This window comes from Telmatherina bonti, assembly GCF_933228915.1.
Source record: "Telmatherina bonti genome assembly, chromosome: 4".
NCBI classification, from domain to species: Eukaryota; Metazoa; Chordata; class Actinopteri; order Atheriniformes; family Telmatherinidae; genus Telmatherina; species Telmatherina bonti.
In genome coordinates this window covers 26918518-26990606 of record NC_136622.1, presented here as the reverse complement: position 1 = coordinate 26990606, position 72089 = coordinate 26918518, and the positions used below count along the sequence as shown (strand labels likewise).

Below are 72089 nucleotides of genomic sequence, written 5' to 3'. Positions count from 1 at the left end.
ATAGTTGCACTCTTGGTGTGCGCACAAGCTTTTGCACACCCCTTCACTTAGCTGTTAGCAGGCGTTGCATTAATTTCCTCCTGGCTGGGGTCTGCTTGGAAGCATCTCTGGGCCTCCGTCTGTGGTCCTTAGGATCATTTCCTTCTCTCCACCAGGTGCCACCAGTGCTGCAGCACTGTCTCCTTGTTCTGTCCTTCTCCCTTTGCTGTGGCTCCCCTGCCTTCTCTCCACTCAGTTCTTTTAAATTTTTGTTTGGAGAGCACATGGAGCAGTTTGTATGTCATTTTTCTACATCCAGACTCACCTCAGAGTCCTTTATGGAGGCATTGTTTTTGAGTGGAACATCCATTGGACTCAGCTTTATGATTTTGGGATTGGTTTGAGCAATGCTACAGGCTCTCATAAGCAATTGAGATGGTACTTTTCAAAATACTTGAAAGTTTTTTTCAAGATTACCAACAGAGACTATGTCTACCTAAGAGAGTTAGGAGATCTCCTGCTCTAAGTGCAATCAGTGAAAGAGAAAGGATATAACTGGCTTGACCTAGTTCAATACTGCAAGAGGCAATGGGTCAGTCTTTGAAGAATTACCATTCAGTCTCCAGCAACATGGATGGTACATGGAACTAACTACAGGCAGCAACCTGACATTGGTTTCCTAACCTTTTCTGTGCAATCAGTTCTTAAAAAAGCAAAAACTATGAATGATTAGGAATGTTTCCACATTTACATGACCCTCTACATCACATTTGATGACATGATGTAGGAGGTGATGATACCAGTTCATTTCAAGTAAAGATAGTGCTGTATGAACGGACGGAGGAGAGACTAAAATCTTTTTAGAAATAATTCAAGGGAAAAATTCAGCCTCCATCCTTGATGGTGAAACAATGACAAAACCCAGTTTCAAAATTAATTAGTAAGAGAAATGGAGGAGAAGAGCTTTGAAATTCTGTCCAAATTTTCAAAGCATTGCTTCTCTTTTGCAAAAAAAAAAAAAAAAAAAACCCAAAACAAACTGTAATGGAAATGCAGTTAATGACAGTCACATTACTGCTTACCATCAGGTTCCCACCATGGATGATGGGACAAGTTCCCCCGAGGAGGGAGTATGCGAGGAGAAAGAATAATCTCAGTTGTCACATACCACACCCCCCTGTACACAAGTTGGTGGAAATTACATAATTACAAAGTCACGCACCAAAGTCTGTCTTTTCAATGTGCTCCCCAATAATTATCCAGTGAAAGCAGCAGGAGCATACACCACAATGAATGTCCAAAGTAATTGATCTCTGCTAAATCAGCTTTCTTTGTGCATTTTGACATTGTGTGATGGAATCTTTCTGTATAGTCTCAGCACATGTACATGTGTGACAGAGTCCATGGGAAGGAAACCAAGGGACTTTGTTGTGAAGTCAGCTGACAGAAAGACTGATGTCAGCCTACCTGTCATAATGGTTACAGAGAACTCGGTGGAGATTCCTACTCCAGTAGCTGGAATATACTATCCCCACTTTAAATGTCTAACCTCTGAGATACCCCAACTTGACCCCAAATTGCAATACGGCTTCTCCTCAGAAGAGATATAATCCAAGTGTACAAGGTTTTCGAACACCATAATGGGCTAGAGTTTGCCCCCCTTTCCAAAAAGATCACCACTGGACAATGGACACCCAAGTTTAGGAGTCCACACCCCAATGAAATAAACACAATGAAGAATTTAAGTGGTTAATAATCTCATATTAGGTATTTTCAGCACTATCAAAGACACCAGTGTGACCTGTTTAAATTGAGAGAAGGTTTTCGGCCTGACAATTTACAACTAAAAAGCTCCTTCAATAGACAATCTTTTCCCTATTCAGGATCACAGATTAGGTTATTCAAGATGGTACAAATAGCTCTCCTATGGAAGTAACCTTGATTATGCAAGAAATCATCTGTATCACTGAGAAGTCCACTCAGGGAAAACCCAGACAGTAAACAACACTACATTGATTTCATGAAGTAAAAAACAGTAATGCCTAAAAAGCTCCCCCATTCCAACCAGAGAAAGAATGCTGGTACTGCATGGGTCTACAGTGGCCCCTCTGACTTGTTGCCTCCCCCATTTATCAGTCTAGGGTCCACTTTTGTTTAGTTTTGCTATGCTACCTCTGGGGTCGATTTAGGAAGCATGGGGCATTGCTTTCATTGCTTTGACGATGATTTGTTGGTGTATCTGCCACTGAAGGGTCTGTCCAAAGATTCCCTTCAGGCAGTCCTAAATTGCATGACTGACATTAAAACATGGATGGACTTAAAATCCTTAAAATTAAATGAGAACAAAACAGAGGTTGTCTTGTTTGGTCACCCGGAGCTGGTTCAGGTCATTGCTAAGTCCTTTTGGCTGCTACCACCTCACAGAGGATCCCATGCTAGTTGCGTTGCTGTGATTGTGGATGGTCTTTTTAAGATGGACAAACAGATCAGCTAGCTAAGTTTAGCTTAGGTTAAGTCTAGCTTCTTCTAGCTCAGACTTATCATCAAAGTCAAATCTTGTCTAAGTCATTCATGCTTTTATTTCTTATCCCTAGACTGTTGTAACTCCTTGTATGTGTGAATTGAACGGTTTGAGAGCTTCACCGCCTGTAATTTGTTCAAAGTGTCGCTGCTCATCTCGTCACTATAGCACAAAGAGTTGCTAAAAATTGCTAACTTCACTCCACTGGCTACTTGTCAAATACAGGATGGATTTTGAGATACTTTTATTTGTTTTTTAAGTGTCTGCATTGGTTCCCCACAGAATACCGGTCTTTCTCAGTGTACTGCACTGGCCCTCAGAAAGCTTCATTTAGCCAGTCAGATGATCTTGCAGGTTACTTGATCTATGCTAACAACTAGAGGAGACTGAACATTTGCAGTTGTGGCCGGCTCTGTGAAACGCTTTGCCTTTAACTGTGTGCTCTGCAAACAGTCTGTCAGCGGTTAAAGCTATGCTTAAGATGCACTTGTTTGCTTGACCTTTGGCTGAGTATAGGCACCCCATTGGGGTTTTATGATATACATTTGTGCGTTGTCCCAGTGTTTTATCTTACTGGTTTCTGTAAAGCTCTTTGGAGGCTTTGGCAGTATAAATGTGCTTCTGTATATAAATAAAATTGACAGTGACATTGCTTTAGCTTGCATGACATTTAACTGAGCTACATTTAAATTTAAAGATTTTTTCTATTATGCTACATTTGAAGTTTAATACTAAACATTTCTTTTCTGTCAGAATTACGGTTTTACATCATTCACATGCTGTGGAAAGAAATGTGTAAAACTTCTGCGGCAGTGTGTGGTGAAATAAAGTCAAATCTGTCTTGTTGAGGAAGAGGACTCCTTAATGAGGACAGAGTGGTTAATAAAATGACCTGGACCAGATGATTTCTATTATTTGCTAATACATAAATTATTTTGATATTTAGTGTCACCAGGGAAGGTATAAATAGCATTGTGTTTGAAATCAATTCAGTTGCTCTAGTTTAATGATCCTCTTCATTTGCTTACATAGCGAGATTTACTTTTGCAAACTAAGATGGTCTTTTTTTTAAATCATTTGCTCTACTTTTATTTTTTATCCAATAGTTTTATTTATGTCATGTGATATTGATATTTAATCTACTTTTGTGTGCACTTGACTCTACTTAGCTTTTTCAAGGTTTGTTCTATGATGAACAGAGTCTGCTGCAGCCCAAATAGATGTGTCTGTTCAACCCTTTTCCAAAATTATTACATTTTAATTAAGTGAAATTTTTAAAACTAAAGCTCATTTGCAATAATGGTTATTGTGTGATGGAAGCTTCCATTAAAATATATCACAGCAAACCACAGACACTCCCATGAATTGAAGTATGTCTGATGAGTTGATTGCCATATTCTTTACATATTAATATCATCATTTTATATATAATTTTTAGGAATTAGGTTTTGGTTCACCTGTAAGTTATGTTATGTTGAATGTTTCTCTTCACATTCTGCAAATGCAGGTTTAGCAAGTTGACCTAAGTGCTACAATGTGCAGCATAAAAAAAAAAAAAATACTGAAACAAGTTTTGTGGATCCATATATGCATCAAACAAAATTATATTCATGCCCTGAGCTGGACTTACAAATTTCTAGAAATCCGATTGAATTCCTTACATGAAAGTTTCCTTTAGTTCTTAAAGAGGTATAATGCTGCCATCTGCTGGCCAGAAGCAGCACAGCATACACGTTTGGAAAAACATGAAAACAAACAAACAAAAAAGATCTTGATACACAGCCAAGAGAGGATTAAGACATAAAATTCAGTTCAATTAATCCTAGAAAAAATAATTTAGAAAGTTATTCTGGGAATGGATACTCCGCTGTCGTGCAAACATTATGTTTTTACTACTTCTTTTGATTTTAATTTTCGCATTTTTCACCTCCTGTTGGGAAGACTGGTCCACACATTTTCATGCATATTGACTCCAGATGGAATCACAGTGTAATTCAAAGTTTATTGGATTCAAATTCATAAACATAACTGAGCGAAAAATCCTCCCAAACCAATTAGCCTGCTCTCTATGTGCTGGAGTGTAAAAGTAACTGGTTACAAGTAAGTGAAAAACATGAAAATACTTTGTATTTGATTCTGAGACCAGTTTCTCGGAATTTGATGGGATTGTTAGTAATTTAGCGAGTCAGTCTTGTTTGATTGATAACTTCTTTCAAGTCTTATTCTCTACTAACAATCACTGCTCTGCTTCATTTATCTTATCACGAGAGGTAGCTTAACATCATACGTCCAGTCAATTCAGCCGCAGTTGTGAGGTTGTCAGCACAAAACTTTTGAAGTTTCATCTGTTCCATCTATAACAACTTATTCCTTTTGATTATTTTTCATCAGCTTTTTCATTTTGTGCAATTCTGTTAAAGAGTTTTGTGCAGCCCAAGAGTACTGAGTCGAGTCAATATTAATGGTATTTCAAAATATAAACAATAAATTAATAAATCATTTTCATTCTACATTTCCCATGCCCACTAGCAGTGTGGACATGTAGAAAGGTGGGAGGCCATTCAGGAGTGACGCATGGGACTGTCTCTGCCGTGTGGGAAAGAAACTTACGGGTATCTATTTATCCACATAGTTCAAAAAGTCAGATGTCTGCAATCTGCCATGAAAACCTGCTTGTAAAGCAGAATTGTATAATGAATTATGTACAGATGCTGTTCAAGGCTGCATTTTAGGTTAATTGTGTGTTTTTAAACTGAAATAAGTTGCATCGTTGAGTTAGCAAATACCCAAATAGTTGCATGTAATATTTTCTGTGTTTAACCATGAGTATGGAACTACTTATGTTGAGCACGTCCTGTACAGAGGGCCTCTAGAGGTTCTTTGTTGCAAACAGCTGCATGTTGTGGCTGACAACATCACTATGACAGCAGAAAGAATGATCCAAAACAGATATAACAATGAGCTAAAGCTCATTATGATGCTGAGCTAAAGGAGCTGCAAGGAAAGTAATTAGCACTGTATGTGATGAATGTTTTTATTTCACTTTGGCACTTTCATTTGAGACATTATTTACTGAGTTTTGTTGTGAAAATTAGTAGCCGTTGTTGGCAAAATAATTAGCCAGCATCTTACTCTGCTATGTTGCCCCTGATGTGCGTAAGCAGGCTATCTTTCTTCAGAAGCACTGTCTACCTATGCATTGGCTGTCTGCGCCTGACATGAACATGTCTCCAGGATATTGGGTGGGTGGTCAGTCAAGTGCCAACACACCACCTCACACTGACAGACTCCATACTGTGAGAACCTTCCCTGTGGGCAGACGCAGAGAGAATAAGAACAGAATGGATTGGTGTTAAGCTTAGTCGAATCTGAGCCGAGCAGCAAGAGGTGCATATAAAACACACAAAACTGCCAATTCCCAAGAACTGCATAATGCACTCAACATGAGCGCTTCTTTATGCCAGTGATTTTTATCTGAGACTGTTATTTGAATGTACTAATGAATGTTGTTCCTCCTTTTTTTTAAAAATCTGATTTGTGAAAATCAATGCTGAGTGAATGCACAAGCTGTAGAAAACTGCAACAGAGGAGTGCAGATGTGTTGGCTTCACTGGTAATGGAACTGATGGGTGTGGGAACAACAGGCCATCCAAAAGAAAAAAAAAACTGTCACTTACGTTGACAACACAATAAAACCAAAGAATTACCACTGTTTAGAACCCATGACAGATCACAACATGGTAGCTGCATGCTTTTTTACAGCACAGCATCACAGACCAGCAACTGCTTATCAACACATTGTTTATTTTGAAGCCAATTTGAATGTGCACCATGGCTATTTCCGCAATGAAACAAAACAAAAAGAAACATCACAGGACATTATTGGAGGAAGAAATAAAAGAGAGAAAATGACAGAACAAGAGATAAGATGAGAGTCAACGTCAGATTGACCTTCTTTGGCGGATCTCATCTCAGCTTTCAGTGTGTGTGTGTATGTGTGTGTGTGTGTGTGTGTGTGTGTGTGTGTGTGTGTGAGTGGGGGTGGTGCTAAAATCTGCCAAAGTTCAGTAGTTTTTCTTTTTTAGTAATGTATTTTATATTTCACTGTTGTGTTTTGAGGTTTTGTTTGTTGTTTCTGGTATGTTGTGATGTTAGTTTTTTGTCTTCAGTTTCTGCGTGTTTTATTGCTATAATGAAATGTGCTAATCTAGTATTAAATGTTACGTTCTACTGCTTTTTTGTTAGTGTGTATTTTTAGTTTTGTTGTATTTTTGGAACTTTCTTTTTTTCTATTTTGTTATATTACCAAAGTGTTCAGTTCCAGTGTTTTATTGGTTTTTGTTCCATGTGTTTGGTGTTTTTTGTTGTATTTGCTTCTTGTAATTGTATTTTGCAACTCAATCAACAATGTACTGTAACTCCCTCTATTCTTAAATTTAAACTATTAAATCAAACACATTTCTTTTAAAGTAAATCGACCAGTCACGCCATCCAGTGAAGAAACAACAGATGAGATAAACAATGTGTTAGCGCTCTCAGCACAGTCTCCAGCAGCTGAGTTTTCAAATTACTTGTATTTGAGTTTCGGAATCAAAACTTTACTACTTCGCTTTGACATCTGACAATATCTTTCATTGTGTGGGTGCCTTAAGGCAAATTAAAAGGCATTTTGTGAAACTGTTAAAACCATTCAAATGACTGGATAAACCTTGATTTGTGGGCGGAGCCACCAAGCACCAAATTCCACCATCAGTAAGGGTCCTGTATATACATTTTGACAGAAGAAACTGCATTGACTGAGGTAATGAAATGCAATTAGTTGCTATTTAGATACTTTATTTAGCGTACTTTGACCATAAATTCTTCCTCCTTGCAGGTTCAATACTGAAGAAGCAAATTCCTGTGGTTGAATAATTGCGGTAATTCAAGCATGTACAAACTTGCAACCATATCTATTATTTTTCTTGGAGACCGATTTGTGTTTTTAATGTTCAATAACTTGATTTTTTAATCATGTAAAGCACTTTGTGTTGCTGTTATGTATGAGAGCACATACTAAATAAATGACATTTATTAATACATTTTCTGCTTGTTTTACTGCTAATGCTTCTACAAGAAGTCATCAAAACTTCTGCATTTTGAACATGTCAAAACCAGTTTAGGCTCCATGTCTTTCCAATTTGCCTCTCGACTCTACAACTTCTTCTGTTAAGACATCAGCATAAAGTCTTCAGTAAGTTGAAGCAAGGCTAGCACTGCAGGTCACATTCAAGAGAAGAGGGCATTCACACAGCTGTTTTGTGGGAGCACCAAATTCTAGTTTTCTCTTCTTCTCACAGCCCTGGAGAGAAGGTGTTGAGTCCACAGACGTCAGCAAGCTGCAAAGCTCTGCATCCAGCTTAAAGTCCAAGTTGTTTTTCAAAGGGTTAGAGTTCAGATCACTCTCTGACCTTTATAACAGGAGGGGCTGTGTGATTGATGCTTGTTTGCAAGCGGTCACCTCCAGGAAAGATCTACATCCAGTAGCTAATGGGAGAGTGCAGGGAGTATAAATAGGGACAGGAGACAAGCCACCATACTGCAGTAGGCAACTTTCACAGAGTCTGATTCAATAAACGTGGATATTCACCTAGATTTTCCTTCTGCTGTCAGAGAAGTCAGTATGACTCCACGTCTGAGTTACTGGATGTGCTTGACTGCTTTATTGCTGACAGTGACCATGGGCCATGCTTTGAGAAGGTAGCAAACTTATTGCTTTTTAAATCTCCTGCTTTGTTTAAAGTGTCGTTCAGCAGTTTAGACTCGCAAGTGAACAAGAGAAAATGTGCTGCTGGAAAAGTGACAGAGTACAATTAAACCAATAACAACAGGAAAACAAATATGTTTTTCTGGTTCATTATAAAAGCCAGTGATTTCAGATCTGGCTCAGCATCTGTTTTTATTCATTTGACTACCTAGGCGCTGAAAGCAAAGCACATCTGTACTTTGTTATGGGGTCATTGTCATACTGGGACCATGACCAGGCACATGTGTCAGATATATGAAATATATACCCTTAAAGAACTTTTTTTAACTTGTTTGTTGCATCTCATCTGCTGTTTCGCTTGATATTTCTCTTTATTGTTTTCTTAATTTCTTTCTTTATTTCTGATCTGCTTTTAGAATCTCCCTGAAGAAGATGCCATCCATCAGAGAGACGCTGCAGGAAATGGGTGTTTCCATGGCACAGGTGTTGACGGAGCTGGCCCAAATGAACACAGCTTACACCAACAATGGAACTGTTCCCACACCACTAACCAACTACTTGGATGTGAGACATTTTTATGTGCCATTGTGTATTCACAGGAACTTTTTTTTTTTTTAAACTTACCATGAATGTGTTGTTGTGTGTAAGCTTCTACAGGTAATAGGAAATCAAGATGTGTTAAATTGAAGGCATCTGGATTTACTTTTTAAGTTTAAGGTAAAGACAGACTTTCTTCTTGAGGGTTAAAGGGGCCCACACATCCAAGAGCCTTCGTCACTGCTCTTGAGCGAGTGTTGAAATGTCTGCTCGTATAAAACAGCAGATCCATTTGCCTTTGAATTAAAATTCTGTGTGTGAGTCATTCTTAACATCATATTCCATGCCCTTAAACTAAATTAGTAGATTACTGCACAAGGAAAATTTTGTTTTTTTTAATGGCTAAATGCTGTAGCATTAAAGTAATAGGAGATTATTTATTTTTCCCAGACTCAGTACTTTGGAGAAATAAGCATCGGTTCTCCAGCCCAGATGTTCAATGTGGTGTTTGACACAGGCTCTGCCAATTTGTGGGTGCCCTCGCAAAGGTGCTCACCTTTCTCCACAGCCTGTTGTAAGTATCAATGTATATGAAAAGGAATAAATATATACATGCGTGTGTGTAAATATATATATATATATATATATATATATATATATATATATATATATATATATATATATATATATATATATATTACTAAAAGAAACTTCAATGCACAATTCAGTGAAAACAGTTGATTACATTTCAAAATGATATCCACTTGTTTTATAACTCAAATGACATTTTGAACTGGTAGTTACCCACAACAGATACGATGCTTCTCACTCCCACACTTACATCGAGAATGGCACGGGATTTTCTATCCAGTATGCATCTGGAAATGTCCGGGGATTTCTGAGTGAAGATGTGGTTGTGGTGAGTTGAAAGTTTATACCCATAAATCAAAGGTATTTCCTTCTCACTTCAGAGCTTGAACTCTCTTTTACCACGTTACACCTTTGATCTCCGCTGTGTTTGATCCCCGCAGGTTGGTGGTATACCTGTGGTGCAAGTATTTGCCGAAGCTACTTCTCTATCAGCCATGCCCTTTATCTTTGCCAAGTTTGATGGCGTCCTGGGGATGGGTTACCCAACTGTGGCCATTGATGGTATTACTCCAGTGTTTGACCGCATCATGTCCCAGCATGTTCTCAAAGAACAAGTGTTTTCTGTCTACTACAGCAGGTAAGTTCAAGCAGATAGTTTATCATTTTTTGTAAATTTTGCCTTATGTGATGCATACTCACAAGAGAACTGGAGCAAATTAGATTTACCTGATTATGACAAAGCTGCATGTATTCTGGAATGTTTAAAGAAAGCATGATCAAATGACATCAATTATCACACACACACACACACACACACACACACACACACACAAAAAGCAAGTTCTACATGTTGTGAAAAAAAAAAAAATTCAAAGGATTTCAACAGATGATTAATAATTTGTTTCTCATATGTCTTAGCCATTTGTTATGCTTATGTCTGAAGCACTTGAAAAAATATTACTCTTTCACCACGCAAAGCTTTAAAGGTAAGAGACATAGAATGAACCATCTGCTCAAGAGCTCTTTAATTAACCAACAAAGATAAATTACTGAGACCAACAATAATGCAGACAAAAATGCACTGAAACGGTAAACTCAAAGCACTGACAGATTCTGAGACACGGGCCCCTGCACACAGACATGTTACTAAATCCCTGATCATCAAAGCAATGGAGAACAAGTATTTTAAGTCTACTTGTGGTTGATATATGCATTGCAGAGGTTGTATTTGCTTTCAGTCAGGTCAAATATTTTGTGGTCATTAGTCTTCTTTTTTGTATTTTCTTTAAAAAGCTTGAGCCATTGTGCACTTACAGTGGTCATTTAAGGGTAACAGGCATTTTAAACAGTAATCCAGGGCTAACCTGCCCACCAGGGTCCCTTATCCTGTGCCAGTATGCTCATTTATTGGTCTTTCCATGATTGCTTCATTGCTTCCAGGGATCCAAAACATTCTCCTGGTGGAGAGCTGGTCCTCGGAGGGACTGACCCCAACTACTACACTGGGAATTTTAATTATATGGAAACCAGAGAGGTGGGGAAATGGGAAGTTACTATGAAGGGGTGAGATATTTGTATTATGCGCAATACAGCATGTGTGTGCGTGTATGCGTGTGTATATGCGTGTGTATATGCGTGTAGGTGCGCCCATGCATTCATGCAGCCATTCAGAATCTACACGTGTTTTGTGTTATGCCTCCTCTCTCATTCGTTCAGTGTTTCCGTGGGGATGGAAATGATGTTATGTGCAGAGGGCTGCACAGCTGTGATCGACACAGGCTCCTCCTACATCACAGGCCCGGCCTCCTCTGTGTCTGTGCTGATGAAAACCATCGGAGCTCGGCTGGATGAAAGTGGAGTAAGTATTACACATCCAACACGATTTCCAACAAAAGACGGCGCTTTTTAAAAGTTCTTCACTTGTCATCGTCTTTCACTTTGTGTTGTCCACCAGTACAAAGTCAACTGTGACGCCGTCACAACATTGCCAAGTGTCACTTTTCATTTGGGAGGCCAAGAATACACACTCACACATGAGGATTATATCTTATGGGTAAGAACAGGAACAAATTACTTAATTTAAAAAAAAAAAAAAAAAAATCATGAAAATATTTTCTATTTTTGACACATCAATCTTGCTGTTGTACACATATTTTTAATAAATAATAAACATTGTGACGGATTATTTTTACATTGCACTATTTCTTTAGATTTACTTATGTAATATTATTAGTGGCCTATGATGATAAAACTGTTCTTTGTGACTCCAGCAATCGCAGATTGAAGGCGATGTCTGCATTGTCACCTTCAGAGGCTTGGATGTGCCACCACCTACAGGTCCCATCTGGATTTTGGGAGCCAACTTTATTGCCCGATACTACACAGAGTTTGACCGTCACAATAATCGGATAGGGTTTGCTACAGCAGTCTGACAGGAAGTTCAACATCAGCCATCTTCCACTGTGCCTCTGCTTTTTCTAGTTTTCTTGTTATCTTCTGATGACTTCCTACCATATTTCACTATGACCTTGAATGGTCTTTTTCTAATAGCTCGTGATCAAAATATGCTTTATCTACAGCAATGGCAATTGTGAATACAAAACATGTATTGTAAGTTTAACAAAAGTTTTCTGTTTGTTTCATTTATTGTTATTTGGCACCATTTGCTCTAAACACCTGCTTAAATATTATTTATGCACATATATAAGCAAATAGATTACATCTGCATTATTCTGACTTAATAAAATGGATTTCTGAAGTTTAATCTAAATGTGATTTCATTTCCAGCATTGACTGCGGTGTTTCCATCTCAGTCTGTTGAATGCATTTCGTGACCATAATGTGAAAGTCAAGGCTGAAGTTGGAAACAGATGCTGTAACAGATTTCATCTGCCACACCAAAGCAGTCTCAAACACATCTACCATTGTTAAATAGCTTGAGAAGAACATATCTGTTTTGTGAAAACAATGGGTTTTTCAGTCAAATTCTTTCACTTTAAGCTTAAGTTGTCAGCTGTTGAAGATTTAGCAAGTGCTGTTGTACATAAAATAACAAAGTGTCAGTCTTAAAGTCCTTGGGAAGCTTGTGGTTGCTAATACCAAGAGGTTGAACTTAATTAAAAAAAAAAAAAAAACATGTTCTTTAAATTAAAATATAATTAATCTGACAAAACTTTGTAGTCTGAAAAAAAATTCCTGTGAGCAAAGGTGCAAATTCAAGACTGACATGACATGAATAGTTGTTTCTGCTTACATAGCAGTCAAAGGAGACACAAAGACAATAAAAATGTAAAAAGCACCTAAATCTATCAGATGCTCTTGTCAGGCCTTTTTGTCCTTTATTCTCCAAATTGGTAGGGAAGATCTCTCATGCTGCTTTAAAATGACAGTGGGGTTGTCACGCTTCCTTGCTCTCACATCCATGAATTGTCTGTTTTGGATTTTATCTGTTGACAGTGTGCAATGAGGTGAGCGTGGACACTGGCATCTGATCAAAAGTCAAAGCATTGCATAAACATGTCTTTCAAATGAGTCAACGCAGCTATTCAGGCTGGAAATTTGCCCACAGAAACACTCACACACATATTCACACGACAGACAAAGACTTTTCAGGGAACGCTGTTAAAATCTCCATTATTTTATGTAAAATTCCTCAAGATATTTCACTTCATTGCGAGAAGTATGCACCCCACATCAGTTAATTTACTGCAGCCTACTAAACATGTCAGTGTCAAATATTTGTGAAGTTCTTTAACATGATAAGACAATCTCTTTATAGTCCTAATAAAAAGTAGATGAAGAAACTGTTGCCAGTAGCACAGTTGACTATAATTAGATTTACTGTTAACCTTGCATGTCAGCTGTGGTGGAAATTTGACCACTGTATTGTTTTCAAGCCATGTACAAACCAGGGAGAAGAAATTAACATTTACTCTTTGAATCTGAGAAGATTGCCTTAATATTTCCAGAAACTACTCCAGTGTCACTGAAGACAGAAGACGTTTTGTCTCTTCTGACACTGGTTGCCCTCAAGATTATAGATTGAAATATCATAAATGTCTCAGTCAGGTTTTTTAAGTCACATCTGAAACATAGAACATGATATAACATATTAAGAGAAGTTATTCTGAAATATTGGCTGGAATGGACACTTGCAGGGTGTTTGGTGGAATTACTTATTGCTCTGGCTTCAGATTGTATGTGAACATACAGTTGTGTACAACTTTTTGTTTGTGTGTATGTATAAACTGTATATAAACTGTTACCTCTAAAAGAAGTACAACAGATGATATTAAAAGAGGTCTGCTCTTGAGGATTCACCCAGTTGGGCTCCTTAAAGACTGATTATGAATAATCTAATTACCTCTGCCAGCATGCATTCCTGGTTCCCTCCAATTTTCTTTTTTTTAGAAAACTTTATTGAATATAGTCTGAAATTTAACCTCCTAAAAAAAAATGTGCCTCTCTCTGTTTTTAAGTGTAGTTATGTGAGAGGGAAGAGGGAGAGAGCAGGGGATGAAATCCAGCAAAGGACCTGGGACTGGTCTGGGACTCACACTATGACCAGATTCATCAGTAATAAAACAATAATGTAATAAACAGTGTACATCCTGTAACAAAGAAATATACTGACAAAGAAAATAACTGATACAAAAGTGACTTGGTGTAAAAATCGAAGGATTTTGTTGAAATGGTTTGAAAGCATAATTTGTCATGTTTGAGTTGACTTAGATTTCTAGAATATTGGCTCTGTTGTTGTCCTTAATGTAAAAATACGTTTAGTAATTATACAAAAAATGTACAAAACAATGGAAGATGCTTTTAAAGGAGAAGTATATTTGTGAGGAGGATGCTTACATTAAAAAAAAAAGTCACTTAAGAAAACTTCATAAATTGCATAAATGAAGTGAATACATAAATATGGCACAGGACCTTTTCCAACACAGAAATAGATATTAATAGGGGAAGAATTTGAGATTTTATTGTAAGGTCCTCACACATTAGCCTTTGTAATATTGTTATAGAATCAAGCTTTATAATATAAAAGTAAAAGATAATGACATGACACTCTGCATAAACTCCATTGCATGAGTGTGAAATGATAGATAGATAGATAGATAGATAGATAAATAGAAGTAAATGTCTTGCATCAGCTTTGAAGGTTTATCACAGAATGAATTCTAATGAGGATTAGTGTCACCCAATACCAAACACCAAAACCCCGATCACTGATTAGATGTTCCTGTGATTACATAACAGCACATTCACAGATTTACACTGCAACATGGATTCTTGTGTACATTTTCTGTACAATACTGGTGATGAGCAGCACGTTTCCAAGGTAACAGTGTGTCACTGCAACTGTTTGTGTGGGTATAGTCGATAAAAGGGTTGTCAGGAACTCTATATGAAATAATCATCTCTAACTAGTTTCAAATGGTGACCGGACACAATGAGTCTCGATGAGTATTTATTATCCCAGTGGGACAATTTGCTATGCGGCAAACAGAAAACAATCAGTACAACAATCACAGAGAAACGGGCATAAATATCAAAAGGACAATAATACACAGAAAAGAACAGAAAACAGAACCACCTGTTAAACAGAGCAATGGCAGTAGAGACAGAAGGGACAAAAGAATACTTGCATTTAGGCAGGCTATACCTGCACCATGACGAATGTACCTGGGCCTCCAGCACGAACCCACAAGTCAAGAGGTGGCTGTGATCTGTAAGAATTGAACAGGACTTGCTTAGGACACTGATTCGATACAGGGCTGAGAGGTCGTTCAGGTTAATCCCTGCAATTTTGCTAAACAGTCTTATGCCCCGCAATCTGTTTTCATTTTTGAGGGAAAGGGAGGCGTACCAAGAAATGAAACAGAAAGTTAAAGGGATTACAGTAGCAACATTTAAAACATTTGCATAACAGTACTATCCACATTATAACTACAAAGCTTCTGATAGAAATGCACAGTTTTACATATTTTTAGTCAAATGAGGTGTTTTTTAGCCCTGACACCTGGATTTGTTTCTCCAAGTAGATCATTGTTTTAAAGGAGGCTATCCAGAAAGAAACTGAGTGTGTTGGCGGGAACATTTATTGCATTAACTTTCAGATTACTTCTGACTTCTGACTGGACTCCTGTCCAGTCTATAGACCTTTCCCTTCAGTATGAGACTTTAATCATTTATTAATGCTTCTGCAAATACTGAAGAATCTTATAGCAGTAAGCTGTGCTGTGGATGTAGATGCAGTTTGTTGTGGTAATTTACTAATTAGCCGTGCAAATGTTACATCACTATGACTTAGATTCCTACTTATTTTGAAGTTCAAACTTCTAGCTGCTGTATATCTATGTCCCGGCCAGCTGATGTGTTTTTTTTCACCCTATATTAAAAATGAAATACTTTATACAACAACATTAGAAGATGTAGCAAGAAAATTCCAGAGTGGAGTATTTGTCATTTCAAGAGTGCCTGGTGTCCAGCACCAAAAGACAGATTACCCATAAGTACCTGCAAAATCTTAAAGTAATTTTCAGCACCCTGTCTGTTTCAATTATTTTCATTGGAGACTTCCATTAATTTTAAGAGAATCATCAAGTATGTACTTAAGGTAATAATGTATAATAAAATTATACTAGCATATAACTCCAGATGGTTTATTTTACATATTTGATGGATGGCTGATAACAACACTTGGCTTGTGCAGATATCATGTGTGTGAATGGCTTGCATCTTATGTAAGAGAATCAATCGTGTGGTAAAGTTGTGTCAGGGATGCTCGCCTTTCTCCAGGGATATTTCAGCCCTTGTGAGTAAGGATGGTGGTTGAACTTTATTTTTGAGCCTTTGCCTTTTTTCTATTAATTGATGTAAATTTTACACAGTATAATGTCAATATATGCAGTCTCACGTTTAAAGAATTAAATACATGTTGCCAGAGTTATAATGGCAGAGAAGATAGCATGTTAGACAAGCCTCCCAATAGTATGTACTACTCATGCTAACCTGTTTGGATAATACTTTTAATGACTGAATGATTTGTCCCTGCTGGGTTGCATCTGTAAAAGTAAAAGTACAGCGAGGTGCAAACACAGAAAGTAACTGTGAATGGACAAACCCTCTGAAAGAGTGCAACATAGAAAAGACAATTTCTTAAATGGATCATAAGCAGTACTTATGCATTCACAGTCAACATTTTTTGCAGCAGTTATTGTGCTGCTATTTTTGTGAGCATTTTCTTCCAACTCAGTAGTAGTAGTAGTAGTGTAGTGTAGTGTAGTGGTAGTGGCAGTAATTCAGTTCTTGTCCCACTGGTATGAAACTGTGTGTGTGATACGTCTGCTTTGTTGCCATTAGTAAGAAAAGAAATGTACTATCCAGCTATTTGTAACTGTGTTTGATTGATGGAGTCTTTTTATATACTCCTGAGTTCACTTTAACCAGAGTTAATCTTCACAGAGTTCAGAACCGACTTTCTGAAATTGGTCCCTGAAGTTTGAATCCTTAGTCTGCTGTTTTCATGTTTTGGTCAGATAACACTGCCAAGGTTCCTTAATAGTTGTTAGTTGGTGCATAAATCCAGAATCCAGACATGGAAAGATGACACTGATTGACTAAAAGAAACAGGATTTAGACCATAATAGTCAGTACCTTCATTGTTGCGGCGTGTAGTAGCAAGAGACTGACATGAGTTGCAGAGCTGACTCAAAATGACTTGCATGAAAAACCCCTCATTTGCACACTAGGCTTGCATCAAGACATAAATCAGACAATATCTATTATTACCTACAACTGTCAATAGATGGAAGATAAACATATTTACATGCTAATTACAAGTTATATTTAAATGTTATATTATATGATATTAATTAACCAAAATTAAGTCATTCATTCATTCATTCATTCATTTTCCTAATCACTTAATCCAATTCAGGATCACGGGGAAGCTGGAGCCTATCCCAGCAGTCTTAGGGTGAAAGGCAGGGTACGCCCTGAACAGATCGCCAGTCCATCAGAGGGCCATCAAAATTAATTACACAAATGATTTTTTTACTGTTCAAGTATAAGAAATTATTTGTAAGAATGCCTGAAGTCCTGCTAACCCCAGTCCTCTACCACTCCAAGTGCTCTGCAGACAATTGCTTTCAAATGGAGTTTTAAAACAGTTACTTGGTCACTGGCCGATTTCCTCAGCTCCTGTTTGATCATATGGTTGAGTGTAACTTGATGGGATTGGCTACTAGCTGCAGTGCCACCACTGATCTCTAATTTAGCTCAAACGTTTGGCAATTAAAGATTTTGCAGGATATTAAGTACATTGATGGTTGTATTTGTGCTTTTTTTTTTTTAACAAAAGTTGCATTTGTATGAATGCATCCCTTGACACAACTGGCATCAATTTGGAACACTTTCCTTTTGGATTTCATGGAAACGTGTTCCCAAAACTTATGAGCTGAGGTTTATCATTTCTAAACTTTTATTTGGAGACTGCAACATCAATGTAGTTGTTAAATAATCTTCCATGGAGCTATTTTGTCATCCAGCTTTATTTATTGTCATGCTCAATGTGTAAGTAATTCAATTTCTGTAAGTCAGAGAGCATTACATTAGCTGAAAGAGCAGATTCTGACCTACAAGTGAATACATAATCTATATCTGAAAACTTAAACATGTGAAAGAGAAATTAAGTTGTTTCTTCCAACGCTGACAAATTAACAACAGGCTGCAGACCCAGGGGCCTACTCCAATCAGCCAGCCCATTTTCCTCACTTTTGACGTATAAATTACAGCAGAACAATAAAACCTGAAGGAGCATGAAGCGTTTATTTGAAGGAGAGAGAAGGGCTGCAACGGAAGAGTGGGGATGAAATCACACACATTTTTACCTGGAGCAATTGTAAAAATCTTAAAGGCTAAAAATTTTAATGACTTTGAAGCAGTGGTGTACAAAACCTCTCAAAAGAAGTTTTATAGCCCAGTGTTTTAAAGATGTTTTCTTGCTGAAAGTATGCCAGAGTTAATCCATCTGAAAAAGCTCAAAGTTGTTAAACAAGCTATTTTGAAGATGTTTCCATTCATTTTAATGGTACCAAAAATGTATGAAAACCTAAATAATTTGGAAAAAAGTAAAAAGAAACCAGGAGTATCCTGAACAAGCTGAACATTTTCACACCAAACTGGTCCATCCATCCAGCCATCCAGCCATCCATCTGCCTGTCTGGAACAAGACCCCCTTGATCTCCCCTCCACTTTGAGTAGGATATCCCAAAAGGCATTACCAGGGAAGATGAAGAGCATGATCCCCAGTAGTTGGTGCACACCATTTAATCACTCTTTTTGAAGAGAGTAACTATCATCCCTATCAGTCCTGAGGCACAGTGTCTGATGTCCATGCGATGCTGCTGTTGTTCTGCTGTGGGATTGAGCAGTTCCAAAAAGTATTCCTTCCACCAACCCACAGTGTCCCAAGTAGAGGTCAGTAGCCCCCTATCCATTGGTTGTGCACTGTTTCTGTCTCACAAGCTGCTCGATGAAGGACCATAATCTCCTCAAAGTCATCTGGAAGTCATTAATTTCCATGATCTCTTCAAACTCCTCCCATGACCAAATTCTTTTCCTCAGTGACCGCCAAAACTGTGTTGCGTTTAGCCTGCCAATACCAATCAGCTGCCTCCTGACTCTGAAAAGCCAATAAGGCCTGACAAGACTCCTTCTTCAACTTGATGGCATGTCTCACCGCTGGTGTCCACCAGCGAGTTGGGGGATTACCATCCCGACACGCACCAACAATCTTATGGCCCCAGCTCCACTTGGGAGCTCAACAATGGCAGCACTGAACGCGGTCCACTCAGGCTCAGTCCCACGGCGCACTCAGGACAGAGCTCTGCCAGATGATACCTCACAACACAAATGGGTCTACCAGGCCTAATCACAAGGAAATGTTAAAATGACAGCTCGGTTCCTCTTTTCCATCGAGTGTCTAAGAAATGCAGGAACAAGGTCAGGGATTGAACTGTGGCTTAGAGTGTCCAAGTGTCAATTCACTTGTAGACACTCTTATGCCTGAACATGGTGTTCCTGATGTCCAGTAAGCCCATTCCTCCCAAGGCTCACCGCAACTGCCTAAGTGAGCGATGAAGTCTCCAAGCAGAACAATGGAGTCCCAAGAGGGAGTGTTCTCCAACACCTCATTCAAGGACTCTGAATAGGGTGGGTAGCCAACTAAACTATAGTTCAGTGCACAAGCAAGAGTCAGGACCCATCCTCCCACCTAAAGGTGTAGGGAAACTCCATTTTCATCCGTCAGGGTAAACCCCAAGTGTACTGGTTTCAAGATGGGGGGCACTGAGTATACCCACAACTACTCTCACCAAAAGCAGCTCTGGCTTCTCGCACTACGCACACAATGACACATTTACACAACAACAACAACAACAACAACAACAACAACAACAACAATAATAATAATAATAATAATAATAATAATAATAATAATAATAATAATAATAATAAAGAGAATAGAGACTGCTATGAAGTGTGGGAAAGGTGATGTCATGACTTGAGTTTTCTGTAGTACATAAAACATTGTTGTTAAAAACACAAATCGTTTATGTGAAACAGATGCTGACTGTTAAAAGTGTTTGGGGGAAAAGGTATTTGGCAGAGTATTGTCTGACTTTCTCATTGTGTCAGATGTATTATTATGGCTGATTTTAATATTTTTTAATTGTGTTAAAACTATACTAACTCTTTTCATCTCTATTATATTGTTGTGCATTTTGTCATTTTTATTTCATCAAACTTATTTTAATTCTGAGTTTACATAAAGCCATAAAAAGCAAAACAATCTAATTGCATAGACCTTCAAAAAGAAAAACAAAAGTTCACCTAAAGTTAAAGGGGGTATCAAAGAGGGTCTTCTGTATATTTTTCCAAAAAAACAGGAAAAAAAAGAAAAAAAAACTATTGCAGTAAAATAATTCTGTGTGAAGGCAGTCAATCTAAAACCCAAAAGTTTGTCATCACACATCTCCAGAGACCAGGACAGTGTATCTTGTCAAACTTGCAGAGGTGGGAGGTCTTTAAAAGGGCCGTCTGTCAGCTAAAACAGTTAGTCTTGGTTTGAACTCACTCAAGGGAGGAGGAGCACATCAGGCAATGCTTTGAAGAACAGCGCCACATGACGAAGTGTCAGATTTACTTAACAAATTCCTTTCTGTGGAGTGGTTGTGGATATATGAAAAGGATCTCTTTGCTTCAATGTGTGTCATAGAGGAGTCTGGTGTTTTCCATAATCAAACACGTACCAGATGACCATCCTTGTGTCAACCCTGAGTCAGAGCAAAGCAAAGGTAGGTGAGAGCTTTTTCGTTATCAGAGGAATGACAAGAAAAATCCATAACAAGTAACAATTAATCCAAGAAAAAAAGCGAGCGTGTGTGTGTGTGTGGTGGTCTGTATCAGATGTTTGCTGCTTGATTGTGCATTTTTCTGACCTAAATACAGATATTAAAGAAAACATGGAAAAAGCAGATCATGTGATAGGTGATATTTGCATCATGTGCTCCTGCATTTGCCACATACCAGTTACATCAATAGTTTTATTAGATTACATTAATTTGATTATGTATCATCATCAGTCATTAAGTAGGTAATAGTCAAGCATGACCGTTTTTCAGCTCAGACATAGCTTCTTGTTCTTTAAGAAAAACCACTTTCACTACCGTTTCAGATTACAGACCATTGTTTCAAATTTGCTTAAAAGTTAAAATGTCAGTGGTGCGAGACGTTCTCTTTTACTTTTGGTCCGAGCCATCGCCTTTTATGATAACTCCAGGAGGTCTACAAAATATAATTCACAAAAACGTTTAATTGTACAGTTTACAGTGATATAAGGATCAAACAACAAAACGTAAAAATAATACCTTCTCTGTTAGCAGATTTCCGTAAACTGTCTCTCGCTTCTTTATACATTTGTGACACTTAACAAGAAACAAATTGTTTTAGTGCTTCGGCTTTTCTTGTGCCTGACTTGACAGCTGAGCTTAATTTTAAGCTGCTTTTAACTGACAGGTCAACCATATAATTTAGATTAACATCCCAAAAAAAATACGTTGAAGTGTGGAGGCTTTTCCTGCGAAGTAAAGAACATATGCTTTTCACCATGTTTTAACTGTGAGTTTTAGTCCATCTGGAGCCAATTTTACTGTCATGCTTGCCAAAAGGTGCTTGGTAGCAGGCATTATAAGTTACAGGAGGAGTCAGCATGTTGATCTCTTTGACTAAACTTCTGTGTCAGAGGGCACAATGTGACCATAACTTAAATGTATCTCACAGCAAGCCAAGGTGTCATTGAGGTAAAATTCAATTACACATGATGCAGCAAAATTAAGCTTTGCATTTTATACATACTTATCTATAAACAATGTCCTAGTTGAGTTGTTTCATCCATGCACAAAGGTGTAAATGTAGTTTTCTTGTTACTTTGAGTGAGCAGCTTGTCTCATGTACCATTGCCTTTGAATAGATTACATTCTGGTTGTTAAACTGTTGTGGCACAATTAGATTGGAAATTCCACAGAAGTTTGCTGTGGTCTTTTTTTCTTCTTCTCCTTATAAACCACACATTTTACTTGTAAAGTGATTTGCAGCTCTCAACAACTTTTTTTTTTAGTTTTTGTTTGTTTGCATGTTTTATTCATTTATTTTCGTTGTTTGTGCTTATTTTAACTTGTGATAGAACACTGAACTGTATATGAACTGTCATGCAGAATACATTTATGTTAAAATGTTATGGATAGCCTATCACAAGAGTATTTAATTTAGCTACAGTTAAGATGATTTTTAAGTGCTTACTATAGCTATTTGGTGTGTATTATTTACTCATAGCTACACTCATGTAAAGGCTTTCTTAAAATAGGTATTTAGTTGCCTTGAGGATAATGTCTGGTTGTGTCAGTTGCAGGTAAAGTGTCTGTGTATGCTAATGTTCCTGAGCTTCCCCCTGACAATGGCTGAGGTCCCTGGCCCATGCAGACACTCAATCACTAGGGAGCACCTGCTGACAGTCAGACAATTGGTAGGTGTTGAAAAAAAGTCATTAGGCTCATCAAAGTGCATGACCCATGCTAAAATGACCCATGCCGTTGTTACTTTTGCAGATGGATAACCAGTTGAGAAGTGGGTGTTCAATAACATACACATTCATAGAACGGAGAAGTTTGGTATGGTAACACTTGTCTAGTTGGAATATAGCCATCCCAAAGCCAAACTTTCCTTTAAAGGGATTTTCTTGCTTCTCTGTTTTTTTTTCTTTTCTGCAGAGCAAATGCTGCTTTGTGAAAGCTGCTTTACCATGGATCTTGGAGCTGCTGACCACCCACTTCAAGTATAATCGGGGTTCTGTAAATGATGGCTATGTTCAGTCCTTAAGAGCACTCATCCTCAACATTTATTCTCAGAAATGTGTTCCTCAGATCAATGAAGAGGTTGAGGTAAATGTGTTTTTTGAATCAGGAAATTGATAATTTAGTAGAACATGTGCAGGGATACGGTGATAAATTATGTATTTTCGGAAAGCTCTTCTGTGACATTTGTCTGAATGTGCTCCAGGATAAGCCAGAGAGTTTTGAGATGCTCTATCGAGGATCTCCAACAGAAGCACTACAGAAAGCCTCAGAGGTGTTGTCTGTTTACTGGGAATTGGTGACTACCAATGAGTCACCAGTTGACTGGAGGTGCCAGTATGAATACACAGAAATCTTTGGCTCTACCACAGAGCTACCCACAGAGTCAACCACACAATATTTTACAGGTGGAGATCTCAGTCTTTTGGAGTATTCTGAGTTGAGGAATGTAGATGTCTCAAGCTGCAGTAATCACAGATAACTGTTCCCTTCTACAGACAGTTATGATTGGAACTCAGTAAAGGCCTATCAAAGAAAACCAATCACAGACCTGTACAAGCTTGGCTTCATCATTGCATCCATCAGTGGAGGACTGCTGGTCATTCTTATGCTCTACTGCCTCATCGTACACAAGGTAAGCATATATAAATATTTTAAATTGTAAAAATCACATGTGTTCTAATAAAGTTTAGCTCTGCATTCCAGTCATATCACTAGAAATGAGCCTTGGCATCCTGGCTCTGCTCTTTGGGGCTCTCCTTGCAGTGGGCCCAGCCCTCCTTCACTGCCAATAAGAACTAAATGACGATAAGTGCAGAAATATATGTTTTGCAGGAAAAATCACATCTGCAAAGACAAATGTATGCATTTATGCCTTTATCTGCTTCTAAAGCTATTTTGCCCCACTGATTCATGTTTGAAATTATGTCATTTGTAATAATGGTTTTAATCTGTGATTGAAATCATTATGCTATAATCTTGAGCTAAAAAAATTGCAGTAACAGTTTGAATTACAGTCGAGCCTTTGCACAGTTTCGCCTTTCTGCAGTCTATGATGACCACTTGTTATTTTTCTTTTTTTTCCCCATTTTGAACCCCTTTGATTTTACTGTGGGGAAAAATCACTTAGTCACACAGGTTTCCACTTCCTACAGCAACAACAACAGTTGTAAAAGGGTTGTATTTATGGGAGCATTGGGATATCTCATAGAACATTTTAGTTTAGCTGCTTGTGTTAAGTGCCAAATTGTGGAGAAATATATGCAATGCATTTGACTCAAATTCATCTGGAAGCATTGGACTGTTACTGAAATGTAATTAATTATTTAGCTGGATTTTCTGGCCAGTGCTTTGGTTAGACAGTGCAGAAGTATCTTTGTGGTCTACTTCAGTTGTAATGTGTATTAAGTTTTGAATCAAACTGCTGCCAAAAATGTGCACAACACACAGACATGACTCATTGTAACATGAAGTACTAAATCATCAAGTCAAAATGCTATAGCCCATTCATACACCTGTGATGTTACAAGACAAGAACTACTGGAAGACAGAAGATGGATTTTTATCCACGTTTTCACTCTGATGGCAACACATAATACACCTTAGCCTGGACTCCCTGGATTTTTTCTTTTTTTTTTTTTTTTTTGTCTTGTCCAGCATTTAGGCAAGCAGAATGATGGTCTGGATGCTGTGTTCTGCTGAGCAAATTTTCTCTGCCAAGGGAAGCTTTATAGATATAATGATCCCCTTGACTTTCTGATTTTTTATTTTATTTCTATGTTTATTTTGTATTGTTGTTTGAATTGTAGAGTTTGTACTGCTCGACCAGAGAGGACAGACAAAAGACAGAAAGAGAAAGGAGAAGAAACACCTCATAAGAAAAGGGAAAGAGATAAAGGGAGAGAAAAGGGAGAGAAAAAAACAACAACTAAAAAATAACCCAAAAACAAAAAGAAAGAAAACAACCTACAGATGTATACATACACACATACAGGCACACACATACATATACACACACGTATACACACATAATATATATATATACACAAATATATACATATGTACACATATACATATACACATACATACATTTACACACACCCTAACCCTGGATTTTTTTCTAAAAGCAGTTTAAAATCCAATAAAAATAATTTAATTCACGTACTTAATCCTTGAACTGATACCCCTCAACCCCCTTCTAAGGGTCATTTTTTTTGCCTGATGCAGAAGATGGATACACAGACGGATGGCAACTTTACCGTGTCTTTTACATCTGCAATTTGCAAAACGTTTTACAGCATTGCCTTGCAGCCACCATAAGTGTCTGAAACATCCTCCTGAACTCAGAAGTAAACTCTGAGTCACAAAGAGGTGGTGGAGGTGTGGACCCAAATGCAAGACTGGAGGCAGGAATACTGAAACTAGATGTTTATTCCAGAAAACTTGACACAGGACCACAGGAAGCAAACAAAATGAACCAGAAGCCAAGGGGTATAAATCCACTGGTGGCAGAGGTGGCCATGTTTTTGGGTCTACCTGTACATTTAGAACAGGTGTTTTCACTAAGAGGCTCGTTTACCTGGCAAATAAACTCTGCTCATTAAATTCAGCTCGTTTGGTGACTGGTCGGAACAGCTGCCGGACAGAACTTTTACTTTCTGGACCAGGAATTGCCACCTCTGGAAACCAGACATGAGAGAACTAAACAAGAAAAACTACAAACCAGAACTAAGATACAAAACACACATCATGACACTCTGAACTCAATGCTGCCCTCTTGTTGATGATCTGACTTGATCACGTTGACAAAGTAAATGCCTTTACACACCTACTACTATTTCATCCGAATAATTTGCATGATAAAATTTTTTTATTGTGTCAGTGTCAAACCGGTGTGAACATTCACATCAGTGACAAAATTCCGTCCAATGATTTTGCGAGTTTTATTTTCTCGAGCTGCGGTTGATTTTTCTTAATATTTGCATCCAACAGATATATAACCAACCAATTTAGAGAGGGCATGTTGATTGATTGATCACCGGTTGCAAACTATTTAACAGGTTTTAGTTTAGCTACAATTTCATTCAAACTTTGTATCACCATGGCCAAACATATTTATTATTTCTCTGCTTCTTAACGCAAGGAGCTAGCAGCTAAAGCAGATCCTTGAACTGTCCCACCGACATCGAAAAGTCAATCCTAAAGCAGCCATGGTCCAGTGTCTGTTTTTTTTTTATTCATCATTAAAGGCTGCACAGTGGTGTAGTGGTTAGCACTGTGGCCTCACGGCAAGCAGGTTGCTAGTTCAATTCTCTACTGGGGGGGAGGTTTCAAATGGTGATCTTTCTGTGTGAAGTTTGTCTCCATTTCTTTTCATGCATGTGTGGGCTCTCTAAGGGCACTCTGGCTTCCTCCTACCATCCAAAGACATTGATTGGTTACTCTGAATCAGGGTAGGCAACTCCGGTCCTTGAGTGCCACGGTCCTGCAAATGTTAGGAGTTTCCCTGCTGCAACACAGCTAGGTCTGATGTGTGCCAGGTGTGTTGCAGCAGGGAAACTCCTAACATTTGCAGGACTGTGGCACTCGAGGACCGGAGTTGCCTACCCCTGCTCTAAATATTCTCTAGGAGTGAGTGTGCGGGGTTGTTTGTCTCTCTCTGTTGGCCCTGTGATGGACTCACAACCAAGCGGCAGCCTCTGGCGGTTAAAAGTGAAGCCTATGCGGAAGTACATAAAATTGCAGTTCCCCGCTAGGGGCTGGCTCCAAAACAGAGCAAATCCCCACAGACTCCCATGTTAAAAAGGTTCACTTCACAGCAGAAATATACATGTTTACAGCCTGGTTCAAAAATCAATTTTCGGTCAATAGGTCAGGTTTACCTTCATGATAACTGTGGGCAGAGTGAATTTTTTTCCAACTTGCCCGTTTAAAAGTAATTTAATCTCGAAGTTCTGCATATTTAGGGGTGTCTCCTTTTGATTGACAGGTACCACTCTCCGGCTTCAAATCAAAAAGAATGTAAAACAGCCGCTGTTTTCAGCTGGTTAACAACGTGACTTAGCTTTAGCCCGCTTACCTCCGTTAGCTGGGTAGCTCCTGTTATCTCTGGGTTAGCTCGGTTAGCTTTTAGCTACAGAAAGCTCGGAGTTCGCTCTATGTCATCCACCATGACACTCACAGCTCCCCTCTCAGCTCCACCTCTTTGCCCATATTTGTATTTTCCGAGTGAGACGATGCGCATGCCTCTGCCAAGATGGCGATGGTAGGAACCGTCCACCGAGCTTCAATTCAACTCTTCAGAAACCTATGGGTGACGACACGGAGGCTCTATCCATCTTTTTATATACAGTCTATGCTCACAACCTGTCCAGGGTGTGCCCTGCTTCTCGCCCAATGATTGCTGCGTTTGGCTCCGGGTTCCTTCAACCCTAAATTGGACTAAGCAGTTAAGAAAATGTATGAATGTTTTTAAGAAATGTGAAGAATAAGAAAAGCCATTCTCTACTGCGATTTGTTGTGACATCACAGTCTCGAAGCCAGCACAAAGGGGCCAATTAGAATCTGGGAGGTGTGTCATTGAAATAAAGGGAGATGGGTATCCTCAAAAGATTTTTTTTTTTACAGCCTTTACCCTCTTTTGCACTGGTTACAAAACACACTGACACCTGCTAACCCCTGGATTCTGGATGCAGTGTGAAATAATTGACCTTCTTTCACATGTCCAATGACTGCAGTTATCCCAGGTTTATACTAGGTCAAGCTTGGTGTGGCACAGATGTATGCACAACACTTAGATACACACATTATTTTGCAGTGAGGTTGCTGTTATAAATACTTAAAACGTATGCAAACCTAACTATTTCTGTACAGAAACACATTTTTGCCAACAATGATATCTTACATGACAATTCAACAATTCATGGACAAAAAAAGCAAAGACTGATGGATTTTGTGAACAACTTGTAGCTGACTTTCTGTCCTTTGTGTACCAGTTAAAAATAATAAATTGGAGAAACGCACTGTTATCAGTCATGATCTAACAGAGCTCATTGGCAGAATCACTGAATGGGCTGTGCAGTGTATTCCTACACGAGGCCTTGCATGTCATGGGACTTCACAATAGGTCAGATCTTTATCTGAACAAGGACATAAATTAACTAGACATCATTGACTGTTGGAGGAGCCTCTAAAACTCTACCTTGTATAACCCAAAGGAACTGAGGACATTTCCCCCACTTTGAGATCATGCTCAAGATTTAATATTCCACATGCTCGAAGCCATTAATGTAGAGATTCTTTTGATAAATTTACAAAACCAGACCTGATTGTTTCCCCAAAGCATGATTATCTTGTCAAGTATAACTATATATGTCAATGCCAGGTTGCTGAGTAAAGTCACACATACACAGTCATTGTTTAATCAGCAATAGCAATGTCAATAGCTATTCCTTTTTCTCCTGCGTTGTCATGAAATGTACAGCCACTTTATTGTGTAACACATTTCTATGCTTGCAGAGTTTGATCCACTTCATCCTCACTCACTTTTCATAAAACCAGTAAAAGCTCTATGAACGTTTTCATTTCCAAATATAATTTTTGACAACCTACTAGCAATGAAAACATTACACGCGCAATGTGATTAGTGTTTGGTAACCACATTTCTGCAGTTCCTGAATATCTGTCAACCATGTGCAATAAGCGGTCTGAAATGTGATCTGAGCTTTACACCTTAATTACATGCTCACAAATGTTTGGCGTACCAAAAGGAAATGATAGCCATGACTTAATGATGTATGGCAAATCATTTTAAATCTGAATTGATTTGATTTTTTTCTGTCCAATAAGGCTAAAATAGCTAAATCATAGCTGAGATGTTCAGAAGGATGGGAGTTTTTCAACACATTAAAAATGCATTACATTACTCACACAGCAGAGCATTAGTTTTACAGCCCATTGAATAATTGCTTCATATTATCATCGTAGGGAGCTTGACCTCTGGAGCAGTGGTAGTTTCCTGACACTTTCCGAATTATCTGCTACCCTCATATTAGTCTCAGGGACAAAACAGTATTTGAAACAAGCCCAAACATCATTTTTGGGTTGTGGAGATAGTTAAAGACAAGATGTGGGAAAGTAAATTCACAATTTGGTTGTGAAAGAAGATTAAGTATTGAAAAAGAAAAGTAAAAATGTATAATATACAACTGTTCTGTTTTGTTTCTCAAAGCAGGCTCTTTGTAATATTATAGTGATGTGTTTACATCAGGAAAGACTAACACACGTGTTCTAAATATTCCAGAATATGTATTCCCTTCATCCCTAAATCACCACATGGCTTTGTTAAATTGCAACTCTTCAAAATGCATTGTTAGGGGCAAGCAAATGATGTTGGTTATGTTGCTCTGTGTAGCTCACAAGGGATTCTTCTCATTACTCTGATGTTTGGGGGTTTTTCCTTCATTCGCTGTTGTAATTAATGTATTCCACACTCTAATAGACTTTGGTCACTCAGATACTTGCTTGTAGAAAAGAAGTTTTAAATTATCATCCACAGACATGCTGCTTTTTAAGTCTGGGTAAATTCAAAATACTGAATTGAAAAGGGATTTGCAACATCCTAACCCAGTTGAACATGGGACACTGAGATGTGAGGGTGTTGGTGTTTTAGAAATCAAGAAAAAACACATTCACTGCTGCTGCTGATTCATCGAAATGAAAAAGGGGCCTAAAAAACATTCTCTTTATGACATGATTTGACTGCTCCATTGGCTAAGTCGTAATCTGCCAAGTACACAGCAGTATGAGAAAACATGTGGACAGGCCTTCTCTTCCAGGAAATTTTGTTTATGTTCTTGTTTAGCTGATTACATGCAGTGGCATAACACAGAGTTGAAAGGACAAGTGGTTTATGAATGATGATTGGTATGACAAACTGAAAGATTATCTAGCTTTTATTTGCTGTAGCTTTAAGCTTTTTCTGTTTTTCTGTTTGTAAAATTAACCCTTTAAAGCCCAACGTGACAAAATTGTTTTGTTTTGTTTAATCTTAGTCTTTATTTTGACTGATAATGAAATATAGAAAGAAAGATACATTTTTGTATATATATATATATATATATATATATATATATATATATATATAACGATGTGAACCGTCAAAATTCATATAGTGCACTATTGTATTATTATTGTATGGGGCAGAAGCTAAGTATCAGATTTTGTACAACAGGGTATTGAGTCAAGTTTTTACCCTAAAAGGATATTTATTAAATATGATAAATTCAGCATTTTAGGGTAAATCTCTGTCCTTCATTAACCAATTATTACATATTGTATTTTTCTCTCATTGTTTCATTGAATTCTCCTTGGTCATCTTTTAAATTAGTGTAAAAATGCAAGGTCCAAATAATTTCAACTGTCCCAGTATTTAACTACTACTAATACAAAATGGGTAGGAAGTCATTTATTCTTTTTTTTTTTTTCATTAAACTTAAATGAATTGAATTAATGTAGAAACCATCCACAGACATCATGCTGTTAACAATAAGAAGTAGATTTTTCCAAGTACTAGGTTGGTAAAACATGTCATACTAACAACCACGTAACAACAAATCCTCAAAAATTATTTGTGTTCCCAAAATAATTGTTTTTGGTAAGTGGAGTACAGTGCTGCTCAAAGTACTGAATGAGGCAGTAGATATCTTTGGAAACAGCTAAACTTTGCAAATATTCTACTGAAATCTGCACTCAGTATGCTTCTGCTAATAGGCTTAAGTGAAAATGCTAAAAGAAATTCTATTATGAAAAACAATGTTTATTTAGTGTTTTCTGCATTATTGTCAATCATTTTATTGTTGATGTCTTTTGTTAAACAAGTTAGGCCTAATGGGAAAATGTCATTGTTGCAAACATGGACGGATGCCAGCTCTGTCTGTTGGGAAGAATTGTAGAACGAAATGAGCTTAGTCAAAATCAAAATATAAGAAAAACATACAGCTCCTTTTGGCAATGAAAAAAATCTTTCAAAAGACTGATTTACCAACGCCATCACGCAGTTTGTCTGCGGTGGCTTAATATACACCAAAAATATGTTTGCCATCAAGAAATACATTTTCCTTGGATGGAATTCTCTTGAAAATGATTTGTAACCCACCTTGGGTCACCACCCACCATTTGAGAACTAGGATCTAACTTTGCTTTGTCCACAGGGGTGAGCCAACAAAACATAAACATCACATTCCCAGAGACATTCCTTCCAAAATTTGTCTACGGACTCTGATGCTCATCCACTGTACATTTGATATGGCTGTAAAAAATTTGCAATTTACTCTGTTGGAAACCATGGAGCCTGTGGTGCAGTATATTCTCAAACCAGTAAGAATGGATTCCAGTAATCATTTAAAGGTTTCACAGGGGAATAAAATATATTAAATCATCTACAGAAAGTGTTGGCAGCATTTGGTTCAGCTGCTAAATGCATCTGTGTGCTGGGAGTTACTCCTTTTTTTGAAGAGTATACCACATTAATATTATTGTAGCCTTTACATAAAACCTCATAAACCACCTTATCAAAACTTGTGTGTGTGTTTGTGTGTGCGTGTATAGGATGTAGTAAATTTTAAAAAGGAAATTCAGCAATTACTCTGTCTTTTGTGCTTAATGTGTTATAATATTTGTCCATTATTTGGTACATTCAAGATTGTGGTTTTTTTCATTGTTTTTTTTTTTTTTTCTTTTCAAATTCCTAAAACAGAAAGCTCACAGCCATCATGGGTCAAGAACACACACAAACACAAGGTGAGAGCATACTGAACAACTGAACCAAAGGCTAGTGATGTTTCATGTTTGTTTGGTTTACACTAATGCATACCTTTGTCATGTGGCTTAAAGCAGAGATCCGCGGGACATAGAGATGGAGTCACAGTAATGTGAGTATCCCTCCAAACTATTTCAAAGTATTGTGAAAATTTAAACATCTGGAGCTGTCACAGATGGAAATATCTTAAACACATGCTCGTCTGTAAAGTATGACTGAAGAGCACAAACATCTTCATTTTTCTCTCTTTTTCTTTTTTTTATTTTGTTTCATTATCATTGTCCTTCTCTCTCCGCAGACAGGGAAGAATACTTCACCACAGCAGCAGCAGAAGCACTTGAGAAGCTGTACATTTTATCCATCACAAACAAGCTTTCATGTCTTTCTATGTGTAACATATTCGGCGTACCTATTTAATCAAAAGCTTTGCTTTGACTGAGAACAAAGTTGGACTCTATTTTAAATGATGTGCTGTGTATATCATGCATTATCTACTGCAGATATCTTTCGAAGCTCACTGAAAATGTTTTATTTTTAATGGTAGTCATGTATGCTGTATGTTTTTTCCATTTGCTACCACTTAACCCTTTTTAATATTGTTATCCAAATATTTTCACAAGTTATTTATTATCTTAACTTTATTCAGTTACTGTATTGATAATAAAAAGTTAACCATAAATGCCATACCCTAATCAATGATGCTCTCCAGCTGTCATCAACAAGTTAGTGTATATAAATGAGCACAATAAAAACATAAAATGATTTCATCATAGCACTTTTACCATTTTAAAGCATTTATCCACAACAGACTTAAGCTTTCATCATCGATCCACACTGCTGATCAAGGTTAATCTTTATACACCCAGTTTTTACAGAAGATTTGCAAACTCAGTTGTATTTCAAACAAAACCTAGTCTAAAACTTAGACTCATGTAATAATCAAATAATCTGTTATGGACCAAACACTCTGAGCCCTTGTTATTGACAACGAGGTAGAGGAATGAGTTTGAGGACTTAGTTACCAAACAGCATGTGACAACATTTGATAGGAACAATGTGCTACCATATTGTACTAACGCATGCATGACATTGAATTATTACTGTGTAGTAATCACAGCTAACAGGATAATAATTGTGAGAGAAGGTGATTTGTTCGGTAATGTCATGACTTTCACTACTGAGTGACAGTCCCGCCTAATGTTTTATAATAATAAATTGCATAACTCTGAGTTTGAGAAAGAACTGGACAAATCCCCACAAAGTGAAACATTTGTATGCGTCCCAAAGGGCCACCTCAGTAAATCCTGTCAAAGATACCCACATGTGATCAAGTGCATGTGTGTTGGCCTCTCTTTTGTTTTTGAAGAAACTGTGTAGGAAGCAGACGAGGAGAGGGGGAAAGAAGAAGACGGGAAGAAAAAAAGAACCCTACTCTACGGCTTCTGCAGAACATGCACGGCGAGCTAAATTGAAATGATATGTAACAAACTTAAATCTCACAGGCTACCACTTATCACTGTGCTAACCATTGATGCAGTGACAGTAATCCATTTTTCATCCCAAGACACTGCTCCATTACAAAACCAGGAAAGTATGTCTCTAATTCAAAGTAGTGCCTTTCTTCACAGGATTAAAGGCAGCTGTGGAGAGATAGATAAGATGATGAAAAGGCACGTTGTCTGCAACTATATATATATATATATATATATATATATATATATATATATATATATATATATATATATATATATATATATATATATATATCTTTATATATATATATATATATATATATATATATATATATATATATATATATATATATATATGGGAATTGCCTAAGAGAATTGTCAAAAGGGGTCCCACCCTATTTCTCTTTCCCAGCCTTTTTGCTTTTTTTTCTTCTTCTGAGAATATGAAGTCTGCACAACTGAAATGTTTCAAAGGACATTTTTTAGCTACCACCCTGTAGTGGTGAGTATACATTTTGGGAATTAGATATGTTCTTTCTTAAGATACAAAGATGTTACATTTTGTTATATCCTTAAAGTGTCAGTATTTCTGCATAAATCCAATCCAACGCAATCGATCTTTACTGCTAAAGCACTTTAAATAAAATCATGGCAGGACCAAAGTGCTGTGCAGATGACATAAATCAATTTGACAGAAATGATTATGAGATTTTCACAGAAGCCATATGAGTAAATAATAGGAGACATAAACGAGAATACATACAGTATAAGGTATACAGAATTTTATTAGTGTCAAATTTCTCTGGAAATAAGGTAAGCATTTTGAATCTGACATTCCAAAAGCAAAGAAAAAATATAAGAAAATCAAAACAAAAACACACTTAAAATATTTTATAATTATCTTATTAACATGTATTTAACTATCTTTGAGAAGAAAAAAAAAGAAGAACGAAGCATGCACAATTTCACTGTTATAATCAACAAGTCATAGCTCCATCAGTGGCAGCAAGATCTCCCGGCTCAGACTCAGCATAGCAGACTCAAACCATGATAACATCACCATGTTTCACAAATGGGATGAAGCTTTTACTGCGTTGAAAAACACACATACATATACACTCACATGCATGTTCAAAAAACAATATTTAAACAAAAATTGTATACCCTGATCTCATTTAAAAGGTGTGTTTAAACAAACTTAAGGTGGGCAAATTTTCATACATTTATTTAATGACATGCAGTATGTGTTGTAATTGCTAATCAATTTCTCCTGATTTGGTTTCATAAAGATTAACAGCAGAAAACTGTGAAACCTTTAGTTGTTTTAACTCTCCTGTTAACCCAGCACTACAAATATTTAATTCTTACAGTGATCCCTTTGGTTGATCACTCCTGTGTAGAGTAGATGTTACTGAATCAAATCAATTCATACATTGTCTGATTGTTGGGGGCCCTCATTTCTGTACAGATGACTATAACCTTTCCCATCTTCATGTGTACTTTTGACTGAAATTTTTCAGGCATGATGCACACTGCCAAGCATGTTGATGTCAAGATCAGAATTTAATGTTATACGCTCACTCTTGGTAGTCTTCGCACTGGATGAGCTTATAAAAAAGATTTTCTTAAACTATGTCTATGTAGATTGTAAAGTATGTGGTTGGACACACATTATTAGTAAATCTAATGAGCAACTTATTCTGTGGCCTGAACAGTCACCACAATCAACCTGTGAATAAACTGTAATGTCAGGTATTTATGAATAAAAACTGAAAACTGAAAGATGTCCTCTTCAAACTGTATTGAGGGATATTTCTGAATCACATGAAGTTTCATCACCTTCCACATGGTGGAGGCAAAGATTAAAACAGAGTCTCACACAATTGATTGACAGTGCCATTCAAATTTTGTCAAAAATAACTAGGATACTTTATATTAATTGATTGCAACTTAAATGTAACTAAGGGTGCCTTTTTTCCCCACAATACTGGAAAGGACTTATATAATAACAAAAGAGAAAAAGAAGAAGAAAAGGATAGCATTCATCAAGCCCTTTTCTAATCTTTCTGTCATCCATATGCGTGCCATCTGGATTATGCAGTGTTGGTATTTCCTGCTAACTAATGGTGGAATTATTTAATAATTGAAATGATAATAGAAGATTGTCTAACTATTAAAAAAACATAATCTTATGATTTAGTTGAGAGTGCAGTAAACACTAGCAAATAAAAACAATGACAGAAAAGTTAAAAAGCTGAAAATCAGAGCAGGAAGTTCTACACATCAATAAAAGCAACATGCCGCAAACAGTAGGCAGCTTCAGTAGGAATGTCTCTGGCGCTGATCCCATTGGCATCCAAACGCAGCATTTTCAGCTTGGAGAAGTTTGTCATGTCAACTGTGCTGCAGAAACTGCTCAGGGAGAACTCTGAAAGAGAAGTGTAATGCAACAAGAGGTTACACTTGCATATATACCACAAATGGTGTCAAATCAGACCAAACTTAACAACAGTCATTATAACCACACACACATTGCAGCCAGATATGGGTTGCCTATGTTCAATCATGTGTGTACATACACTCTGTGTTTAATTTATGGTATTATTTCCGGTCTTTTTTTGTTTGTTTGTTTGTTTGTTTTGTTTTTGTTTATTTCTTTTTAAGTTTTTTTTATTTGTAATTAAAGACAGTTTTGGAAAGCACTGCATTAGAGACAGTCATCAGGTAAAAAATAGAGAAACAGTTAATATATTTTGCTTTTGCTGTCATCTAGTGGTAAAACATGTATCTTGTTGACAGATATAATATGATTAATAGTCGAGCATTTAAGTACAGATACAAGTGGTACGACTGGTACAATATTACATTGTTTGTATTCACACATGGCATCAAGTGTATGTGGGACTGTTAGCACTAAAAAAGTAAATAAATAAAAATAAAAATAGAAAAATAATTTCTACCTTTCTAAGCAATTTTTTTAACAAAGCAAATATTGCATTCATATTCATATTATTACTATTATTATTATTATTATTATTATTATTATTATTATTATTATTATTATTATCATTGTGATTATTCAAATTGAATGCAACCATAAAAGATGCATGAAGTTTTTATATAGACCAAAAGCTAGGTCGTTTAACTGTTGACAGTTTTTATTTTTATGCTCAAAAAGGAATGCATGGAAGGAATTGAATTAAATAAACCAAGGTCGCTACACTTATCCATTTGGTAGCTGTCAGGGTATGACAAGTTTTATACTAAAGAAGAGGGTATTTCCAAAATCTTGAAAGTACATACGCAAAAAAATATTGATATGTGCAGATTCCAGAAAACACAGGAAAGACGTAATTATCCTTGTGCAAGCATGTATAAGGATAGTTGGTGAATGATAGACCCATGTAAGAAGATTGGGAGAGGGGGGTCACACTATGACTCAGTTCCTCTGGGTTATAGGGGGCTTCGGCCTTAAACACTATATACCCTCACCAGAGGTGGCCGTCTACAGGGTGATCAAACTTGAGCCTGTGTCCCATGCGCAATTATAGTTACAAACAAAAAGTAGTAACAAAAAGGGCATACTATTTGACTTTCTATGTGTGGGTCCAGCAAGCATTCTTCCTCTTCATCTAAAGCCAATGACTGCTTCTTCCTCCTGCCTGAGGAAGGCCTGTCTGAGACCGGCTTTGGCCTCCAGACTCCAAGGCCTCTCAGCAGTTTGGTGGTAGACAACAAACCCCCTGCATCCAACCTCCACTGGGCGGACTTTGGTTTTCCAGCTGTGTCGTTGTGCTTCAGCAGCTTGCTCTGCATAGTTCATGTGTCCCATCCATAGAATCCTCCCAAGGTATCCATTATGTAGACCTTCTTTAGGAAAGGGAACCATAGTACCAGGTTAGGCCTTAAGGTAGTGGTAGCAATCTTGCATAGGAACACCAGCTGTTTGCCAGTATCTGTGGGCAATCTCTAGTTGCATGCTGAGCACAGCTGGCCTCTCTCTCTCCAGTGGTGCAACACTCCTGGTTGGTTTGGTCCCCTCACAAACAGAGACCTTTCTCCCCGGGGGGCCTGGCTCCTGGTGGTGGTAGGGAGTTGATGGCCATTCGTTTGTTCTCCAGGGTGGCCACAAGGCACTCTAATGGTGCCAGGTGTATCGTCCTTGGGTGAGACTCGTTTTACATCCCGTTAATATATGCAGGAGAGAGGCTGGCTTTGAGCAAAGAGTACAGCCAGGATCATCACCAAAACATTGCGGACGGTTGGTGTTGAGAGGACGTTGTAGGTATCGCAGATGATAAAGCTCAAGCTTTGTTTCCATAGTCCACACGTCTTTCCAGGTGATCTTTCTTTTCTCCATACAGTCTCGTCATGTCCAACTTTACTGTTTGCCAAGGGAAACTGCCTTGGCCCATCTTATCGCCACTTCCTGGTACCTGGTTGGTACGTTGTTCCTCACCGTTAAGTCTTGGGATTCGTTCAGTGTCATTTGGAGCCATATTTTGGCACATTTGAACTTCTCTGTAAAACTGGTGAAGGGCAGTTTGAGGACACCATCTCCATAGAGGTTTATGGTGGTGAGGCATTGTGGGAGTCCTAGGCATTTTTTTTTTATGCTAGGACTCCTCTTTCCAACTTCTCTACAGTTGAGGTGGGCAGCTGATGGATTGCTAGGGGCCACAACACCTGATGTAGGAGCCCAAATTGGAGACACCATGTCATGAGCTTTCCAGGTAGATGGGTGTTGTCGATAGACTGCAGTATGGTGATGTAATTCATGTAAGCTATATATATATATATATATATATATATATATATATATATATATATATATATATATATATATATATATATATATATATATATATATATATATATAAATTCAGCAACAACAAAACCAGTCATCTTCCTTGTCAAAATTACTTGTCCAGTGATTTTGTTCCTGAAACTACATTTCTGTGAGGGTTTAGCAACCACGCTGCTCTGGTATGTCTCCAATGTCAGCGAAGACTCAGACAGAAAAAGCCGTTTCTGCTGCCAGCTCCAAACCAGAGGTAGAGGCAAAGTTAGTCCCTTGGGGGAAACTTCAAGGTAAACTTCTTTCACTTTACCCAGCAATGGTGACCCAGACTTTGCTGTAACTAGAACAGCTGTGTGGTGGTTGTTGATGAAATTTGTTGCAAAACATTTACTGGAAAACAGGGAGTATTTGACAGCTTACATACTTCAATGTTCTACTGCTCTGACTTAGACCTATGCTGTGGGTCAAACCAGATGACATGCTATGTCATCTCTCTGTCTCTCCCTCTCTAAAGCCCTGTTTACACAACATTTCCAAGCAAAACTTTTTCCTTTGTATATTAAAAATGAAAACAAATAGCACTTAAACAGCAGCAGAATTAAAAATATCTCTATGCTGTGGAAAACACAAGTAGGACTAGAAACCATGTAGTACACATGCAAGGCCTCAAGTAGGCAGTAAAACTTTAACCACGTATCCAGGTGTATGCTGCCTCCTTATAAACACAATAAAATTCATCAGAAATGTTGCATGCTAACCACTTGTTATTTGACGCTTGCATCCAATGCATTTTACTCTGAGGGCCACTGTCAAATCTTTGCAGTCTTATCCAACCAACCAAAACTTTCCAACCAAGTAAACAAGAGGCCACAACACAGCAAAACTTTTTTACTGTCTCAGTGTTGTAGAGTAAACAGGGCCTGCCATCATAAAAGAGCCACACAGCTCTTAACACAGCACTGTAAGCAGCATGTTGACCAAGTCGCAACATCCTGCAGTTAAAAGTGAAGTCTATGAATTTTTTTTTATAATTCATCCATTTATAAACAATTCCATTTTGAAACTTGACATAATTAGCGGTGGGTCATTTTGACTGACATTTTGAATATCCCTCTACAAGAAGGCAGTGTGTATCACAGTCGTGTTTAAGCGACTAATAGCATGATTTAGCTTTCACCTGTCTACATCTGTTAGCTGGTTAGCTATTGTTTAGCTCCAGGTTAGCTCTTAGCTCCAGGTAGTTCAGATAGAAGTCAATCATCCACCCTTAGCTTCAGTTTACCTCTTCAGAAACTTACAGGTGAGATTATGAAGGCTCCTAGCATTTTTTTTAAACAGTCTATTATATTGATATTGACGCATAACTTTTTTGCCATCAGGTATTTTTTTTATTATTTATCAATATAATCTAGAATGCCAGGCAAAATTGATGGACAGGAAATTGTGGTCTGTGGGCCTCCAGCTGCTGAGATGGACTGGTGACTTGTCCACAGTGTACCATGTTTCTTACCCAATGATTGCTGGGATAGGCTCCAGCTTCTCTGCAACCCTTAATTGGAACGGGCAGTTCAGAAAATGGATGGATGGGTGACCCTCAAGCTCGTATAGAGTAAAAGAGTAAAATGCAGACTTTTGCCTAGACTTCTTTCCCCCCCTTCTATCTGTTATGAACACTAAATAACATTAATATTTTCAATATAACAAGAACTTGACAAAAAATAAACTTTTTGATGTAGTTATTGTTATTATCATTATTGTTAATTGTTTTTATTATAATAGACATTATGATTGTTGTTATCATTTTCATCCTTCTAATTGTAATTGCCATTTGTATTATAATTGTGATTGTTATATAGAGCTACCCTCAAGTGGTCAGTAAAGGAACTGCACCATTTAGCACATTTGAGTTGGCTTCCATTTTCAGTCTGGTTTCTGCAATGTAGATTGTGTCTCTAGAATTTCAAATGGATAATTTGTAAGTAATTGCACTTACTACACATTTTTATGTGGCAAATAACATAATAAAATAATCAAATAAATTATTAAGAATTGAGATTATCTTTGATAAGCTTTAAATTGTGCATCTTTTAACTCTTTGTGATGTAAACTGATTAAGGCATGCTGTGACTTAATATCAGAAAGAAGTGTTCATACCTTTGATCTTATTGGCTTGTAAGTACAAGTTCTCCAGGTTCCTACTGACCACAGGGATCTTCTCCAATTTATTAAAAGACAGGTCAAGCTCTACAAGTGTGCTGATGTTGAAGACATTGGATGGCAGTCCCTTGTCAGTCAGCATGTTATGAGACAATCGTACAAACTGCAGTTTAGGATACATGGAAAAAAAGCCTTCAGGTACGGTCTCTATGTTGTTAGACTCCAGGTAAAGCTGCTGCAGATCTTTAGGGAGGTTGTCAGGGATTTTCTTCAGCTGGTTTTTCCTCATGTCAAGCAAAGTCAAAGACTTCAGTCCCTTAAACCCAACTCCTACATCCTCTATGACATTTGCTTGAAGCTGAAGCATGGTGAGGTTGGTCATCCCCTCAAATGAGCTGGGGGGGATTTTTGAGATCTTGTTGTGACCAAGTCGTAGGTTCGTGATAGAGCTGGGAAAGTTCTGAGGCACACGGGTGAGATCATTGTGATCCAGGTAAAGTTGATCCAGATTTTTTAGCTTGCTGAAGACAGTCTTGCTGATCTTGTCTGAGCTGAGCTGGTTGTGAGATAAAACAACCCAGACCAGGCTGGTAGCATTGTCAAATACCCCATCCTTAATGCCTGTGATCTGGTTGCACTGCAGGTAGGCATACTTTATATGTGATGGGACATAAGGAATGTGTTGAAGATTGCGGCTGTGACAGTACATAGCTGTGGGGAAGGCTTGGGGACAGTTACATTCCAGGGGGCAATCCATGTTCTCAGCCTGCCAGCCAGCATTCTGCCACCGTCCCTGTCGATGGAACAACCACTGGAACGGATTATTGTGCTGGTTCATACTCAAATCCACTATTCCCATTATGAAGAGAAGCACTATAGTCCGCATGATTACTGCTGGAACACAAAAGGGAAAATACTGGTTAAAATAATACCATTTGAAGATGACATGAAACTAAGTTCTGCATCCATATCACACACATGCTGATGGTTCTTGCAGACAAATTTTGCAACACTAACTTGTACGGACATAGTCATTTAAAACATGTCATGCTCTACTTTACAAATATCTGAAAGGTACAGAATACCTACCTATTGACTGATCTGAGACGGTGTCTCACAAGCTCACCTCGCTTGTGTCTCTCTCTCTCTGACTGAGTGGAATATGTGGCTGGTATCGTGTAAATAGCCCTACCACCCCTCTGCAGCTGTAACCCCAACCACCCTTTCTCATTAGTGCACATACATTTTTCCTCTTCCATGTAATGTACACTACAACATATCACCTCCAGCTATGTCAATATCAATCCCATCTGTGAACTGCAGAGGACATCTGCTTTTTAACAGTCTTGTTTTCCATTACTATGTCATGCCTTATCATTAGCACAGCCACTTGAAGTCTGGCTTGGCTTTTATTGTTATGTTATGGTGGTTACAGCGAAGGTGGGGCTATTACTATTGAAAAGTTAACAAACTAAGCAAAATTCTGGAATTAGTTTTTTCTCTTTCTGAGATTTAATTATTACAGTATCATTATAATTTTCAAATCTAACCCATATGTCCCGGCATGTCTTTTTCTAGTATATACAGTATGTGTCAAAAAAGTATGCCAAACCCTGTTATTTGTTCAAGATCATCCTCCTTCAGCGTTCTCTGCTCTGAATGCTTTAAGGGACAGGAAAATTAAATGCAGAGTTCAAGAGCTTGTTTACTCCCTCTCAGTCTGGTTTCCAGGCCCCTTTGAGGAGATAAAAGACAACTTTTTGATTTGGAATGGCTTTTGTTGAGTGAGTAATTGACCTTAATAACCTTCAAATTATTTCCCATTTGAGAGCAATTAACCTGAGGATGTACAGATGGGATCTGTAAAAAGATCTGTAAGACCTTAGTCAGAGTACAACAAAGATCAAGATGTATAAATCCAAGTACCAAAATGCAAACAAAAAAACAAAAAACTAGGTTTTTTTTTTCTTTCTTTCTCTCTTTCTTTTTTTTACCCGCAAGGGACATTAATTGCCGCTTGGAAGATAATTAACTATTAAAAAAAAAAAAAAAAAAATTAAAAAAAAAAAAATCATAACTTGCACAGTCAAAGAGGTAAAAACTTGCTGTTTGGAAAATATTGTAGTGAGTGGTGTTTTAGTTGACAGCAAGTGCCAGTTAGATCCTGAAATCACAGATTGGCCATTTTAGAATAGTTAAGTTCTTGGTATGTATCAAGCAAACAAAGGAACAAATGAGCTTTCCTTTGCAGGAATTAATTTGTTGTTCAAAGGAAGTTTTTCTCCTTTCCACTTCTGCCAGCTGGCAGTACAGTCTCAGATAGAGACTGAACTGAAGAAAAGAATCATTGTGTTCCACTGGTTTCCATAGCTTGGCATTTTTTTGTGAGTTGGCTTTAAATTGAAATAATTTTAATAAATGTAACTAATGTCTATCATTAAAAGATTTGATTGGATTATAAATGGATTGCAGCTATTGAACTGAATGGAATCATAAGTAGATTTAGTTGTACTGCAGCTTTACAAGAGCCATGAAGCTGTCATAAATTTAGACAACTATAATTAAATAAATGAGCTGAAAAGATTGATAAAACTTTAAAACAGATGTGCTGAGTAGGTAAGAATGAACAAGAGGACCAAAAGAAAGCAGTCTGACAACTTCACCTTCTGAATATCTCATGGGGAATGATTAAATCTCCACACAATAAACAAGGCACTAAGGTTTGTTATACAAATTCATGAGATGTAGTCTTTATATCTCCTGAATTTGTATTTATACATATTTTGTTGTATACATTATGATACACTGCTCAAAAAAATAAAGGGAACACCTAAACAACACAATGTAACTCCAAGTCAACCACATTTCTGTGAAATCGAACTGTCCACTTAGGAAGCAACACTGATTAACGATCAATTCCACATGCTGTTGTGCAAATGGAATAGACAACAGGTGGAAATTAAAGGCAATAGACACACCCAATAAAGGAGTGTTTCTGCAGGTGGTGACCACAGACCACTTCTCTGTTCCGATGCTTTCTGGCTGATGTTTTGGTCACTTTTGAATGTTGGCGGTGCTTTCACTCTAGTGGTAGCATGAGATGGAGTCTACAACCCACACAAGTGGCTCAGGTAGTGCAGCTCATCCAGGATGGCACATTAATGCGAGCTGTGTCAAGAAGGTTTGCTGTGTCTCTCAGCGTGGTGTCCAGAACATGAAGGCACTACCAGGAGACAGGCCAGTACATCAGGAGACGTGGAGGAGGCCGTGGGAGGGCAACAACCCAACAGCAGGACCACTACCTCCTTCTTTGTGCAAGGAGGAACAGGAGGAGCACTGCCAAAGATTGGCAAATTCGCCACTGGCGCCCTGTGCTCTTCACAGATGAAAGCAGGTTCTGGAGAGTCTGGAGATGCCGTGGAGAGTGTTCTGCTGCCTGCAACATCCTCCAGCATGACCGGTTTGGCAGTGGGTCAGTAATGGTGTGGGGTGGCATTTCTTTGGGGGGCTTCACAGCCCTCCTTGTTCTCGCCAGAGGTAGCCTGACAGCCATTAGGTACTGAAATGAGATCCTCAGACCCGTGGTGAGACCATATGCTGGTGTGGTTGGCCCTTGGTTCCTCCTAATGCAAGACAATGCTAGACCTCATGTGGCTGGAGTGTTTCAGCAGTTCCTGCAACATGAAGGCATTGATGTTATGGACTGGCCCGCCCATTCCCCAGACCTGAATCCAATTGAGCACATCTGGGACATCATGTCTCGCTCCATCCACCAACGCCAAGTTGCAACACAGACTGTCCAGGAGTTGGCGGATGCTTTAGTCCAGGTCTGGGAGGAGATCCCTCTGGAGAACATCTGTCGCCTCATCAGGAGCATGCCCAGACGTTGTAGGGAGGTCATACAGGCACGCGGAGGCCACACACACTACTGAGGCTCATTTTGATTTGGTTCAAGGACATACAACATAGTTATAGAAATATAACATAGTTTACATGCATCTGTCATCACAATTTACATTCTGTGATGACAGAACTTAATTACCATTTTGCTAACAGTAAAGTGATATACTATATATATATATATATATGTATACACACACACACACACACACACACACATATATATATATGTATATATATATATATATATATATATATATATATATATATATATATATATATATATATATATATATATATACATATATATATATATGTGTGTGTGTGTGTGTGTGTGTGTATACATATATATATATAGTATATCACTTTACTGTTAGCAAAATGGTAATTAAGTTCTGTCATCACAGAATGTAAATTGTGATGACAGATGCATGTAAACTATGTTATATTTCTATAACTATGTTGTATGTACACATTCTCCATTTTCATTCATTCATTCATTCATTCATTATGCTAACCGCTTATTCCAATGAAGGGTCGCAGAGGAGCTGGAGTCTATCTCAGCAGTCTTTGGGCGAAAGGCAGGGTACACCCTGGACATCTCGCTAGTCCATCGCAGGGCCACACAGAGACAAACGGCCACTCAACATTCTCCATTTTGTCTTATAAGTTTATTTTAATATAAGTTTCACAAATAGCTGAATTTTTAGCCTTACAACCTGTTACAGCCATTACTAGCCTTATAACCTTTTATATAGTTTGTGTGATGAATTTTTATGGAATCTGAGACAGTCATTCAAACTGAGGGTAAAAATAAAAAAGTATTATCCATTGTATTGGGATATCTGTCAATAATTCAATTATTACTTTATGAGTCCATCTAGCAGAAATCATATTATGTCTATTACATTTTTGACTGGGCAGTGCGCAGCTGAGCATGTGACCAACATCCGAATGTTTGTGTGACTGGGCTTGTGATCAACTTCTGTGTGCAAGTCACAAGCTCACTGAATATGTACACAATTATAAGGCAAGTAGTATTTCATCCACATCATTCACACATTTCACAGCTCATTTTTATGATTTCAATGAGATATGGGGGTAACCTAAAGCTTTTGGTGTGCTTGGATAGGCTGGAGCCTATCTCAGTTTACAAGCAAGATAAAAAGGCATGCACACTCACCCCCATGGTGAATTTAGATTTCAAACAAAAAGGTCCCAACTGAGACTGGAACCAGGAACATTCTTGCAGTGATAGCTCTGATCACCAGATCAGCGTGCCAAATGTTGATGGTAAAGTTTACCATCAGTATTGGGCAATTTCTCTCTCTAAACAGATTCTACTAATACAGAAAAGTCAACAATCAGAGACAGATAATTCAAATACTGAGATGTGACCAATATATACACACTTTTGGGTGAGAAAAAAAATCTAAATAGGTGTGATTTTTTATTTATGTTTCTGCTTTTAGAACAAGAATCAGGATCAGAAATAGTTTTATTGCCATTGTCAGCATCTTTATATTATAGAAAAACAAACAAAAAAAGCTTTGTTGAGCTTCATTAAACTGTAGCACTGTAACAAAGCAAAGGAAGGGACCATTAAACTCTCCCAAATATCAAGATCCATTTTCTTAGATATGTGAAGTCACTGGGTTTGGTGGAATGATGTATGTTGTGGAAATTATCTGGTGAAAAATATATCTAGAAATCAACTATGTTCTGTCCAGTTTATCGACAATGCACAGTTGTTGCAAGCGAGAGGTCTTGAGAGCTCTGCTTGCCGCTCAGGGTGTTACAGCGCTCTTTAGGCATACACAAACAACCTTCACTTGGCAGCACTAGTCAAAACAACCGCGAGCAGAAGATGATAATAGTCAAAGCTGACACAGGCCTTGAAACAGAACATTCAGTTTTTGCATGAACTTACCAAGGCAAGCTTTCTGAACTACTTTAAACTATGCAGAATGTATTTTGCACTGCATAAAAGAACTTTAATAAAGGTGTATCACATTAAAAATATGCTGTGTCAAATTTCCATGACAATGTACTTTCTCAATTATGTTCTAATTAATAAATAGCATTTGCTTTTAAAAAGTATTTATCAAAACTCTCATCTAAGTAACTTCAAAGATTACAAGACTGAAATGATGAAACAACACAGCAAAACCAAAGAAAATACCTAGAGATTTAGTCCAAGTTCAAAGACTAATACAATCATAGTGATAGACAACATTTTCCACTGCACACAAAGCTAAAGCTATTCCTTTAATGTAATATTTCTTTTACATTAATTTTCTATATTGCTCAGTCTAGTTAAGAATTGCAGGGAATCCTGCACCTATCACAGCAATCATCAGGCAAGAGGCGGGGTAAATCCTGGACAGATTGTCAGTCCATCGCAGTGCGACAAACAACCATTCACTCACACATTTATTCCTATGGAGATTTTGATGATCACTTAACCTAATATACATGTCTTTGGACGGCAGTAAGAAGCCAGAGTTCCTGGGTTCTCTCCAGGTACTCAGGCTGGGGCAGCACGGTGGCGTAGTGGTTTGCACTGTGCCCTCACAGCAAGAAGGTTCGAGCCTCGTCTGGCCTTTCTGTGAGGAATATGCATTCAATTCAATTCCAATTTTATTTATATAGCACATTTACCACAACCTCTGTTAACCAAAGGGCTGAACAATGTTAAAATCAAGTTAAAAGTATGCATCCCAACGATATCAATAAAAACTGTCTTTGGTTTAAAATGAATTTGATTCATTCTTTTTAACTGCATGAATGGGTCTTCTCCAGGTACTCTGGCTTATTCCCACCCACAAGACATGCATGTTAGGTTAATCCTACGGTTAATTGACCACTTATCACACGTAAATTGATTTGCAAAAAAGTTTCAGTCAAATTACTGTAGAATAAATCTGCATAGTGGCCTTTCTGCACAGAACCGCCCCTTACCAAGGCTCAAGCCAGCAACCTGCAAACTTTTTCTATTCAATTCAATTTTATCTCAACATGTTTCATAAATACTGTTTTTTGTGCAACTAAAAATTTAAGCTTTGACAAGAATGAGGTGTGACATGTTCAGTTTTGTCAGTCAAATGTAATTCTAGACCATATCATGGACACAGAAGGTTTATGCACACCACTGCACTGTCACAACGTGCCAATAAAACTCCAATTTAGCAGTAAGAGGAAGTTCTTCTCACATTTGGTCATGATAAAAACAAAAGTTGTGTGGTTTCAGATAATGGTCATTCAACAGACATGAGTTATGCTGGCAAACATTCTCAACAACATCCCAAAGGGAAATTGTCTGTCTGTTTCTCATGTTTTCATTATGAAAAACAGACTAGAACTTGAGAAATAGCCCCAAAAAAACAGCAAATTTCACTTTAATGATGCATTGACTATGGCAAAGTACTAAAAAAAATCATCCTAATATAAAAAGAATATGCACTTATCTGTCACAAAACACAAGCGCTTCCTCATTTGACACATTTTCAGCTCCGCACTCCAGCTTGTCCATGAGCACTTTTTGCCATGGAAGATGGAGTGTTATCTGTCAGGTATGACATTTTAGCTGCAAACACATCAGTCAGCTGCCGGGTTGCTCATTTCATGAACTTTTCCCAGTAATTTCCCAGATTTTGAAGAAACACGCACAGATTTGTCTGTGCAACAATGTCCCTCAGTATTCTAGCTGTGCCTGATGAACATCTTCTTCACACAGACTTTTGGTCATCAAGTGAATGCATTATTATTCATACACTTACAAATTAATTTAGCTCTTTGTACCGTCTCACCCACTTTGATTATTGCTGTCCCCTTAAGGATGTTTCAGAAGTTGTTCATATGTAGAGACAGGGCGGGAACACAGCACTAATATACAGATGTGTAAACAGATGTGTAACAATGTTTTTCTGTGGATATGATAATGTTCAAATATATGTCTTCTTCAAATCAATGGCAGCCTGTTTAAATATAATGGAAATATAGGTTTGTTTTTTTTGTTTTTTTACTTGTTTTAAACTTGGGTTGCTGATATTCAAAAAATGTGCTGGGGTTAATTAGATATTGTGCTGTGGATATGTCACATTATATAAATGTTTTGTTAACAATTTCATCTTTTAAGTACTTTATTTAATTTATTTATCTATTTTATTTGTTTTTCATTGGTTGCTCCACTGAGTAAAGTTAACTTTTTTTTTTTTTTCAAGAGAGTAATGAACTTTTTTGTGAAGAGTGAGGAACAAAGTTATTTGAAGGATTTCCTTCCAGACTGTCAGATTGGAGCTAATATTGATGCCTTTGAAACATTTATTTCATGGGTGTCTAGGTCCGGTCCTCAATGGACACAATCAAGCAGGTTTTCCATGTGTCCATGTTCCAGCAACGCTCCAGACTCAGATAAACCTGGAATGCTGAGAACTTCGTTGGCTGTTGGATCTATTTAATGGAAGCCAGGTGTTTTGGAACAGGAATACATCAAAAACCTGCAGGACAGTGGCCCTCAAGGACCGACTTTGGACACCTTTGATTTATATTTTATAGTTTGGCTAATAAATGGGGTTAGGTTTTCTTACATTTAGCAATATAAAAGTTTAGTTAAACCATGTAGGGGTGGTTTGATTGGTATGAAGGGACAGAAGTAATTGATTTTTGGAAAAACAATAATTTTAAAAATGGAAACTCCCCAGCGAGTGATGTAAGTAGGAATTTCCAGCATGTGACGCAGATTTTTTTTTTTTTTTTCCAAAAACAAAAAAGCAATTGCTCTGTTTGGTAAATAAATTGATCATCTGCTGTAGTTCATTTACGTGATCCATCTTACAAAACCTGAAATTAAGTCACTAGTGTGTCTCATTCCGATTTTATTATCTGTTAGTGATCTATGGTCTCTTGTATGAGGTTGCTTTTAGACTCAAGTACATTTCTGCCTGGGAGCGTTTACATAGAACAAGTCCATACTCATATAAAACAGCACAGAGGCAGCGTATCATAACTGACTTTGCCACAGAAATTAGACACCAACAAATCTGTCTGAATACCTGACTGCCAGAAAATTAAAGGTCTCCTTCCTAGAAACAAGAATATATAATTCACTTGTCATGCAACAAGGCTACCTCTTAAACTTGGGCTGTAGCTCATACTGCAAATACGTCCTGTCAACATCCATGCAACAATTAGAAGAGGTATACTACTCTATTGTTTGATACATTTTATCCATCAGTTAACTTTCATGTCACAGTTCTGCATGTGAATTCAGCTGCAACTTCTGGGAATTATTTTTATGCATGTGACAAATAACAGACAAGCTCAAAGCATGAAGGTTGTTCGCCAAGCTTTCATCCAGTTTACTGCGGAAATATCAAGTTCCTGAGAAAGTCTCCCCTAATCACATTAATGCAGAAAACAAACAACCAGAGCAGTGGAGCAAAATTAGGAACGGAATGTTTAGTGCATGTACATCAATGCAAGCTAAAATGAGGCTGTGTAGCTTAAAATTCTTCAAACGTAGATTAAAAGTTAAGAAGCCATGAAAGCAAGCATTCTTTTTGTAGAACTTTTGACAGAGGCCTTTCTGTGTGGAGTTTACATGTTCTCCCCGTGTATGCGTGGGTTTTCTCCGGGTGCTCTGGCTTCCTCCCACTGTCCAAAGACATGCATGTTGAGCTAACTGGTTACTCCAAATTGCCCATAGGAGTGAGTGTGAGTGGTTTCTGTGTGGCCCTGCGATGGACTGGCGAGTTGTCCAGAGTGTACCCTGCTTTTTGCCCAAAGACTGCTGGCACAGGCTCTAGTTTCATTGCACTAAGCAGTTAAGATAATGAATGAATGAATGAATGACTTTGTTCTTTTCATAGTTGAATGTGCTGACAACAAAATCCCACGAAAATTATTAATGAAAATCAAATGTATCAACCCATGGAGGTCTGGATTTGGAGTTATACTCAAAATTAAAGTGGAAAAAACAAACTACAGACTGATCCAACTTTAATAACCTAAACCAAAATCACTATTCCGGGGATTAAAAGATTAATTTTGTTTCGTGAATTGAATAGGTTGGGAGATGCCTATTTGATAGTATTGGGTATTTTGTATGTCATTTTGGTGTGTGTGTGGTTCATTAAAGAAAAAGTAATAGATTTAATCAAAGTTTATAGCAATGTATAAAAATAATTCCAGAGTTGCAGCTTTGGGCATACTTTGGCGAATAGTTTAGTTACCTTCCAAAAGTCTGAAGTTAGGAGCTTATAATTTTGTGTATAGATAAATAAAAGCAGTTGGCATTAAGACCCTTAATTAAGTTTTTTTTTTCTGCACATGTATGTCTACATTTTGCTGTTTGTAGCACTATTACTTCATGTGTTTAGTGTAAATAAACCATGACCGCTTGTTTAGCCCTGACATAGCCTAGATTCTTTGTAAAAGCCTATAAAAGTCTATATCATCCTCATCATAAAGATTGGCAGGACATTCTGGAGTATTAAGCAAAATCATAAACTCATTAAAATTAGCTCAAGTTGTGTGCTTCTGCCATCTGACTGTAATATAGTCATGACAAATAACAAAAAAAAGGCATTTATGGCTTTTATCACCTTTTAGATCTCATTTACACATGAAAAAGAAGAAGGTACGCAATTTAGAAACTTTAATAAAGCAATCATTGTAATCTCTGGCATGTTTAATTCATCGACTGATTGACTGATTATCCCTTCCAAAGATTTGTAAGTTTCCCTTACATCCTTTCGTAAAATCCTTGTTTCGCTCTAGTTTCATAACCCCAAAAGGAACTATGGAAGTAACCTAGATCAGTTTCACACTTTAAATTAATTTTTTGTGTGTGATTAAACAGCTAAAAACCAGAAATATCAGGTCAGGGACAAAAAAAAAAGAAAAAAAAAACCTTTATAACACATGCCCTGTACGTTGATCATCTTGTTGAACAAGCTCCATGACTTTGAACATTTACCTCCACCAAGGAGGTTATGTTTTTACCAGCGTTTATTTGTTTGTCTGTTTTTGTTTTTTCTTTTTTTTGCATTCAAGGTAACTCAAAAAGTAATGGATTGATTTTCATTAAATTTTCTGGAGTTGTTGGAAATGTTAAAAGGAAGAACTGATTTAATTTAGGTGGTAATCCGGATCACCGTTTGGATCCAGAAATTTTTTAGAACTGTGGCACTTGGCAGAGGTTGTGCTCTCCAAGTACTTTTGTAATTCTGGACGATTTTGCTAATTATTATTGTCCTCCCCACTTAAACTGTGGTATGAGATTCCACTCTGTATGTTCTGCATGTAACATAGTCACTGAGTCGCCTGCAGGTTTATTTACTAACAGCGGCTGGTTTTCTTTCTGTGTGTCTGATTTGGCTTGTAAGTCCTAGGTTTTCCTGATAGTTTATGGCTTTATCCTCCTGCAAGAGGAACATGACTCCAGTGTGTATAGATGTGTGTATATATAAGCAGGTGTGTATGTGTGCTTATGTACATGCAAATCTATGTAGATTGTTCTCTTTCTCACTCTTTCTTTTTCTCCTTCTCTTATTCTTTCTCTCTTTTTCTCTCTATGGGGTGTATTTCTGTTTTCTCTCTTTTCGATTATCTTTCTGTCCCTCTTCTGTCCTCTCCGGTCCGATCCAGCAGTACAAACTTTGTAATAAAAACAATAATGCAAAATAAATAGAAAAATAAAATAAGAATCCAGAATATCAAGGGGAGTATTATATTTATGATGCTTCCCTTGGCAAAGTAAATTTGCTCAGCAGAACACAGCATCCAGAAAATCATTCTACCTGCTAAAATGCTGGACAAGACCAAAAAAAAAAACAAAAAAACAAAAAAAACTGGGGCATGAGTAGTATAAATGTTACCATACTGGCATGCCTTAACACTATAAAAAATGTGAATTCAAGATTTTAAGCTCCATGAATAAACCAACACATTTAAACCCTGATCAGCCTTCTTTTACCTTGCGGAACCAATATTAGATACACATTTAGCATTTCCGCACGGACATAACTATGTACCGGACCATCTTCTTAAACGAGAAACACTGATCGGTGCAAACAAATATTGTAAACATTGAGAGATATTTATGTGGGCCATATGAAATGCTGTATAAATTCTGCTCAGAGTGAATGCACGTAATATAAATAACTCTACACGTAGTTTGTTTTAGTAGAAGATGTTTACAAAGCCGTTTCGTGTAAAATCCAACACCGTAATCAAAGGATCAGACAGGTGAGTCAGTGGTGCTGCGTACCAAACTCAGTCATTTACAAAATAATAAATAATGCTTGTTAAATTTAACATCTGTCAGTGCATAAAGCTTGTAACAGCAACTATTACAATATAAGCAGGAAACATGTTGTCTGCAATTTGGCCTGAAATACTTCGATCAGCGAGTAGTGAAGAAATTGTGTTGCTTATTCTCATAATGTTCAGTGAGATTTAAATTGTATTTTGATCAGAAATAATTTTATAAGGTCAAAGTAGTACTTTGGTCATTTATTTGCAGAACTATGTTGATTATGTTCACCAGGAATGGTTATCTATCTATCTATCTATCTATGCTGACTAAACATTACAATCTCGCATTTAAGAATTTATTTTTGCATTCTAGGTGCATCATTGCCATATAAAAAGGATATTTGCTTTTCTTGTTGCAACTAGGAGGAAGCTCAAAGCAGAACTTTGTGCTGCATTTCCTTCCCTGTCTGCTGAAGAGCTGTCGGAGCTGATACCCAACAAGGAAGAGTTAAATGTTGTGAAGATTTATGCACATAAAGGAGAGGCTGTGACGGTTTATGTTCTTCACAAAAGTCCGCTATTCTTTGAAGTGGAGAAACAACTTTATCCTACTGGTAATACACCTGGAATGAAAATCCACTGAGATCATTAACCAACAAATCTGCTCAGAATAACATCTTTTGTTACTTTTTCCAGTGTACCTGCTTTGGCGCTATCCTTCGCTCCTACCAGTATTCAGAACATGGTCTCCTGTACTTCAGAAGTTGATTGGAGGGGCCGGTAAGTTTCTTTTTTAAGACGAGAAACATGGAGTAGCTTTTTGTATGTGTGTGTTTGCATTAAGGACAGTGATATAAAATATTACGCTTTTCCAAAGATCTCATGCTGCCAGGCGTGGTCGTGCCTTCCTGTGGTCTCCCAGATGTGAAAACGGGGGACTGCTGTGCAGTTACACTGGTAAAAAATAGGTAGGTTTAAAAATCAAAAGAATAGGATTTGGCAGGGATTTTATGATATTTCTTAAATATATGTGTCACAGTCCTTTTCTGGTTGTTTGTAGGGCTCCTGTTGCAGTTGGCAAGGCTGCAGTTTCCAGTTCAGAGATGTACAGTTTGGGCATGAAAGGGAGAGGAGTGTGTGTCCTCCACACATACATGGACTTCCTCTGGTTAGTGACTTATATTTTATGAGTAACATGTCCTTTAAAAAAGAGCTGTCGCTCTGTGCTCATGACAAGATGACAACATGACGAGATGACTGGCAACTTTTTCAAATAGACGTACGTAAGAATGTGTCCAAACCTCTTCAAATGCTTAAAGACAACTTCATTTCTAAAAGGCAAAAAGTTAAAGACAAAACATTTCAAAACGTACCTCTACTTTTCCCCAATTACAAAAGAAACACATAAATGAAAAGGGAGCCTTAACTTTAATATTGGATAGTTTTGCTGAGTTTTCAGTGTATGGAAAGTCAGAATTCAACTGAGTGTTTTACAAAGCAATAAATAGATACAAGCGAGAAATAAAACAAAGGTATTAAAGAAAGATGCCAGTTATCAGTGATATATTACTAATATCAGAAATAAAAATAAAAGAAGATTTATAAAAACATAAGAGACACACAAAAAACATAAATAAAAGTAAATTTAGTTGAGTTGGCATGTTCTAAAAAGTCATTTTTAAGCTTATTCTTACACATAGAGAAGAAACCTTCAGTGCGCCGTACCCAGACTGGAGGCTGATTCCACAAGAGAAATATCTGAAGACTTTTTGGATCTGGAAATTCATAGAACCACGAGTAAGTCTGCAGAGGAGAGGTCTGCATCGCCTTCCTTTTCCCACTGATGATTTATCAAGTTTAAATCTCTTGTGCTGCTCATACATTTTCATGTTTTTATGTATTCAATTTTTATATTTAAGGAAACACAATATTTTGACATTGTTAGAATATTGTTCCACCATAGCTCCGTGCTACTTGCATTACAATTTTTTTTTCCACAACAGCATTTATGAAAGAAAAGACCATGAAAAGGGAACGAAATGGAAAAATTGGAACATGCATATATATTTACTTCCACAAAATTAATACTTAGTAGAGTTCTATTTGCTTCTTAAGCAGTTTACTGCAGCTTGGGGATTTTTTTTCTTTAATGTTCCCATTGATGCCCATTCATGTCAAAACTGCTCGAGCTTCTTCTAGATGGATGAGCTTTGCAGGAGAATGGCAGTCTTTAAGCCAAACCACAGATTCTTAGTCAGATTGAGGTTTCATTTTTCATTGGACCCTTCCAAGTTATTTTAACACTTCACACTGAACCACTCAAGTGTTGCTGTAGCAGTATTTTTGAGATCATTTTGGGGTTTTTGGACAGCAATAACCTTTTCATAGTTTTTGGAGCTATTGGAGGGAGTTCCTACTCTGTGCTGGTGTGTGTGTGTGTGTGTGTGTGTGTGTGTGTGTGTGTGTGTGTGTGTGTGTGTGCGTGCGTGCGTGCGTGCGTGCGTGCGTGCGTGCGTGCGTGCGTGCGCGCGTGCGCGCGCGCGCGCTCTAATCTAAAGCAGAAGTTTTCCCAACATGAAGGGAACCATCTGTGATGCAAGTCTTTGTTTATTGGCTTAGAAAATTGAAGTTTGTCGCATCTTGTTAAACATACAGTGGGGCTCCAAAGTTTGGGCACCCCTGGTAAAAAATTATTTTAATGTGCCATAAAGAAGCTAACAAAAGATGTAACATCTCCAAAAGGCACCAAATTACATATTAGACATTCTTATAACACGTCAAAAGAAGTTCAATCTTATTTCCATCATTTTAACTTTTATTTGTTTTTATTTGTTTTATTTTTATTTTTATATATATATATATATTTTTTATTTTATTTTATTTTATTTTATTTTTTTTGAAGAAAAAAAAATTCTTTTCAAATTGCAAAACAAAAAATCCTGATATTTGATTTTTTTTTTCTGCTTCGATTATTTCCCCCATTGTAAATAAGAATCCAAAAATAGATCAATATCAACGGAAACCAGCAATCCAACAGAATATAAACATAAATAACAATGAGAAGTTGAATACGTTTTTAATACACTGTAGGTATCATTGTTGTGCTGTTTAGTTGTTTAGTGTTTATTAGTATTCTCACTAGTTGCTTTCGCAACAACAAGTAGAGGTTCCCCTTTCTGGAGTTCATACATTAAAACAGTTGTATTAATTTGTGTTTTGTATTTCACGTGAAGGGCATTTGGAGATAAGTCGGGCCCACCTTCTTTACCAGAGGATGACAGTGAAGGACAAGAGGTGAATGGAGAGAAATATGAGGTCAGTGAGGAAGAAGAGGAAGAAGAGCTGAAGAAGTGTGTGGAGGAACAGCAGAGTTCTGGCGAAGCGGTCACGGATGAAGCCTGCTGTGGTCTGGAGGAGCTGGGGATCGCTGAGCAGGAGGAAAACAAGTGTGAAGGCAGCAATGAGAAGGAACAGGAGAATGGGGATGACCTGAAAACACCACAAGGTAGCTGCAATGGCGTAGTTTGATATTTGCCAACACGTATGACAGGACGTTGGGAGGTGGAAATGTTCATGTTTGCATTAAACAGCGGCGCTGAATCCGCTTTTGATTAAACTCAGCAGCACTTTCATTCAATTCTAACAGAATCAGTCCCTGCTGAACGGTGGCGGGAAAGGCCTGAGGTCTTGTAGGGTTGTCTTTGTGAACATATGTTCATAATATATGTCTTTAACCGGAAAATAAGATTCCTGATGTTGCAAATTTACAACACGTAGGGAGCAAAGGATGTGACCTGGGTCATACTCTGGTTTTACAGAGATAATGGACGCCCTCCTGTTTCAGTGCTTTCTGCATGCTCTCAAGAGCAAGGTGAAAAAGTCCGAGCTCCCTCTGCTGACAAGTACATTTCTCCGCCACCACATGTTCTCCTGCTGGTAAAGTACAGCTCATCTTTTTGTGGAATTGTTGAAGTGGACTGAAATTCGCCCGTGAATAAATCCTTTCTGTATTGTTTCAGCCCAAGCGGAAAGCAACTAGATATCAAGAAATCAAGCTATAAAAAGGTATAAAGGTTTTCCCAGAGTTACATATTCCAAATAAAAATGTCCACTTTCATCAGCTTGTGTGTTTTGTTTTTTGTTTTTTGTTTTTTTTGACAGCTTTCCAAGTTTCTGCAGGTCATGCAGCAGCAGCATAATCTTGTGCAAGTGAAAGAACTCACGAAGGGTGTGGAGAGCATTGTGGAGGTGGACTGGAAAAATCCAGAGTGAGTCCAGCCTCAGCATAAAGAAACTCTTGCTTTGAATTTAAACTTGGAATCTGCCTTGTTGAACAAGCTTTTTCTTTTGTTGCTTTTTATCACTTTAACGTTTTATAGGCTGCGTTCCTTCAGCGTTCCAGATGAAACAGGTGTTGAAGCAGCTACGGTGCAGGAGGGAGGGGAAGGAGAGGTCGCGTACCATCCTCCAGAGATCATAAGTTTGTACTCTGTGACTGCTCGGCTGGAGCCTCTCTTTTTGGATGCTAAAAAGAGGTGTGTTTGTGTGTGAGGATGTGTGTGTTTTCTCCCCCCAGGTCCTCATGCAGCCTCATGCTTCCCTGGTTCAGACAGCAGGGGCACATTATAGGACGAGTTGAAGCCTGTTTATTTTGAGGAAATATTCAAAGACCTCAGGGAGGTCTCCGCTTTAACTGGTCTCAACTCTGAACTCGTGTAAAGTGATACAATGATCTTCGTTGATAAAGTCAAACATGTGTCTAATATCAGCTGTTTGTGTAGATTACATGTGAAGTACCACTGGGAAAAAAAAGCAAACAATGCTCATAACACCCATGTTTTCAGCTTCTTTTCTTCTTTTTTTGACAGCGCACAAAGTATTACCATCTTCAGACGGTTTAAATTGTATTAAAGGTAGCCGTGATTTTAAAGTTAAAACAGCCTGCAGACATCAAACTGTGCCTTTCCTCCTGTGACGTGTCAAAACACGTTTTATGAGTAAGACTTATTGTGGGAATTTTAGGCGGCAATTGCAATGAAAACAGACTGTCTCAACAAATCTTTTGTTTTATTTATTTATTTTTTTGTAAATCCAAGTGCAGATTTAAATAGTTGGACTAATACTCAGAATTGTTATTTGCCTTGAAAAAAAAAATTAAGGTTTATCAGAAAATCCACATTTTTTTTCGCTGTTTGGAAGAAACTTTTATACAGATTTACATATTTTTCAAAACAGATTACATAAAAAGCAGTTTTGTATGATGAGAATCTTTAAATATTTGCTGTCCCCCTTTAGTTTGTGTCTTGTTCTCGTCTACTTTTAGAGTAATCTCAGGAAAGGAAAAGGGAAACCAGCTTAGAATAGAAATTCAGTGGTGTTTTTGTTAGGGTTTTTATTATAGCGTGTGCTGCTGTCTATACTTTCTGTTAGTTAGGTTACGTAATTAAAAAGTCATTTGAGATATTATTTTCTCAAGAAGTTAAAAATGTGTCTTAATGATGGTTTTGGTAAGTAGGATGCAATATGTCTCAACACAAACAGAAACTGATTATTCTGAAAACTAATTCTGTAAAACATTTACAGTAAGATATAAGTACTGATGTGTTTTTGGTGCTTCTGCAGGAAAGGAATGACGATGCATCCCGCTGAAGTAAGAAGCATTGTCACAGAATATGTGAAGAAGAATGAGCTGGTGGATGAAAATAATAAAAAGTAAGAGGAAGATTAGGCTCTTTGAGGGTTTTATTAGGTTCTGAAGTGCGTCATTTGAAAACTGCAGATAACAGCATGTATTGTCAAGTCACAACTGCGTTTATTAGAGGTCATGCTTTTGCTCTTTTTCATGTTTATGAGAATAGCTGAAGAATTTGTTTATTAATTGCTGTTTCCTGGTGTTTTTTTTTTTCTTTTTTACGTGTCAGAACAGAGAGAAATAACTGAAGAAACTTAAGTCACCCTGCTAGGTTTCTAAGAACTGTCCAGTAGTAAAAATAGTGCCTTGATTGTCAATAAACCAATATAGCTCTGACCCAGGGCCCCGTAATGTCATTACAATCAACTAAAATGTTTAAATGTGACTCTGACACTGAACATTTATTTCATACTTCTTTTCATGCCATGAACATGAGTGTAGCTCCTGAAGTGAAACAAATTGATAATTAGCAATGAGAGAAATTAGATAACTTCTATTATAGAGCTGACATTGCTTAATGAAACTTCTTGCTTCATGTTTTTCTCTCCCTTTTCATCAGTTATGTCACCATAAACCCGACTCTATGTGACTGCTTGCTGGACAAATCAGAATACCAGGAGGTAGAGTCTCTCAAATGGGACGATCTCTTCAGCAGGTAAAGAATACATTTGTTTGTTTTGTTTTGTTTTTTTATTTTTTCTGGACTAAAGAAGCTAAATAAATTGACATTATTAGAGATAAATGCTTATCATTTCCTCAGCCAGGGTCGGATACATGATGAAGAGACCTGGCTCCTGAAGAAGAAAAAAAGCGGAGAGGAATTGAATTATGATTTGAATTTTTCGGTACCATCTGAAGTTGCTTAAGCAATTGTTGTATCTCACTAATTTGAAAAAGAAAATACATATTTACATCTTAAACTGTCTGAAAAAGTGGATTTGGAACCAACATTAGCTTCAGTTTGCCACACTCGCCAACTAAATGAGATGCTCCTTTATTCTCTCCTGTTTCTGAGATGTTCAGATACAAACATCCGAGTTTTTATACGTTTTCTTCCTTCAATCCTGGATTAATTAAAGATCCTTTCATGAAAGCTATATAAATCTATCTCTATATCTATATCAGGGCGCATGTTTGTACCTGTACCTGTTCTGTGTAACAGGAAGACAGAAAAGATTGAATGAGAAAGGCGACATGATGTACATAATGTGATTTAGAGCATTAAAACCCAGAAAACATGATAAAATTGCTCAAGCAAATAAGTTATCATTGCATTGTCCATGCAGTGTTTTGCAGAATTCATTTAGGCCTGGCGGCATCTCTGGAACAAAACCCAGACAGATACTAAGCCCTTGCAGAGCGCAGACCTCCCCAGCCTCCTTTGAGAAGCTCGAATGGCAAAATTATCCCAAGAATCCTTTACAATTCCTGGGTCTAGGCGGATCAGGATCTTCCCTAGAGTCTTATTCCTTTTCTGCATTTCTAAGATTTTTTTAATTCTTTTTTTTTTTTTTTTTTTAAATTCATCTGAATCTGTCCAATGACTGATTTATGTTTCAAAACAGACAAACCAATGTGGCATTGTGTACATTGGCGCATATGAACTGATTCAGAAAGTGAAAGTAGCAATCCACAAGATAAGCGCCGCACAGAGGTTCCCAAACACAATTTGTGACTAATTTCTAAATGGATGGATTTGGCTTTACCGATTATTAGTTCACAGGGTCAGCTTAGCTTTAGGGAAGCACTGCATCATCAGGAAGTTTAAAACAATTCTACCTAATTGTCCCATTTTTTGCTCATCAGATAGATAATATTTGGACAAAATGATGTTCTGGGTAAAAACAGCAGGTTGAATCAACCAATTACAATGTGTTTCGCTATATGATGTGAAACTTTTGGGGAGTTGCATGTCAGAATACAGAAAAGTTACGCCATAGGCTTTGTATTGCTCATGTGGTATTAAACTCATGTCTCATTCAGACTCAAGTCTGATTCAGACTTCAGACTACCAGGGGCAGGGTAACAGAGTTTAAGGTGGAAATCACTTTTGCCAAGAAGTATTTCTATTTTTTTGTAGCCATTCTCAGCACAGAAGTTTAAAATATGTGCAACTAAAAGAAAGAAGCATCAATCCAGTTGTTGGTGATCACATTATTCCATTTAATTGTGCTTTATAGAAATAAAACGTATATTTACAGTTAGAAGTCAGCAGTGTCCCCATCTCTACCATCTACGTTATGGCAATGATTGAACATTAAACCGTTTCCTCTTGTAGGACACTGGGAAGAATGCAAGAATGCTATCAAGTTATATTCCCCGGACAAGATCCGATAATAAAGAAGGGTCATATTGAACCCATAGACATCTCTGTGGCTTCACGAGGCTCGAACAAAAAGGTAAAAACATTTACAACACTTGCATAGATTCTCAAAATAGCAACTGTAGGTGAGTGTGGGTATTCGGAGGAATCTTTGCTTCCCGTACAGATCTTTGACAGTTTAAAAAGTGTCTGCAGGCTGAACGTTAAGCTAACTGTAGCATGATTACAGACTTAATTGTGTAAACATAATTAGGTTAGAACTGTAGTAAAAATCTCAACTTTAAAGCATCCAGCATGGCTTTAGAAGTGGAGCAGTTAAAGGAGAATCTTTCCATTTGTTACAGCACACCAAAAAAAACCACAATAATCTTACCTGCATCATCATTGGAAAAGCAAGAAGGTGGTTCTTGTTGCGTCGACACCAATATGGGAACTAGAAGATTCACGATGAAGATGAAAATTAGAGTGTCTAGAGGCGTAATGAGTACAAAGGTTTCCTTGTAAATGAATTAGCACCATTTCTGATGGTAATCGTTCTTAAAAGATCCCGCAATCTATTTAATCTGAACTGTCATGTAGCTATTTGGAGCAGGCATAGACAAAGGCCGGTGTGTTTAGAAGGAGGCTTTGCTTTACCCACTTAGACTTTGGTTTAAAATGCCGGTGATTGTTACCACTGCAGCAGAAAAAATTCTCAGAGGTAGCGGCCTTTCATCGGCTTCCATTTCATCATGAGCAAACTGTCCCTCACTCTTTTCTCTCTGCAGCTGCAAACAAGCTTTCTTCTTTTCCACTTGGGCTTTTTCCCATGAGAAAAGCACAAAGGTTAAACCCTCATAAAAAGTTTTATATGTGTCATTGCTCCCTTCTGGATGGAAAGCACAGTAACTTATAGTAGACTGCCTTTCTAATTATAATTTAGGCAATTGTGCAGTTCTGAAAAGTCAATTATGATTAAAATAAAAATTGAAATACAAAAAAAAAAAAAAAAAATTATGACCCAAATTAAAAAGTAAAGTCATTGAAATTTAAAGTGGAACTATTATGTGCATTTCAGGCTAATTTATTTTTATTTCTGAGACCAGAAGGGCTGGGATTGATCAAGTTATTGTCACAAATGGCTTTATTTACTTCAGACCGACCCTCTCCGTAGGCTGTCAGATCAGCCTGTGGGCAAAACGAGTGGATTGAGACTCTTCAGCATTAAGACCCGCCTCCCGCCACTGCGCTACATCGGGAACGCGCATCGCACCTGCTTTCGCCGTCATTGTAACATCTCATAAATAGAAGGATTAGGCTAATATAAACTCAATTTAAAAAAAAAATACAATATCAACACATAGCATACAGCCCTACATGTTGGAACCTGAATCAGACCCTGAAAACAAAGTGGAAAACAGCAACCCACAGCAACGAATGCAGCAGGATGTCTCTCTTTGGTAAACTCATCAGCCATCGTTGGAAATAACTTTATCCGACGTTTTCCACCCGCCTGATGTATTTGTACATGCCCTTGTTAACCAGTAGAAGGTAACCAATCACCGAACCTTATCCCCCGGGACGTCACAAGGATTTCCAAGTAGAAAAAACTCTCTAAAACGACGCGTTTTTCGTCGCCATGGAAACCGAACGGAGAGAGTGCTGGAACTCAAACTCAAACTCAAACATGCATTTAGGTGATAAAAAACAGCGCCGTTCACATGTCTGATGAGGATTCAACACTGTAACACTGTAGAAAGCTCAGAAAACTCCAAATACCACAATAGCACCCATTTAAGCTCCAAAAACAGAATGAGTAATACTTCTTTTTTTTTTTATAAATATGTTTATGAAAGCCACAAGTAAATATTTCATGCCAACATGAAACACAGAAATACAAAAAGCCCACAATAGACTCATTATTGAAAACAAAATTCCCCACAAGGCAAAATAGAAGGAGGCACAAGCCAGAGGAGTCCTCTGCTGACACCAGAAAGACTTGTCAAGGAAGAGAACACAAAAGATCCCAAATCATCTACAAAATCACTGGACCTTTGTAAGACCAGGTTGTTGTTTTTTTTTAGTTTTCATTGTGTTTACTTACTAAAACTGTTGGTTTTGCATTTCCCTTCCTCGGCACAGGTCAGCTAGCCTCATGATGCCTATTTTCTCTCTCACAGTTGAAGCACTTTACACTGTCCTTTTGAAAATCCTCCTCATCAGCCTCAATTTCAAGCTGCAAGGAACAAGAACGTCTTTGGCACCTCAGCCAAACCTCTAAAACTATCCTCTTTGTCACTTGGGCCTACATTCTCATTTTACTGACAGAACATCCAACAGAATAGATGAAAGAGGACATATTCATAAAGCAGCTAGACGGTCTTAAGATAGATAGCTGTATACTTCTGACACATACTTTACACACACATACACACATACACAAACGCACTCTCTTCGAAGTGCTCAGCAAGGCTCCTCGTGTCATCACTCAGCCGAGTCTGGGGATTTAGTCAAACCAAAATCAAGCTCATGCAAGTGAGCATTTGTCCAACCTTTTGTGTTTCAAGCTCTTTATTGACACCATTTCTTATTTACATAAAGTCAAACACTTGTCAGCAGCATCCAACCGCTGAAATCATGCTGCTCCATTTGCTAACAAGCTGTTTTATGCTCTTTGACCACTTGGTGGCTTGTTAGCAAACTGCAAGTTTACACTGAATTGTTGAAGGAATCAACAATCCAACCGCAACACTAAAAGCACTGTGTCTCACAACTGTAAGCTCTTAACTGAAAGAGGAAGATAATGACTACCATGTTCATCCCTTTCATAGCAAAACTGACAGATTAACAGGCTCAGACTGGGAAATGTCTCACAGGCTTGTTGTCACAGAAAGTGTAAGGGAGTGGGGGAATGGAAAAGTTACTTGAGTGTTTGGCTTACTAACACATTGTCCAAACAAATGCAGGTTTAGATTGTAAGATTTATGGTACCTGCTGAGTAGGGTTGTCAAAGAACTTCATACTTGGATACAAATCCTAACTATAAATTTGCATATAATAAGATATCCATACCTAATAATATAAACGTAATAACTACTAGCTTTGCCTCGTCCTGTTGACACAACCTGTCATGACACAGCAACAGAAGGCACACAGCCCCTCCCCTTTCTGGACCCTGTAATTATATTTTATGTCATATGACATCTTATCGTTTTCAAGTCACGAATTGTCATATTATATCTTGTGATACAATCAGGAAGGAAGGCATCTGTGGGTGCCCATACGTGTGTTGTGGATGAGACACCAGTGAGACTGTCTTATGGTCAACACTCTGTGGAAACCATTATAACTGCTGGGGTCATCATCTGTTGTGTTGGTTAGCTTAGCTGCCAGTCACTCACACCTTCCCTCCAACTTGGCTGAACCTTTTGAACTATGGTGCAAATTTTTTTTTTCAAAAGAGAAAAAAGGGGGGTTTGTATTGAGTTTAGTATGACAGCAGTTGTCATTTAGGTGCAGGAGATGCTGACGTTGATCGAGTCATTTCTAAGGTCCGCATTAAATAATCAAATCTGGGCTTAGAACGGTTGTATAATGTTAACAAAGACTGGAAAAAAAAGTGAGGAAGAGGTGGAGGAAATGTCTCGGATGAAGGGCCGACAGGCAGTATGACAGTGTTGCAGGGGATACTACATATAGTTACCCTTCAAATTTCAACTCTTTCACCCCCTTTGTTTCACTTTGGTAAATTTCCAGTAACCACCAGCTGCAACAACTAAATCACAACATTTAATGCTGGGAGAAAAAAAGTATAATAATAAAGAAATAAAGGGAGAATCTCTGTAACACAAGCCGTCTCTCACAACAAGCAATACCGTCCCTGAAACGATGGCACAGACAGCTTATATGTATTAAACTGCTTTGCATGATACTGCACAAACCAGGGAAAAATATGTCCAGTCCAGATTAATATTACTATAAATTGTTTTTCCAGAAGGCCAGATTCACAGACAGTAAGATAGGCCTGTAAGTATAATTTGTTATTTTCCTGTAAATATTGAGTACATCCACTTGTAAACCCTGTGTGTATAGCATGCGGCTGGGCTTCATGTACAGTATATTGTCCTACGGAGGAGGAAAATACACTTAAAGGAATGACCTGACTCTCTCTGTCTTCAGCTATGAAATGGGAGCTTAGTTCCTGATGTCAAGGATTAGAAATTAACTTGCACTGTAAAAATCCAACTTGCCCAAGCGGCCTAAAATATATAAAGTCTTAAAAGTTACTTTTAATAATGAAGCATTTATTATCTACTGAACAATCCACTGGGGAAAATATTTATTGGAAGACCTTAAGTATACTTCAGGTACCACTACATCACTGCTTTTAGTCATGAAGTACAGGATGAATTCACTCAATTCAACTCAATCATTGACTAAATGATTTATTGCATTTCATATGGCATATTTTCTGAGATTTGGCAACCAGATTTAATCCCAATCCAGCCAATAATTGCACTTCATAGAGAAATTATGTAAATATTTGTACAAAATATCCAGACTCGCTGTCACATTAGAATACTTGAAGCCATGTCATACATTTAATAATTAACATTTTCAGTGCCTCGTTGGCATAGGTTATATCATATTAATGTGACCCCACCACTGACTTGTGGTGTATCTGCATAGACTTGTCTAATCTAGTTAGCCTCAGAAAGACGTCATAAGTCATGCTTTGCTCTGATTAGTTTAACTGTAGTTGTTTGAATGTGTTATTTGTAGGTAACTCTGATGAAGAACTTGGAAGTGTATGGTTTGGATCCCGCCACTGTTGGCACTGCTTTGCAGCACAGAGTCCAGGCCAGCACTGTCTTACAGCCCGTCGCTGGAGCCAAGGACAAAGTCCTGGTCCAGATTCAAGGAAACCAGATTCATCAAGTTGGCAATTTGCTGCTCGGTATGGAGCCTGATATTGTTATCTTATTGCATTATTTCTTTGAATTAAGTGACTGTTGTTTTCTGTTTCAATTTCAGATCATTATCAAATCCCTCGTAAGTACATCCAGGGACTAGACAAAGCTTCAAAAGGCGGCAAGAAAAAGTAGTACTTCTGTCTGCTGCAACAAATATGTACAATCCTTAAAGCCGCACTTATGAATGGAAAGAAAGAACAGCTGATCATTCATTTAATAAAAGTCCTATTCTGAAAATGAATGAAAACCACTTTGTTGTGCTTCTTCTTTGAGCTTTTGATTTCATATGTAATTAGTTTAAATGCAATTTTATTTATAAGTTAATTGGCATCTAATGGTAAAAACTAAAAACTAGCATTTGGAGAAAATGTGAGACACCTTCATCATATCTGTTTTTTGTTTTTTTTTAACAGCTGATAGTGAAACTTTGTTGGCACCAGTTAAAATGGCATAAACAATCATTCTGAACAACTGGGGAAGAATGTGCAGCTCAATCTCAACAGAACCAGCTGTAGTTCGCAGCTGGTCAGGTTGGCCTGCAGGCTTCCCTGAGAATTTTTTTTTTTTTTTTAATGTTCACATGTGGGAGCTGCTAAGTAAAACCCCAGCTTATTCCCACTTTAGATTTTTTTTTTTAAACCTACAGGAGTCTTGTGCAATAGCTCAGCAGATCCAGTAATACAAAGCTTGAGCTGTGCTGCCCCATGCTGTCTAAAAAGCAGCCTAGATCAGGTCATGTAGATGCTATTCTTAAAGCTGGGGTAGGTTATGTTGGGGAGCGAGCAAGATCTGAAGGTAGCACCCTGTCTTGGCTCCTTCCCCTTTGCTTTTGCTCCTTGCATGATGCAAAGCTTTTTTCTTACCCCCACCATGGAGGTTATGTTTTTACTGGCGTTTATCTGTTTTTGTTCAAGATAACTTAAAAGTTAAGGACGAATTTTATTGAAATTCTCAGGAGTTGTTGGAAATGTAAAAAGGAAGAACTGATTTAATTTTGGTGGTGATCCGGATCACCATTTGGATCCTGGAATTTTTTTAAAGGCTGTAACGGAGATTTGCACTTTTCTAGTTTGCAGCCTTTTCCACCAACGATTTTCTCTTTCTCGGCTGTTTAGTGGGAGGAGGAAAATAAACCAAGCCGGATCGGGGAAATCCTTCCTGCATTTTCTCAGCCACGTTTGCCTTCCGAGTTTCTTCTTCACTACTTTGTATTTTCATCCTAACACGCTATTTATATGCAGGGTGTAGCTATCAGGTATGCGCTGCGGGAGGGGGAGCCAGAAGAAAATCTTACAAACTATAAGAAATGAACAACTTCAATTCGCCCCGAACCTTTTGATTGGTCAGGTTTTACAGATTTACAGTAAACTGAGGGGTCTAACTATATTTCTTACTATTTATGACTACAAAATGTATAGAATATTCTCAGGATGAGGAAACCACTTTACCCAGAGTAAAAAAAATGTCTCAGCAAGATTACCTACCCCAGCTTTAAGTAGCATCACACCTAAAAAATCAAAATATGGTTTAAAATCAGTAGATAATCAGTAGATTTACAGTAAGGGTCAGATGGCGTGTCATGTGTTTCTTGCCTTTTACATTCAAACTTGTGGGTCCTGCCTTCAGCTTACACTAAGAAGGAATTTTTAAGTTACACCTACACAACATCTGGAAAACAACCTTGGGTATTTCTTAAATGAAACTGCACACGAGAAAAGAGGCTTAAAGCAGTGGCAGGATGAAATTCTCTTAACAGCTCCTACTAAACTATTTCTTCTCTGCATTCAGAATGATGCCCCTATAACTTCTGATTCAAAGTTTGTTCCTGTACTTTATATCCCAGCATTCAACCAATCATTAGATCTGAATAGATCTAAATAAATCTAAAGAAAAAAGGCTTAACAATAACCACTAAATCATTTCACTTTAAACACTTTGAATTGACTTGCACAAGCTGTACAAATAAACGTGCCTAAATGATTTACATGTAATTTGCTTCTGGTTTAATAGTAAATTCATGCTGAGTTTTATAAAAGAACACATGTTATTGATTAAACATGCTGTTGCTAATGCTAATTTGTGATTATGCCTGGCAGTGACAGTGTGCGTTCACATGGTAAAGAACATACCCAACTCAGCTTTCCGTGTTTCTTTTGTATTTACCATCACTGACACTTCAAATTCAAGTATTATTTGAGAGTCTTGACATTAATTTTAAGCTGGTTAAAGTTATACTGTTATACTGGCCAAAGTCCAAGCACTAATTTTAAAAGTCTAAAATCAGTGTGTTGCAGTAATCAGTCAGAATCTTTCCTTTAATCTTTGTAATATTCCAAGTACATATTTGGTTTTTCAATTTTTTTGCTGCCAGAAACAGTAGTGTCTGTTTCTCCCAAACTTTATATTCTGTAATGTGTGAAGTCAGCAGGATAATATAAACAAAGACATAGTCACTTACATGTAAAGGTATCCCACATGTTATCAAGATATGTAGGTCTCCATTTGTGTGTTGTCTTTAAAAAGGAAAAAATAAATACATTTTTCTTTTTTCTATTGTAGATAATAGAAATGAAAAACTGGTCGAGCTGATTTTAATTTATTGATTTAAACTGGAGACAGTATTCTGTCTCACTCCTATGTAGCTGAAGTCGATACAAAGATTAACAATGCAGCATCTTGATATAAATACAAAGAAGAGAAAAAAGATATTATTTTCTTGACAGTACTGCTGTTATCTAAATTTGCTATAAACCACGTTGGTGTGAGACATTTGGTCCCACATAAAAGAGTCAAAGCAGAACCCTTCTCTACAACATTGCCACAGCCTTATCTAATCCAGCCATCTTTGCCCATGTGACAGCGAACCTCTCGCCAGCAGTGATAATGGTTGTCAAGACAAGCCATCTTGTTTGTTTGCTCAGGGTCTGGAAACCAACTGCAGGAAATTAATTTAGACTTTTAGAGTCACACGTCAAACATCGGAGATGTGTGTCAGGGTGGATCATGTAGATCATCTGTTTTCCTAAGATGGTCAGGATGAATAAAAACATAGTAAAGTCAAATAAAAAATTGTGTTTTATGATGTATTTAAAGGCTTTGTTGTGTACTGAGAAAAAACAGTCAGTATGACAGCCATGAGAATATTTCTTCTGGTAAATGATACCTTAAAACTCCAACTTCAAACGGGAGCCTTTGGTGGTTTTGTTTGGTTAAGGAATACCGATATTTTTTCCCCCTTTTATTGTTTTGTTTTACAGTAAAAGGAAACCTGTCTCACACAAGCTAAGAACTCCTGACGAAACCTGGACTGGGTGCATACGTACAGATACATGTTAATAGCAGCATTGCTCAGGCACAACATGGTGCCAGTGTCGGCCGCCACATTTATCTGGTAGTTGTAATCATTACGGTCCAGCGTGTACATGTCAGTTGTACGAAGGACGATCTGAGTTATAGCACGAGTGACAGACAACAACACAAAACTCATGGATACAGTCACCAATAAAACCACAGATTTTCTCATCCTGGAATGAAGAAGGGGCCTGACTTGGTGAATCCTTGAACTTGAATCTGCAGCAATGTGAACCCGGTTGCTGACAGAAATAAGTCGCAGGGTCAACCCATTTAGCGTCAAGATTATGACAAATGGGAACACATAAGCATGTAGCGTCTGAAACCAAACCAGGGAGTGAATGAACTGAGTTGCAGCCTCTGGTTTATATACACACAAGGTCTGGTTGTTTTCGTGCACTGAGGTATTAGACCAGTAGTAAGGAAGTGCAAAAAGATGACTGAAGATGAAGATGGTTATTATAGTTCCCATAGCACATCTTGGAGTACAGATTTTTGTTTTAATTCTCTTTGTGTGAATGCTGATGAAACGTTCCACTGTGAAGAGGACTACCAGCCATGTTGAGGCATTGTAGGCTCCATAGTTAAATACGTCTCGGAGGCTGCACCATGGCTCATGACTCCAGTAAGGTTCCTGCTGGTGGTACTTAAAGGAAAGCTCGAGAACCACAATGAAGATCAGGACAAGACTGTCGGCCACAGAGATTGCCATCAGATAAAGAGCACTGGACCTGGAGATCTTGCAGTTCTTCCTCCAGATGATCAGAAAGGTGATGGCGTTGGCTGAGAAAGATCATGTAAGTTAGTGGAGGCATCCTACATCTGACATTGCTCAAATAGCTAGAAGACTTTTTGTGTTCCATCACCCAACTATTCTAACTTTGATGTATACTTACATGGAATACCCACAGTTGCCAGGACAGGGTAGAAAACTTCTTGGAGCGTCACCATCCAGTGTTTCCTTTGCGAGTACATATCCTCTACACCGTAGAAGGTGCCGTGAAATGCAGCATCATGAACACCTGGAGACTGAATATGCTCATCCTACTCTGGCACTATAGTCACTCCCACTTCATCTCATCTACAATTCATGAGTGTCAACATCCTGGTGTTAATGTAATCGCTGGCAAAAGGGTGTTTATGGTGTGTAACACTGTCATATGTTAGTGTGTGAGTTCTTGATATACCAGCTAAAAACTGGTTCCAGCTGTTAAAGAAGCACAGAGAATGGCCTAAAAAAAAGGTAACAAAACTTTTAAAAAGGAAAAAAAATTAAATTAATGCTGGTACTAAAATAAAATGTCAGCTATTTGAAAATGTCCCAATACAAAACAAAACAGGAGACATGAAACTACAGCAATGCAAACCGGTGTCCTTCAATTGGGAAAGGCAGCTTACAGGTTTGTAGAGAGAAAAAAAAAATTCCAAGTTATTCCTCGTGTTTCCAGTAAAAGGTAATAGTGGTGATAAACATTATCCTTTTTACTGAATTGGGTTTAAATAAGCCATTCAAATTAAATCTTGTTTTTGAGTCACTGAGTCATTTACTCATTCATTATCCTACCCGCTTAGTCCAATGAAGGGTCGCGGGGAAGCTGGAGCCTATCCCAGCAGTCTTTGGGTGAAAGGCAGGGTACATCCTGAACAGCTTGCTAGTCCATCACAACGCCACACAGAGACAAACAACCACTCACACTCTTTACCAACAAAAATGTGGTGTGTCATGGATTACGTCAAAGCTGGCTGTTTTTACACAGCAAACAATGTAAATCATGTAAAATCCACACACTTTAAGATACTTATAACATCATGCATAATCGAAGTTAACTGTGACAAGTGGATTAAGAATATAACTTTAAAAGTGAAATGGGTTTCATCTTGACCATATCAGGTGGGAAAAAAGGACAAAGAAAATTCTGATGATGTCTTTGGCTCTTAGTTTGTAGCTGTTTAAAAATGCAAAATGCCTGTTCAGCCAAATAACCACATTCTTAGAGCACAAGTGAAGAAGAAATGTTACTTTATAGCCATTAGAATGAATGTACTCAAACACATTCTTAAAGACGCTCAAAATGAAAATATTTTACAAATGTGTCCAAGTCTTTGGCTCTTTTTCTAAAATGCAAAACTGCAGGAAGTCCCGTCAACCTCTGCTATCCTTGATGCACACAGACATGCAGAACAAAGGTTCAAATTGGAAGCTTTGCCTGCTAAATGTAGGGAAATCTTCTCCTCGCATTTCTCATCTGAAGTGTGATGAGAAAAATTAACATTAAATTTAAGCTTTCGAATCTGCAGATGTCTAGCTGAAGAGGTGATTCAAGGTAAGAAAAGTAGCATTTTAAGTTTATATGATGGAATGCTAAAAGGCAGACTTATTAGGTTTTTAAACTGAAGCAAGCACATTTTTTATTAAACAGATAAAAAAAATCCTTTAGACATCAAGACCTCTTTTTCAAGTGCAACCTGGTTTAAAGTGACCTGCCTTTGACAAGAAGGAACTTTAAAAACAAAAGAACATTTTATGTTCAATTTGACAGCTTCGATTATTGACTGCAGTGGTCCAGCTGAGTTTCCTTGGAGAACACTCCTAATCTGCTTAATCTATGCTGGAATAACAGTGGGTACATTGATATCATGACAAGAGGCTTTTCCTGTTTGGTGGTAGCTTAAAGCCACTGTCACATTCTAAATAAGTTGGCTGATAGGTCATGTTTGCCATTAAGTTTCTTCTGAGGTGCTATCCACATGGATTTTTTTGCACAGGTTTTACACCGTTCTACAAGAGTTTTCCAGACTGTTATTCATACCACATATCTCAGCCCATCTATGAAGCACACTGAGTAATAACAGCCAACAAAGCAGGTCTGTTGGTGTCTAATAATGTCTTGATTGGATAAGCTTCAATTTCATTATAGGTTTTGTAACTGATAAGTCAACATTGTTGTGTTATTAGTTTTTTTGCACTGATGAATTGCTTATAAAACTTCTATTTTTTGCCAAAATGTTGGGTGATTTCTGAGCCTCTGACAAGTATGACAGCCTCTTTAGTGTCCTTCCAATTTGGCTAAAGCTCAACATACCGTGTCAGCCAGGAACTGCTTGTTTGAATTTTCTTCACATTACTCACATAGATGGAAAGTGATGAGTGTTTAAGCATTATTATGGCGTTGACTCATTCTGTGTCAGATGTCCCATCTTAAAGTCGTATTTTAGATTTCTGAAAATGTGGTTTGCATCAGTCCTGCAGAAAGAGTTTCTGATCTTCATCTCTCACAGAGTGTTATTAAATGCTATTGTCATCTTGTTGTTTGCTGCCAAACAAAAAAAAATTCAGTCTTTCTGTCTAAAGTAACTTCTGGGTGATAAAATAGAGCAATTTATTATAGCGGCTGCATGCTGATGAAGTTGGTGTGTATGTTCTCTTCAGACTTAAACATCATTATTATTCATACCATCGTGTCTTATTGCATAAATATAGCAAAAGCATAAGCTGCATTAATATCAGACAATCTGTTGACAATATTTATAAATTTTCACTGTGTTTAGTCACTATGGCAATTATTATGACACCA

General features: G+C 37.6%; 5 protein-coding genes across 6 annotated transcripts in view; 3 read left to right on the top strand and 2 right to left on the bottom strand.

Annotated features, from left to right (window-relative positions):
- ren (renin) overlaps positions 1-11806 on the top strand; it is a gene marked incomplete at both ends in the record, with an annotated part of 15214 nt that extends 3408 nt beyond the window's left edge. Inside the window, 9 exons of the mRNA XM_079238534.1 lie at positions 8134-8239; positions 8663-8810; positions 9234-9357; positions 9584-9702; positions 9815-10011; positions 10815-10937; positions 11091-11232; positions 11329-11427; positions 11645-11806. Coding sequence (XP_079094660.1) covers positions 8134-8239; positions 8663-8810; positions 9234-9357; positions 9584-9702; positions 9815-10011; positions 10815-10937; positions 11091-11232; positions 11329-11427; positions 11645-11806 — 1220 coding nt within the window. The remainder of the gene's footprint in view (positions 1-8133; positions 8240-8662; positions 8811-9233; positions 9358-9583; positions 9703-9814; positions 10012-10814; positions 10938-11090; positions 11233-11328; positions 11428-11644) is intronic.
- An 8720-nt stretch (positions 11807-20526) lies between these two features.
- Positions 20527-32796, top strand: csf1b (colony stimulating factor 1b (macrophage)). Of its 2 annotated transcripts, none has more exons than XM_079239469.1 (9): positions 20527-20734; positions 22342-22461; positions 22544-22606; positions 22706-22876; positions 22995-23196; positions 23287-23423; positions 31545-31588; positions 31685-31719; positions 31906-32796. In XM_079239469.1, the coding sequence occupies exons 1-8, from the start codon at positions 20693-20695 to the stop codon at positions 31716-31718; spliced, it is 813 nt and encodes a 270-aa protein (XP_079095595.1). In that variant the 5' UTR covers positions 20527-20692; the 3' UTR covers position 31719; positions 31906-32796. The 2 variants fall into 2 exon arrangements, with proteins under 2 accessions (XP_079095595.1, XP_079095594.1); XM_079239468.1 differs by having other exon boundaries at positions 31682-31719.
- A 2559-nt stretch (positions 32797-35355) lies between these two features.
- fmodb (fibromodulin b) lies at positions 35356-40923 on the bottom strand (the record flags this gene model as incomplete). The annotated part of the gene is made up of 2 exons (XM_079239726.1): positions 35356-35507; positions 40035-40923. 2 exons carry the CDS (start codon positions 40921-40923, stop codon positions 35356-35358), a joined length of 1041 nt encoding a protein of 346 aa, XP_079095852.1.
- An 11080-nt stretch (positions 40924-52003) lies between these two features.
- On the top strand, positions 52004-65393 carry eif2d (eukaryotic translation initiation factor 2D). Its single transcript, XM_079238884.1, has 15 exons — positions 52004-52187; positions 52620-52810; positions 52893-52976; positions 53074-53164; positions 53257-53364; positions 55430-55701; positions 56015-56132; positions 56216-56261; positions 56358-56464; positions 56576-56731; positions 57819-57908; positions 58448-58543; positions 60167-60287; positions 64973-65147; positions 65225-65393. Exons 1-15 carry the CDS (start codon positions 52132-52134, stop codon positions 65293-65295), a joined length of 1782 nt encoding a protein of 593 aa, XP_079095010.1. The 5' UTR covers positions 52004-52131; the 3' UTR covers positions 65296-65393.
- Positions 65394-66664: 1271 nt separating this feature from the next.
- Positions 66665-69489, bottom strand: LOC306754515 (putative G-protein coupled receptor 139; the record flags this gene model as incomplete). The annotated part of the gene is made up of 3 exons (XM_079238533.1): positions 66665-66670; positions 68441-69297; positions 69411-69489. 3 exons carry the CDS (start codon positions 69487-69489, stop codon positions 66665-66667), a joined length of 942 nt encoding a protein of 313 aa, XP_079094659.1.
- Between the last annotated feature and the right edge of the window lie 2600 nt (positions 69490-72089).

Coding starts and splice junctions, on each gene's coding strand:
- csf1b (XM_079239468.1), top strand. CDS start 20,693: ATGACCATCCTTGTGTCAACCCTGAGTCAGAGCAAAGCAAAG. Junction 23,197..23,286: donor AACCACACAATATTTTACAG/GTGGAGATCTCA, acceptor TCCCTTCTACAG/ACAGTTATGATTGGAACTCA. Junction 31,589..31,681: donor AGAACACACACAAACACAAG/GTGAGAGCATAC, acceptor TGTGGCTTAAAG/CAGAGATCCGCGGGACATAG.
- eif2d (XM_079238884.1), top strand. CDS start 52,132: ATGTTTACAAAGCCGTTTCGTGTAAAATCCAACACCGTAATCAAAGGA. Junction 52,811..52,892: donor GAAACAACTTTATCCTACTG/GTAATACACCTG, acceptor TACTTTTTCCAG/TGTACCTGCTTTGGCGCTAT. Junction 65,148..65,224: donor AGTTGGCAATTTGCTGCTCG/GTATGGAGCCTG, acceptor TTTCAATTTCAG/ATCATTATCAAATCCCTCGT.